General features: G+C 33.0%; 3 protein-coding genes and 1 non-coding gene across 5 annotated transcripts; 3 read left to right on the top strand and 1 right to left on the bottom strand.

Annotated features, from left to right (window-relative positions):
• Nucleotides 1–10300: 10300 nt before the first annotated feature.
• LOC121228603 (small nucleolar RNA R71) lies at nucleotides 10301–10407 on the top strand. Its single transcript, XR_005926179.1, has one exon. It is a non-coding gene; the product is annotated as a small nucleolar RNA R71 (small nucleolar RNA).
• Nucleotides 10408–38514: 28107 nt separating this feature from the next.
• Nucleotides 38515–40862, top strand: LOC107948362 (uncharacterized). Its single transcript, XM_016882869.2, has 4 exons — nucleotides 38515–38808; nucleotides 38959–39070; nucleotides 40038–40106; nucleotides 40422–40862. Exons 1-4 carry the CDS (start codon nucleotides 38681–38683, stop codon nucleotides 40497–40499), a joined length of 387 nt encoding a protein of 128 aa, XP_016738358.1. The 5' UTR covers nucleotides 38515–38680; the 3' UTR covers nucleotides 40500–40862.
• A 73-nt stretch (nucleotides 40863–40935) lies between these two features.
• On the bottom strand, nucleotides 40936–42930 carry LOC107948364 (CASP-like protein 5A1). Of its 2 annotated transcripts, none has more exons than XR_001697344.2 (2): nucleotides 42342–42930; nucleotides 40936–41362 (listed from the first exon to the last, which is right to left on the bottom strand). XR_001697344.2 is itself a non-coding variant. In XM_016882870.2 (2 exons), the coding sequence occupies exons 1-2, from the start codon at nucleotides 42551–42553 to the stop codon at nucleotides 41301–41303; spliced, it is 285 nt and encodes a 94-aa protein (XP_016738359.1). In that variant the 5' UTR covers nucleotides 42554–42903; the 3' UTR covers nucleotides 40936–41300. The 2 variants fall into 2 exon arrangements, 1 of the variants encoding a protein (XP_016738359.1); XM_016882870.2 differs by having other exon boundaries at nucleotides 40936–41373; nucleotides 42342–42903.
• A 16288-nt stretch (nucleotides 42931–59218) lies between these two features.
• On the top strand, nucleotides 59219–61859 carry LOC107947806 (BTB/POZ domain-containing protein At5g03250). The gene is made up of 3 exons (XM_016882326.2): nucleotides 59219–59341; nucleotides 59775–59844; nucleotides 59959–61859. The coding sequence occupies exons 1-3, from the start codon at nucleotides 59283–59285 to the stop codon at nucleotides 61384–61386; spliced, it is 1557 nt and encodes a 518-aa protein (XP_016737815.2). The 5' UTR covers nucleotides 59219–59282; the 3' UTR covers nucleotides 61387–61859.
• Nucleotides 61860–72089: the final 10230 nt, after the last annotated feature.

Below are 72089 nucleotides of genomic sequence, written 5' to 3'. Positions count from 1 at the left end.
GTGACTTCGCAAAAGGAGCTGTCATGGGCCAGCGAAGGAACAAAGTTTTTCATCCCATCTACTATGCAAGCCGAACTTTGATAGGAGCTCAGTTAACAGAAAAAGAGTTACTTGCTATCGTATTTGCTTTCGACAAGTTTTGATCTTATCTTGTAGGTACCAAGGTAACTGTCTATACAGACCACTCGGCAATTAAATATTTACTTGCCAAGAAAGACGCTAAGCCGAGGTTGATCCAATGGGTACTACTACTTCAAGAGTTCGATTTGGAAATTCAAGATCGAAAGGGAGTAGAAAACCAAGTAGCAGATCACTTATCCAGATTGGAGCCGCAAGAAGGGAATTCTCCACTTGTACCGATTCAAGAAACATTTCCAGATGAACATATACTGAAGGTAAGTCATGTCCATAATACCCCTTGGTTTGCTGATATTGCTAACTTTTTAGCTTGTGGTTTAATGTCGTATGATAAGACATATCAACAAAGGAGAAAGTGTCTTCACGATGTGAAGTACTATTTCTAGGAGAAATCATATCTGTTTAAAAAGTGTGTAGATCAGATGATTAGGAGATGCGTGGCAGAAGAAGAAATACCGAAAATTCTATACCACTGTCACTCAGCCCCAAGTGGGGGTCATTTCGGAGGAACTCGTATTGCAGCCAAAGTATTGCAAGCCGGATTCTTTTGGCCAACACTATTCAAGTATACATATGCATATGTAAAGAGTTGTGACCGATGTCAAAGAGTTGGAAATGTCACCAACAGAAATGAGATGCCTCGAACAAACATCATTGAGGTCGAATTATTCAATGTTTGGGGTATTGATTTTCTTGGGCCCTTCCCTTCATCTTTTGGTCACAAGTATATACTAGTAGTAGTAGATTATGTTTCCAAGTGGGTCGAGGCAGAGGCGTATCCAACAAACGATGCTAGGGTTGTGATGAAGTTTTTGCAGAAACACGTGTTCACGAGGTTTGGAACCCCGAGAGCCATCATTAGTGATGAAGGGTCCCACTTTGTGAACAAGTGGTTAAAATGGTTACTAGACAAGCACGGGGTGAAACACAAGGCTGCAACAGCTTACCATTCGCAGACGAATGGAGAAGCTGAACTGGCAAATAAAGAAATCAAGGGCATATTGGAGAAGGTAGTTTGCCCGAATCGACAAGACTTGTCCAAAAGACTAGATGACGCTTTATGGGCCTACAGGACAGCGTACAAGACACCTTTAGAGATGTCACCCTAAAGGCTAGTTTTCGGTAAAGCATGTCATCTACCTTTGGAGTTAGAGAACAAAGCTTACTGGGCTCTTCGACGACTCAACTTAGATCCTAAGCTCGCAAAAGAAAGACGGATGTTCCAACTCAACGAGTTAGAAGAATTCCGAATGTTCTCATATGAAAATGCCAAATTACTCAAAGAGAGACTCGAGAAATGGCATGAAAAACACATCTGGGTTCGAGAATTTGAAGCAGGTCAGCAAGTATTGTTGTTCAACTCAAGATTGAAGTTCTTTCCAGGTAAGCTAAAATCACGTTGGTCCAGTCCATTTACAATTCACAGAGTCTATCCATACGGAGTTGTTGAACTCCAAGGTAAGAGAGGTAATTTTCAAGTTAATGCTCAACGTTTGAAACACTATTGGGGGAATAAAACCGAACGGGATAATGTCTCGTTCATTTTTTCAGATATTTAATAATTTTCATGTTTTGTTTAATAAATAATTTAGGGTCTATTTTTCAGGTTTAGTATGTTTAAATAAATTCTGTCTAGGAGGTTGGAACTTAAGCGGGACCATTTGTGACCCCTCCAATCTTTCCTAGGAATTTATTTTAACATAATTTTCCAAGAAATTTTTCCCTAATCAATAAAATAAATTTTTGTTTTTCAAATAAAAGGGTCAATTTGATCCAATTTTTAATTTGCAACTCAATTTTTAATTTTCATTAAGTCTAGGGATTTAAATTGAATTATTTTTAAAATTTGATTTCTCTATTCGTAAATAATAAAAACTAGATGCCTCTTTTTGTAAATATTTTTTAAAGGGCTTCTAGAATAAATGTTTTTAGTAAAAAAATGATAATTATTAATATATAATTATACCCATTATAATATATATTAATTATTATCAAATTTTGGATTTTGTTTGATAAGTTTTGATAATAAGATGATAATCTTTAATATATAATTATATCTATGTATATATTAATCTTTATCAATTTAGCATGAAATTAGGATTTTATCTTTGTTTTAATAAATTAAATAGCAATTAATAGTTTAATATATGTATATATCTAATTATTAATTGTTGTTATCTTTATATAGGATTAGAATTTAGAATTTTTATTAATTAATTTGTTTTAAGAATTCTACTCTAATTCCTATTTCTCCCCCTATAAATACTACCCATCTCCCCATTCACCTAACACTTAAAACCCAGAGCACCAAAATACACAAGTGCCGAAACCCTAAGCAGTAACAGCTCCAAGCAGTCGGACAGCACACGCCCAGCTCCATCGTACGCACGTCCCGGGCATAACGCGCGTGTTGCCTCGAGCGGCCCCAGCCTCAGCTCGCACCAGGCCTTCACCCCGCGCGCGGTACCTGCCCTCCACACCATCCTGCGCGCGCCCGAGCCCCACCTGCTTCCGAACGCCCGTGTTGCTACCAGCCCTACTGCGCACCGCTGCTTCCACACGCACCACACCCGCACGCCCTAGCTGCTTGTGCGGCATTCCTTTCCCATCCATCCTAAGCCACAAACCTCCAACCCTTCTTTTAAATTCCCATCTTTTTCTTCATTATTATTATTAATTCCTAGAGTTTTTATATTTTTACAAAAAAAGGTGGTAAGACCTAGTTTTTCTTAATTTTAATTTTAATTAATTAATTTTTCAAATCATTGAATTACTAATAATTTTTATTAAAATTTATTGAGAAACTAATTTTTCCATCTTATGATCAGGTTAAACATGCCTCGCAAGAGAACTCGTGCTTCTGCTCAAATTGATGAAACATAAAATAAATTCCACTGTGAAGAAGCCAAAGTGAGATACGAAAGTATCTTCAAAACCCAACAGATGCATCCAGAAAAAGGCTTCACTTTAAAGGAGAGCAACTACCGAGATTTATGGCTCGTATTCGTTAAGTTGCTGAAACCCTAAATTGGGAGTTGTTTTGTGAAAAGAGACCAAGTGTGGATGAGGAACTAGTTCGTGAGTTTTATGCAAATTTAACTTCAGGCGGGATGATAGAAGTTCCAGTTCACGGAATCAAGGTACCGATAAATTCAAATGCTATTAATGAATTCTTTGAATTACCAGATCTCGAAAACAATGAATATTCCACATTGATGAGCAATATCAAGCCTGAAAATCTGTGAGAAATTCTCGAGGAGCTTACAGTTGAAGGTTCCAGTTGGACTGTGTTGAAACAAGGAACCCACACGTGTCGAAGAGAATACTTACCACCTATTGCAAAGGTATGGTTTTATTTCATCCGTTTCAGCCTTCTGCCTAGCTCTCATGGGACTACAATTTCATTGGAGCGAATAGTCTCACTATACTCAATCTTAACGAGTAAGACCATTGATGTGGGAAAGATCATCTTGAAAGAAATTCGAAGCTGTGCCGCTAGACGTTCTGGCCCTACTTACTTCCCATTTACAATAACTATTCTGTGCTTGAAAGCAGAAATTCTTGCTAATGTCAAGAAGACAGGGTACACCCAAGGCATAATTACAGATTGGGACCTCTACCGAGTAGCCGGAGACTCAGTTCTACAACAACGAGTTGAAGAAAGTGAAAAGCCTGAGGAACCTGATGAAGAAGAAGATCCCACGATGCAATCATTTGAAGTCCCTGATAAGGTGGACCCAGTAGAGCCAAAAGATGAATCAGATGCTGGAGCTTCAATGTTTCGAGCTAAATCGTCGAGCCCAGACCTTCGAGATGAGCTATCAAAACTGATGGACTTAATGCAACATATGCAACGGCAGCAACAAGCCTACTGGAGATACTCAAAAATAAGGGATGACTCGATGATAAGTGCTTTTAAGAAAATATATAATGACCCATTTATTTTTATGCCTGAATTTCCAGATTTCATATTCGAGCCATAGACTCCACTCTTGAAAAAGGAGCGAAGCAATTCATGCAAAGGCAATAGTGATGGAGCAAAAGATGAGTCAAATACGAATGGGTCTGCAAATAAATAAAGGGAGGATCTTGACTTTATTTTATCTCTGTTCTTAGGTCATTTTAGGATCAAGTTTAAATTAGGAACTTTTATTTCTGCATAATAAAACAAGAAAAGGAAATCCTGAATAAACATGGACAAGTCATAAAGTATAAAGTGTGGCAATAGGTATATACATGTCTAGGATTGGATTTCAAAAGAGCTTGGTACTTAAGCAGTCACATTGACTCACCTCCTCTTTTCTGAATTTCTACCTGGTGTATAGTATCTATTCACTTTAAACAATAAGGACATTTTCATTTTAAGTTGGGGAGACCGAAATTTGAAATTATTTTCATCCAGAATAAAATTTTTCTTTTAATTATGATTAGGGTATATTTTTGTTCAATAAATTTGAATTTTGTTAAGTATGCTAAACTCGAGTATGAATAAAGTTCTATTTTTTTCAATAAATTATTATGTAGTTTAATGATGACATGAATGTATTTTTAATAAAGCATGTAACTTCATACCATAAAATTTTTATCTCTTTAGGAAAGTTAGGTATGCATGAAAGTTTAAGTCTTTAGAATTGACTTAGTAGTTTCTTGAGGCGAAATCCTAGGAAGCTTGGAACATTGGAAATGATTTAGACAGCTATTTTTTGGACCGTTTGATCCTTTCAAGCCTACCATGGTAAATTTTATCCTTTGAAACCCAACTTTGAGACTATATGGCCTAATTTTTGGAACCTATACAAATTTAGCCCAGCACGTTTCTCTTAATTATCTTTAAATTACCCCAAACACTAGACTCAGTACTATTCAAGAATATCGTTTGAAAATAAGTTTACGGGAGTTGAAAAGAAATAACAAATGCTCAAAAAAAAAGAAAAAAAAATTGTATGCAGAAAGCAAGTGCTCAATAATTAATCAAAAAAGCACATATATTTGAAAAAGAGCATGTGAAAGTTGGTGATTGAAGGTTCGATTTACACTGAGTTTAGGGTTTTTAGCCAAAATTTATCTATCTTTTTACCTACCCCTAAGCCCAGCCACGTTACAACCTTGTTAAAGACCTATTGATTCGAAGTTCCAAAGTTACCTACATTAGTGGAGAGAAATTGCTATGTTCGACATATGAAGACATAGGCTAAGCTTAATGATTGCGACTTGATCTTGAATAAAGGATTAAAAAAATTGAATTGGTAGGAATCAGCATGTCTTTATTAGGAAACATTTAGTCTAATTTTGCTATTGTAATAATTGTTGAGATTAATTTGAATAATATGAACACTTGAGTAGCAGAATGATAAAATTTCTTATTCTTTGAGCATAAGTATATCAAATTCATAATTTCGTGAAAACTGTTGTTTTGAAGAAGGTTTTCAAAGTATTTCCTAGAAATTCTTTTCAAAATTTGTGCATTACTCGGGACGAGCAATGAATTAAATTTGGGGGTGTGGAAACACAAAAATTTATATACTTTTTCATACCCTTTTTAACTTAAAACCAGGCTATTCCGGTTAAATTCTTTTCGAAAAATAATTAAATATTATAAAATAATTAAATTATGTTAAAAGTATGAGCATTATGAATTTTAATTAATTTAATAGTTAATTTTGATTAAATTTGGTTATTTTTGACAGAATTACACAATTGGAGAAAAAGAGCCCGGTGAACACTATGAGAAGAACAAAACCGAGAGTAATTTGAAGTATCGAGGCCAATAATTTCCAGCCCAAGATGGTCCAAAAATGTGTATTAATTCATAATTAAATTAATTTTAATTTATTTCCTATTTAATTTAGGTTAAATGAATTAATTTTAATTAATTATGAAGAAAGGGCCTAATGAACCGCACTGGTTGAACCGAATGAAGTGAGCCGAAACAGCCACTAATTGGGCTAACCAGAACCGTCCATTGGCTGACCCAAATCAGCAAATTAGCTGATAAAATATGGTTGCAAAAAGGCCCTTGAAAAACCTCCAAATTAAATTCAAACCCCACCTTTATTTTAGGCTTTGTAGATTTTCCCCAGCCTATTTTTAGCAAGGTTGAAAGCTTCAACCTTGCCATGTGTGTGGCCGGCCATGGGAGGGCTCTCTTGGCTGCTGAATTTGCTATTTTTAGCAGCCCTCTTCAGCTATAAAATCCACCCTATGCTGCCCATTTCAAAGCATCCCTCAACATCCCTCATTCTACAACATTCTTTCATCCTCTCTTCACTTCTCTCAAGTTTGCTCTCCATTTCTCCATCCCATTTTCCCTTCCTCTTGTGCCGATTTCCTCTCTTGAGAAAGAGGTGTTCTTCAGCCATCTTGGGCAGCAATCAAAGATTCATATAATCTTTGCTCGGCGAAGACAACGGAGACTAAGAACGGAGCAACAGTCAAGCCGCAAAGAAACACTGGATTTGCTTTCTGCTTCCTTTCTTTTTAATTTCTGTTGTTTATATGATGAACATATCTATGAAAAATATTGTTGTTGAAATGGTTATTTTAATCAGTTTAGCTTGAATTTAATTTTTGTTGGGTTGTTTATATTTTTCCTACTTGAATTATTAAAATAGTGTTTATGTTGTTATAGGCCTCAGTGAAATGCTTGATTAAGTAAAATCATGCTTAGGTTATCTGGCATTATAATTGTTTAGATAACTAAAGAATTAATTGTTTAAACGGATTGAAATTGCAATTAATGGACTCAGTTCTTAATCAGTGCATGTTTAATTCTTCTAAGGTAACTGAAAATTAAATTAGCATTGTATTTGGCGATACATATGCCTTGCATAACTTGCAAGATGTTGTGATTAAATTGTTTCAAGGTATGGCTACTTTGTTACTTCACATAATCTTTTACATGTTTATTAAGTTGAATTAATCGGTTGAATCGACATAGGAATATGCGAGAGATAATTTAATTCAATAAGTATGTATGTGCGATAGCATGTTTACTTTGTTAAATCTGTTTAGTCGGTTGAATTGGCATAGGGATATGTTCAAGAGATAAATGGAATTTTAATTAGTAAATATGTTCATAAGTTAGCAAATTATTGGGTTGCCGTGAATTTATTCATAACAGCATAAGCACGAATTTAATATTTCTAAGTTAAAAAGGTATAATTAATCCAACACAATTATATCATCTTGATTAAATCTTAATTGAAATCGTGCACTAGAACTCTTTTATTTTATTTAAATTGTTTGCTTAGTTTTAAAATCTTTGTTTATAAATCACTCTTTTCAAACCAAAATCATGTTTACCTCACCAAAGTGTTTTAATTAATTTCATAAATATTGCTTTTTACAGTCCCTATTGGTACGATAACTCGACATTTACTTGTCACTTTATTACTTGTTACGATTGTGTACACTTGCACATTTCCACTGTTCCAGTGGTCGGGCAGGACATGGAAGTCGTGGAGAACCTTTTCCAGTGGAGTGGCAAGTTCCTACGTAATAGTGAGCTTTGGAGCTCTTTATAACTGTAATAGAATCAGGAACTTCTTTTAGGAAATATAAAGAAGCATAATTACTCGTAAAGAAATAGCCGAATAATAATTATAAAATCTAAAGATAAAATAGTATTAAAGGGAAATAAAAAGTAATTTTAAAATATAAATAAAGATAAAAATAAAATAAATAAATAAATAAAATAAAAATAAATAATAGGTGTTTATAAAGAAATTGAGTCACACGGGCCCGTGCGTTTCGTGGTTTTCGAAATTGGGCTCATTGGTGCACACGGCCATGTTGCACGGCCACGCCATTCTTCGTTCGCTTCTCCCATGCCCGTGTATGTAGGCGCACGCCCGTGTTGTTTTGACAGGCTCAACCACAGTCGGTGGGCACGGGCGTGTTGCACGCCCATGTTAATTTGGCGGGATTGCCCACGGCCATGTCGCACGATTGTGGCAACTTATTGAATCCCATGTTAGGGAAACATTTTTGCTCTATTTTCACACGGCCATATCGTACGGCCATGTTGTATCTCGTGGTATGGGCACGGTCTACGGCACGCCCGTGTGCCTAGTCGTGTGATTCTGGAAATCCTATGTTCAGTGACTCAGTTAGTGAATTAAATGTTAAAAACTAAAATTTTAAAGAAATCAATACTGTTAGTGCTCGGGTTGCCTCCTAAGAAGCGCTTATTTAGAGTCTAAGCTTGACTTACCTCTCTTTTGCGTGGTCATGGTGGTGCAAGGAGTTTACACTCCTCATCCCTGCTATCAATTTTATCAAAATAAGGTTTTAGATGGGTACTATTTACCTTAAAAGTGTCAAATTTGGGATGAATTACCTCGACTGTACCGTATGGAAAGATGCTGAATACCGTAAGAGGGATTACTCTATTGGGTTCAGAAGTGGCAATACGAGGGTCTGCTACATCTAGTAGTACTTTGTCTCCAACCTTAAGTTGATTTGGTGAAATATTGAGCTTGTCATGGCATGGTTTTGGTTTATCGTGCGTCCTTGGTTTATGTGTTCACCATTTATCTAGTTCTTCGATTTGTATGCTTCGTTCTTCATAGATGGGTTCTTTGTTGTTACTTGAACAAGGCTCATGTGTGTTTCTCGTACATGTTTCTTGCACAGAGGGTTTCACCACATGATCTGTACTAATAAAATTTTGAGCTTGAAGAGTAATTGATTCATCACCCAAACGAAGTGTGAGTTCACTTGTGCCAACATCAATTATAGTTTTAGCAGTTGCTAAAAACGGCCGTCCTAAAATTAAAGGTGCGTCACTATCCTCTTCTATGTCTAGAACAACAAAATCAATTAGGAAAATAAATTTATCGATTTTTACCAATACATATTCAATAATACCCGTAGGAAATCTAATAGTTTTATCGGCTAACTTAACATTCATCCTAGTTTGTTTAGGTTTCCCAAGATCTAGTTGTTTAAACATTTTATAAGGCATGACATTGATACTAGCCCCTAAATCGGCCAAAGTGTTATTAACATCTAGCTACCAATTAAAGAAGGAATAGTAAAACTCCTTGGATCTTTTAATTTGTTGGCCAGCTTATTCTGCAGAATGGCTGAGCAAACTGCACTCATCTCCACATGCGACGCCTCATCTAACTTCCACTTATTTGCTAAAAGCTCCTTTAAAAATTTGACTGCGTTCAGCATCTGCGAAAGAGCGTCAATAAACGGTAAGTTAATATGTAATTTCTTTAAAAGTTTAAGGAATTTACCGAATTGTTCGTCTATGCGGTCTTTCCTTGTCGCATTGGGGTATGACACACGAGGTTTGTACTCTTTACTTACCAGTGTTTGTTCACTGTGGTCTTTCTCACCTTTGCTTTTACTTACAACAATTCCTTGTCTAGGTTCTAGTTCAGGTTCGACTAACCCTTCCTCATTTTGAATGGTAACTGCATCGAACTGCTCCCTTGGGTTAGATTTAGTGTTACTCGGTAGGCTACCTTGTGGTTGTTCAGATATCAATTTAGCAAATTGGCCTATCTAAGTTTTGCACCTTTGGATCGACGCTTGTTGATTCTTAAGTACTGTCTCAGTATTCTGAAAATGAGTTTTTGACACCAAGATGAATTTTGTTAGCATCTCTTCAAGGTTCGACTTTTTCTCTTGTTGGTAAGGTGGTTGTTGGAAGCCTGAAGGTGGTGGTGGTCTCTAATTTCCTTGGCCTCCCTACAAAAAATTTGGGTGGTTCCTCCAACCTGCATTGTAAGTGTTACTATAAAGATTATTTTGAGATCGAGGATTATTACCCATGTAATTCAACTGCTCGTTTTCCATGTTGTGGCCATAAGATGGGTATTTTGAATTGCTTGATCCACCTCCACTTGCTTCGCACTACATTACTGGGTGAACCTGTGAAGAACCAAATAACCCGTCAATTTTCTTATTTAATAATTCTACCTGAGTAGAGAGTATCGTGACTGAATCGACGTTAAAAACGTCGGTTATTTTTGTCGGATTTGTCCTCATGACTTGCAACTAATAATTATTCAATGACATCTCTTCTATAAATTCATAAGCATCTTCAGGTGTCTTATTATTGATAGTCCCACTAGCGGTTGCATCGATAAGTTGCCTTGTTGAGGAGTTTACATCGTTGTAAAACGTCTGAACTTGCAGCCATAGAGGTAACCCATGGTGAGGGCACCTTCTCAACAGATCCTTGTATCTCTCCCATGCATCATAAAGCGTTTCTAGATCCATCTGCACAAAAGAAAAGATATCCTTACGTAATTTAGCCGTTTTAGCTGGTGAAAAATATTTTAATAAGAATTTTACAGTCATTTGTTCCCAAGTAGTGATTAACCCTCATGGTAACGAGTTCAACCACTGTTTAGCTTTGTTCTTCAACGAAAAAGGAAATAACCAAAGGTGAATTACATCATCAGAAACGCCATTAATTTTAAATGTGTCGCAAAACTCTATAAAATTTGCCAAGTGATTGTTTGAATCCTCATCCTGCAAACCATAAAACTGAACAAATTGCTGTATCATTTGAATTGTGTTAGGTTTTAGTTCAAAATTATTTGTAGCAACAGCAGACCTAACTATACTTGATTCAGTTCCTATTAAAGAAGGTTTAGCATAATCATACATAGTATACGAAGCAGGATTCTGATTAGCAGCAATCGTAGGAGGTAGTGGATTTTTATTATTTTCAGCCATCTCCTCGGTTGTGGTTGAAGTATCGTCCTCTTGCTCTTCCTCTGTGTATCTTAGGCTTCGCCTTATTTCTCTTTGATTTCTACGAGCTGTGCGATCGATCTCACTTCAAAAAGTAATGGTCCTGACGGGTTTCTTTTAGTCATGCACTATAAAAACCTGCCAGAAGCGAATAAACGAAAAATAAGAATAAGAAAATAAAATAAAATTTAAATTGCAATAAAAGTAAAATGGCTAAAGTAATAAAAATCAAGTGTTTCTAATATCTTAGTTCCCCGACAACGGCGCCAAAAACTTGATACGTGATATTCGCGACAAGTTTTAAAAATTTATAATTAATCACTCTTGAAACTAACTATTAAAACGATGAAGGCAAGTGTACCTATCGAACAGTAGTATAGCTTTAGCAAGACTGGATTTTTGAACCCAAAGGAACCAACAGTACTAGTAATTACTTTCTTTTTATTATCTAGCCTAAAAATTAAGGGACTTGTTTATCTAACTAATTAACTAAACTACGGGTGCACAGAGAGAAAATTGGGGAAAAGCTTTTGGGAAAACTCGATTGATTAAGATAATACCCAAGGAAAAATCCACCTAAATTTCGCTTGTTATTTGACTCTGAATCAGACACTTTATTCATTTGACTTGACCGTAGAAATCCTTAAGTTATATTATTATCTCTCTCGAGAATAATAACGTCTTACCCTAGGTTGTTTAATTGAAATCTCTTTCTAATTAACACCCTAGTGTTGCATTAACTTGATCTATGGACTTCCTTTTTAGGTTTCACATTAATCCGGCAAAATCTTATCTCTAGGCGTGCAATCAACTCCGCTTAATTATGACAAATTTACTCTTAGACAGAGACTTTTGCTCCTTTGAATAAGCACATTAACTTGAATCAATATCCTGAAATATTAAAATAAGAATTAAGAACACATAATTAAGAACAAGTCAAATATTTATCATACAATTCAGATAATAATAACAAGATTCGTCTTAGGTTTCATTCCCCTTAGGTATTTAGGGGGTTTAGTTCATAATTATGAAAGAAAGCGTCTCAAAAGAACAAAGATAACAAAACATAAAGAAAACCAAAAACTCCTGAAGGAAATTGAAGGGAGATCTTCAGTTTTGACGATGAATCTAGCTTTTGAGATAGATCAATCAGCTTTCCTTGAGTAATTCCTTGCCTCCTACTCCCTCTATCTTTTCTAAGTGCCTCCTTAGGTGTTTAAATAGGCTTTTGAATGCCTAAAAGCCCTCAAGAGTGCCCTTTTTTCTGAATAGGACTATACTTGGGCTCCATAGGGACACGCCCGTGTGCGATTGCTTCAGATCGTGGTTAAGGCTGTTAAATAGGCATGGGCATGCGGTCTACCCGTATAAGTCGTACTTCGATCCTGCCAAATAGACACGACCGTGTGGCTTACTTGTGTGAGGAAGTCTAGGCCGTTTTGATTTCCCATGTAGGTCTATTTTCTCTGTTTTTGACCCGTTTCTCACTCTTTTTACTCTCCTATGCTCACTTAAGTATAAAACATGAATTTAAAGGATTAGGAGCATCGAATTCACCAAATCTAAGGATAATTCATCCAAAAATATGATAGGCATGAGGTAAAAATATGTATAAAATATGGTTTATCATTGTCGAATTTCCTTCACACGGTCGTGTCCCTTGGGTACACGAGCGTGTGGGTTTAAGAATTAGGGTTTTGGGTGAATTTTGGAGCCACACGGCCTGGCCACACAGGCCTGAGTCCCACACAAGCGTGTGAGAACTCCACATGGTCGTGTCTCCTCTGCTCTTAATTTTTAGCATTTTTGGACAGTGAGTTACACGGGCTGTTCACACGGGCGTGTGCCCCCTCCACACCGGCGTGTGGGGCCTTCACACGGGCATGTGAGGCCTCCACATGAGCGTGTAGACCCCCACACAGCCTGGGCAATTCCACACGGCCAGAGCACACGGCCATGTGGTTTTAACTTGCAAAATTGTTGTATTATGTTGCTTTAAGTGTAATTGTGACTCTGTGGGTGCCAACCCTCCAGTGAGCTTTACTGAGGGTAATTATGGCCCTGATCTGGACTTGAGATGTGTGTCATATGTGATTGGTTGTATGACAAGCTTGATACTGAATTCGAGTTATGAGTGTGTGCACATGTCTGATTCTGTATTGAATGACTGAATGTGAATGGTTGTTCTGATTAAATGTCTGGAACTGGTATTCTGAGTTGGGGCATCCGCATACATACATCTGCATACACACATCTGCATACGAAGTGTAACGCCCCAAATTTTTTATTTTCAGCTTTTTACGATTCTTGGGCTTGAAAAGTGTCTGAATTGGTGGTTAATGTTATTTCTGGCTTAATATGTGTTGGGTTAAGTAATTTAGAGCTTTGGGGTGTGTCTGGGAGGTCCTAAGTTCAAGCTGTAATTTGGGCTAAATTTGGGTTTTATTGGAATAAAGCCTGACTTGAGATCAGTGGGCTTTTAAGGAGTTGTTGGTAAATACTTAACAGAATGGGCCTGTTAGTCTAGTGGTTAAGTGGTAAGGGATTATGCTTAGGGTCAGGGGTTCGATTCCCTATGGTAGCGAAGGGATTATTTTTGCTGCAAGTTCCAGAAGGTGATGGGCTTTAGTAAATTCTAAGTTGTGGGCTTAAGGGAAAACCTAGGGTTTTCTTTTTTTCCTCTTTTCTGTCAACAGTTGCTTTCACTTCCATTTTTCTTTTTTCTCAATTTCACTTGTGCCGAAAATTCTCTACTTCCTTCCCCTTCTCCGTCATTTTTCTTTTCTTTTTCGATAAGCTTAGGCGTGTTCAAGTGGTTCTGCCGATTCGGTAAGTAGTGTTTAAATTAAGTTAAGTGTTTTCTATTGGAGATTGTTAAGAGTGACTTTAGTTGCTATTTAGGGATTAATCAAGGCTCGATAGATCAGTAATCGAGTTCTTATCAAATGAGGAAATATCGTTCTTCATCGAAGGTAAGTAGATCTCACGTTTCAGGATTTGTTCATTCTTAGGTAAAATAATTTAACTGAATGATTTGGGCTCGATTTTGTCAATCTTAGGCTTTGGAGTGCTCGTGGTTGGATTAGCAGTGAAAACGAACCAAGTGTGTACTCCGATTGCACAGAAAATGAGCTTCACCGAAAGCCGAAAAACCAATCTGTCGATGCCACACGAGCTTGTGGTTTGCCCGTGTGGTAGCTTGCGTCACGAGACACGGGCGTGTGACAGAGGAGTCAGGCCGTATTCTTGCCACACGAGTGTGACGGACACGGGCGTGTGAGGCTGGCGAGGCCGTGTGCGAGGCACAGGCTCGACCATTTGGGTCGTGTAGGCTACACGGGCGTGTGGTCACACGGGTGAACCACACGGGCTTGTGGATCTTGGGCCGGGCGTGTAAGCCCAATTTTCCTAAAATGTTTTGGAAGGTTGCACAGGTCGCCTAAGTTGACTATGACCTGCTTGTAGGGTCGGTAAGCGTCATTTAGACCCCATAATATGAATAATTATAGTGTTGTATGTAAAACATGTTACAGTAAACATGTATATCTGTCTAATTTCATATATTTGTTCTGCTATGATATGATCTGATTTCTGCATATAAGTATGCCACGATATTTATGATGCATTGCATTGGGTTGGGTTATTGTGAAGAGAAGAAAGTCTGAGAGGCGATTAGCCTATTATCGGGTAGCTACGCTGTATATATTTGTTAATTACAGTACCACTTGGTGTGTAGGGCCGGATGGGTCAATTTTATCCCCATAATTGGTGTATAGGGCTGGGTGGGTCGATTTTATTCCCACATGGTGTGTTGGGTTGGATGGAGATAGTGATATCTGATATGATCTGCATGTGATATCTGCATGGCTAAGGTCGAATATCTGTATTCTGTTATTCGCTTGTATGCATGTTGTTTGTAGGGATGTACACACTGAGTTTGCAAAAACTCACCCCTTTATTTATTTTATGTCAGGTAATCCTCAGCAGTAGATGGATCGGTGTGGCAGAGAGCTCGATGGTGACCACTGTGAGACTCATGGATTTTTTAGTAACGTTTATTTCATCTATTCAATTTTTTTCCTATATTTGTTCTGGGATTTAATTTTTGGACTTGAGCTATTTGTTTTGGGTTTATTTTGGGGTTTTTAAATTGTTAAGTTGTTGATTTACGAATTATTGATGTTTTAGCTTCCGCGTAAAAGAACGGTTCTCAAATAATTAATGGAATAAGGATTTCCCAATTTAAGTAAAGATAATAATCTGAATAATTTTAATGTACTAAGCTTTTATAAAAGTATTCTCATGTAACGCCGACAAATTTAGCCATAACGTCTGGGTCAGGTTTGGGGTGTTACACGAAGATTTTGGGGTGGGATGTTAAAGAGAAGGGAGATTTACGATTTGGCAGTTTATCTACATTCTGATAACCTGTGACAGCCCAAAATTGACCCTAGTCGGGAAGTGGTTTCGGGACCACAAAACCGAGTCATAAAAATAATTGATTTCCATATTCTATGCTTATTATGTGTGTACATGAGTATGTGGAAGTTTCATTCTCCAATTTTGCCAATTGCATGAGAAATTATTAAATAGGGATTGATATGAGACATGGTGAAAATATGATAGGCTAATTTAAAATGGTCTATTAATGCATGTTGTGAAAATGATGGGTTTGCATGTCAAATTACCCAAAATTTGAGCTAGTGGTTGGCCATGCTATGGGTGGAAACATGTTGGGAACATGTTGGCCTAGTGAGGTATGTAGAATAAAATAAAATAAGGGGCATGGGCATAAAATAATGAAAAGGAGTATGATGAATACAAAAAAAAAATGTGTGTAGTTGTTTCCCCCCCCATTGCCGTGAGCTAAAGAAAAGAAAGGAGAAAATTTTTGTTCATCCTTTCTCATCTTCATTTAGCCGAAACTAGAAAGAAAAAAACAAAGAAAAAAAATGCTCATCCTTTGGTTCATCCTTGGCCAAAAATTTTAAGGAGGAAGGAAGAAGAAAGGTTGAAGAGGTTCGGCCATGCATGTAGCTAGGCTAAGGTATGTTTGATGATGTTCCATGAGATGCATGCATGTTTTAGTTGTTAGCTTGAGTTCTACCTAGCCCATGGTCTAAATCTTGCTATGTGATGGAAATGACACTCGGCCATGGATGCATCATTCTTGGTTGATGTTTGATGTTGTGGTGATGAGGCATGAGGATGAGTTAAGTTTCGGCCTAGGTGGAGTTTGTATTAATGCCATTGCATGCTAAATATGAAGCTTGTTAATGATGCATGTGATGGTGGCTTGATGATTCTTGAACCTCCTTTTTAGCATTTTTGAGTGAGCACATATGTGCATTGGTTGCTAAATGGAGAAGAATCGGCTAGCAAGTTGTGTGCTAAGGCCGAATATAACTTTTGCATGTTAATGAGCAATGCATGTGTTAAATTGATGGAAAGGGAGAGGATGCTTTACTAGTGTGTATATGTGTGTATTAGCCAAGTTTTGAACTTGAAACAAAAGGGTGTTTAGTCAATACAAGTGACCATACTTGTAGAATGTATTAAGTGTTGAAATCGGCCCCAAAATAGACATGCATATTCGGCCAAGGGGGAAAAATTAGCTAAAATGTTGAGTTTGATTCATGATTCCGTACATATGTGACTTTAATGTCTAATGTATAAATATGGGCTAAGTGCCTTGTGTTCCTCTTTTCGATGCTCAAATGATTAAATCAATTTATTTGTTTAATTAAGCTCAAGAGCAAAGGGGAACTAAATCCGATAAAGGGAAGGAAAAAGTGGTCGAATAGCTATCGGAATCGTTCGACAACACCCGAGGTAAGTTCTTGAGTAAGAGAGCTTAAATTAAGATTTGATTAGATCATGTTTTAAGCAAATCAAAATCATGCTCTTTGTGTGTGGCTATTGAGCCGAAATCACAAGAATGATAAGTGTCTTGTGTTTGAGTTTTGCTAACGAAAATGAAACACGAATGTGCTATGATTTATTGTTAAATGTGCATGGTTATTTGAATGATGTCCGGGCTAAGTCCCGAAGGCTTTGTGCTAAGTGACCATATCCGGACTAAGATCCGAAGGCATTTGTGCGAGATACTAATTCCGGGCTAAGCCCGAAGGCATTTGTGCGAGTTACTAAATCCGGGTTAAGTCCCGAAGGCATTTGTGCGAGTTACTAAATCCGGGTTAAGTCCCGAAGGCATTTGTGCGAGTTACTAAATCCGGGTTAAGTCCCGAAGGCATTTGTGCGAATTACTATAACCGGGCTATGTCCCGAAGGCATTTGAATGAGGAGCTATATCCGGTTAAATTCCGAAGGTACGTGATTTGGGAATGAATGAACTTGCTGTAAAATTCCAGTTAATACTCTCGAAACATCCCAACATTGAGGTATGTTTCGTATGTGCTTGAATTTAGTTGAGCCCTTACAAATAAGTATTCGCTCAGTTGATAAACGAGCTACCGGCCTTTGGCTGAGTTGATCTTTTGTGTATGTACATAAGGGTTGATAATGTGAAGCAAGTACGATATCGTAAATTTGTGCATATGAAATTATCCGTTTAGCTATATGAATGCTATACTTTTGTTGTGCTGGAATTCCTTGCTCAAAATTTACTAAGCATAAATTGCTTACTCCGTTTCATTGCTCCTCTGTTTTATAGATTTGGTTCTCCAGCTATCGGACTCGGGATCTTGAGGTCAAAGTCGCCCACACTATCAAAGCCCCCTTTTGGTACAATTTTGGTTGAACTTCGAAATGGCATGTATAGGACTACCCGTTTGTTGTGGGTCGTGGACCCTTTGGACTTGTATAAATTTTGGATAGCCATGCGAAAATGGCTTATATGTGTTTGAGTATAATGTTATAATCATTTGGTGTGGATATGCTTGACAAGGATTGGCCACGGGGATGGTTAATCACTTTCATAAATTGTGCTATTTATGCAAAAAGGGCTAGTTGAATCATGGAAACCATGAAATAGGTAAAGTCTACCTTAAAGGCAGATGCTGACAGCAGCAGTGATGTAGATTTGGAAAATCACTAAAAATAGTAGGAATGGAATTAAATAGTGAATAAATTATGTAAACAAACCTTGATGAATCTACTTTCATAGGAAAGTAACGAAACAATCATACGGACAGTATGTTAAGAGATATTCAGGTTCTCGTGAGACAGGGCCAGAACGGTTTCTGGATTCCCTGTTCCGACTTTGGAAATTCATTATAAATTAACCAGAGATAATTAGGAGTCATACAATATATGTATATATTCCTCTCTGAGTCTAGTTTCTATAGAAACAAACGACATCAGTATTGGAGCCCTGTACAAGGAGATATCCAAGTCGTAATGCGCAAAGGTCAGGGTAGTCGATCCCTGTAACATGGGAGATTTTGACTAATAAACTGTACTAATTGGCCCGACCAAAAATTCTAGAAAAAAATATGTAGATGGGCATATGAGTCTAGTTTCAGGGAAAAATCACGAAACTGATTTTCGAGTTGTGAAACTCAAGATATGATTTTTAAAGTGACTAGTACGCAGTTTGGCAGTGTCTAGGAAATATTTTTTATAAGGGGTTTAAAGTCTGTTAACACCTCGTGTTCGACTCCGGTGTCGGTCTCGAGTTCGGGGTGTTACATAACCCCTAATACCCAGAGGGTTGTGGGCGGTCCCAATACCCTGAAGGTTGTGCATAGTACTGATAACGGTATAGTGGTTTACCGCCTTACACTGTACCATATGTACGTTAGCTACGCTACGTACCATTATCTGATCTGGCAGTTATACTACACGTCTGTGCCGCGGTTCACCACATAGCACAGTACAGCTTATACGCTAGCGTTGCTGCGTAACATATTTGATCTGGCAGTTATACTGCATGTGTATACTGCGGTCTTCCGCATGACACCGTACAGCTTACTGATAGCCCTAATACCTAGAGGGTCGTGGGCGGTCCCAATTCCCTAAGGGTCAAGGACAATATTGATGATCATCGATGCCGGGCAACCCAGGATGACGTTCTGTGGTGTATAAGGTTGGATGGGCTTTTCGAGTTCCTGTTCGGAGTGCAGGGATGGGTAGGTCAATTAAATCCCCACAGGATGTGTAGGGTTGGACGGAGATGGTGTGTTGGTTGGATGGGTGGGTTATTTTATAACTCATTTGCACTCATATGCATCTTAGTGACTCTATGACTGCAGTATTTGTTTGACTATTTGACTGAAATATTTGACGTCTGATTGACTGAGAAGTCTGATTGTATTATTTGACTGAAAGACACTTGTGTCTAAAGGAACCTTGTGTGGTAGGCTAAGGCCCAACCAATTCTGATTCTGGAAAAGGGCTTAGACCCAGTTTGTGACTACTGAGAATTACCGTTATTGAGTCTAACAGAGCCATATGACCGTAAAGTTACATATGGTCTATTTTGTTATAGTCGCTCTATAAGTATGGTCCACTGCTGAACTGTTTTTAGGTTTACTGTATTTGTTTCTGCTTCGGTAGCTAGTTAGTTTAATCTCACACTAAGCTCGTATAGCTTACCCCCTCTTCTGTTTCCCCTTTCAGGCACACTTCAGAATTTTGGATGCTAGGCTCGGTATGCGGAGGACTTAGGCAGTACAAACCATTGGTTTGTGATTTCAAATTTTTATTTTGTTATTGAGTTGAAATATAAAGTTTTAATTCTGTAGCACTATTTGGCTTTAAGACTTAATTGTTTTATTATTCCGGTTTTAAATACTTCATATTAATGTTTTTAGAAATTGAATTAAGAGTGACTGGTTTTTGTAAGATTTTCTCACGATCACTTTGGTGATCAATGTAGCATTCCAAATTTGGTCTAAACTTCTAGGCTGGGTTTGGGGTGTTACAGCTTATACATTCCTAGTGTTCACATATATATAGGCTCGCATATTCCTAGGTTTTGCATAACATATAGGCTCGCACATTCCTAAGGTTAGTATAACATATAAGCTCACATGCTTAGGGGTTCGCACCCAAGGGGTTACACATAGGTTTGCACAAGCAGGGGTCGCATCTAGGGGTTCACGTGTGATTTATGACTAACATATATTGACTCGTAGGTGTTGTCTTGCATATATTGACTTGCAATTATTGGCTCGCATGTATAGACTTGCATGTATTAACTCGCATATATACAACAATTTAGGGTTCGCTCAAAATAGCCTAAGGGTTCGCATGGATTTATTAAGAATTCGTATAATTAATCCTATATGTTTATGCATGTGGGGTCGTAATAGGGGGTTTGCATGCAAGGGGGTTCATATATTAGAGGGATTCACATACAAGGGAGTTTGCATGTCAGGGGTTCTCCTAAGGGTTAACACTAAGGGTTCACATAAGGGCTCACGTACACAGGCTCACTCATGGTCTCGCATATGGTTTTGCACATAACGGGTTTCTCCTGGGTTCGCCTATACTGATTCTCTACTCCCAAGTATCTATTAATTATATACAAAAGTTTTAGTTTAGATCCACTTGAGGGAGAGGGATGGTTTTGAAAATTTAAATCCTTTAGCTTGAAAGTTGAGTTGGGAAAGAAAGTGTTTAAGGATGTTTTTCTTGAAAATTTGCTAGGTAAAACTTCTAGGGTTTGATTAAAATTGGCTATTTATAAAACTTACTTTCCCTAATTGAAATAGGTTTTAGAAATTCATATAGAATAAGGACTATTTTAAATCAAGGACTAAATTAAAAAAAATTAGTTTTTTGACTGGGCTATCTTAAAATTTGTCACTTTTTCTGGGGAAAAAACAAGGAAATAAAAATATTTTGGTTGAACGGACACAAAAAGGTTCAAAATTGGGACCTATGGGTAGGCTAATGCCTTATCATTGAACCAATAGGCTCATTCTTCTTGGCTTTCTAGCAAAAGAATAATTTTAAGGCATTCTAATTCCCTTACCCTAAGTTAAGAAGAAGATAAAAACTAATTATTTTCCTATTTCTTCTAGGCCCAATTTTGGGATGTGAGAATGACAAACTTCCATGTCATTATATCATCTTACAATTACATACAAAAAAGTTATATTACTCTACCACTACACCAAACTACACATACAAAAAGTGAACCTACAATTACATACAAAAAGTGATATTAGTCCACCATTACATCCTTTACACATACAAAAAATGACAACCTACAATTACATGCAAAAAGTTATATTAGTTCTGTAACACCCTTAACTCATCTCCATCACTGGATTAGGGTTACGAAGCATTACCGTACAATTGGAAAATATTTAGCAATAAAATATTAAATAAATAAGTCATATTCAAAACATATCAAACATAAGCATTTCGTCCTTATATCGAGCCTTCGAGGCCCTAAAAATAGTTTTGAGGCAATTCAGGACTGATTTGAAACAAAAGAGAAGTTTAAGAAAAAGATGCAAAAATTAGAAAACACGTGTCACACGACCGTGTGACCAAGCCATGTGAAATCACCCTAGGCCATGTAACATTCGAACAAGGGACACACTTCCATGTCCCAGCCCGTGTCCTCACCCGTGTAACTCACTGAGTTGCCCCACACACACTTGTTCCAGGCCGTGTAACTCATTGAGTTGAAAGACTAAGAAATTCACAAATGACACATAGCCAAATTAACCATTCCAAAACATGCCATCATATCATATACTATCTAGAACCTATAGAGTATGCATGATGGCTCATTCACCCATATTTGCAACTATTATTCATGCCAACATTTACCTTATTAACCACAACAAGTTTGACATAACTCAAGACAAGCAATTTCACTTGAATAACCTTTCAACCCTATTACATGCCATTCATAACCGTTATCCAAAATAACCATAAATACCAATATGTCGAATAGATAGTGTGACGATACTTTGATGAGATTCCAATCGGCTGAGCTTCTCATTAATCTACAAGACAGATGAAACGATTATGTAAGCATTTAATGCTTAGTAAATTCGTATAAGTGAAACTTAACTTACCAATCGTATTAAATTAAACAACCAAACCTACTCTCATCAAGTCGTATGCAAAACTTCCTTTCCTATATACATCACCTCATAAGGTTAGTAAATATATCATTACATATAAATCTCAAGTATCTCATGGCATATACATGATAAACTTTTAGGCTTCATCCATAATCCATCACCTATACATATATCCTTTACACATACTTTCCATTGAAATCATATGGTTAATAGATAGTAAGTAAATAATACATCTATAAAACATAACATATATTAAGAAATAGATTCTATGCATATTTCATCCATCACTCAATAAATTATCATCCATTTTCATATTGTATAAGCATATTCATCTTTCCCTGTCATATCAATATTAGCAACATTAAATTTTTATACATGCCTTTCCATTAACCTTTACTTACCCATTGAACTGTATAGAATAGCATTGGATACTTGGGAATACTCATACATAGTGTGCATTTTCATGTAACTGTAACCTTTCCTTTCCATTAGTGCTCACATGAGCTATGAAATGGGTCTACTCACAGTTGGAATGTTAGCTATACGGTATTGCTCACACGAGCTGTGGAGTGTCCACAACAAATGCAGGGCCTCAACTATTTGTAGGACATTCAAGACCAACACCTAAAACCGTATAATGTTAATGACATGTCATCCGTATCCTAAGTGTTCAAAAGGTCTGAACGAGACTTTTACATCTTAAATCATTTATTTCAATCGCATTATAACATTTTTGTATACCATTATGAATTTCACATTTATAAATTACAACTTTAAGTCAGCTAACCTTCCAACAATATGCATAATATCAATTATCAAATAAAGATTATAATTCACATATTTACACATAGTAATTCCCCCAAAACATCAAATGACAAATTTAATCTCTATACGAACTTACCTGTACCAAAACGATGCCCTAACGTGATCCAACGACTAATCAGCCATTTTGGTTTTCCCGCAATTAGTGTTCGTTTGAGTTGTTTCTTGATCTAGATAAATATTTTTTATTTAATTAATCTTGTTCTAGCATTTAAAACAATTAATTTAACTTATAAACCTTCATAATGAAAATTTACAAAATTGCCCTCAAATTTTACCTTTTTGTAGTTTAGTCCTTAAGCCCAAAACTCGCGAAAAACCATATTAGCCAATTTCCCTAGGGGTTCATTACAACCCATATTTCTTATCATTTCACACTATTCTCAATGAAGTTTACTATTTAAACAATTTAATCCCTATACATTAAAATTACTAAAAATCATTTAACAAAATATGTTCATTCAACAACTAACTTTAATTATCTATTAATTAACTTCACAAACACATCAATTTCATTAATGGCATATCCCTCAACATTTAAATTTTTTACAAATTAACCCCGGGCTAATTAGGTTAAGCTAAAACAAGCTCAAAAACATAAAAATCATTAAAAACGGGACTCAAAATTTTACCATGCACTCAAACCAAAGCTTGGCCGAATATTTTTCTCCACAACCATGGAGGAGTCAGTTTTGCTAGGACAATTAGAGAAGATGACAGAAATTCAGCTTTTTTTATTTAACCTTTTAACTTACTAATTCATTTACTAAATTAACCTTTTAAAAACTATTAAATTACACTAAAACCAATCCAATATCATCCACTAACTTTAAACATGGAATAATTACCATCCAAGTCCATGAATTTACCTTTTTAAAGCTATTTAGTGTATTTAACTAATAGAAACCAACATTTGCACTTTTTACAATTTAGTCATTTTTAATTAATTAACTATTTAAACGTTAAAATTGCTTAACCAAATTTTAATATAACCCTAATGACACTCCATAAATATTTAATAAAATATTTATGGCTTGGTTTATAGAAACGAGGTCCCGATACTCATTTTCTAAAACCACTTGACTTAAGGGACATACCACTTGAACCTAATTATTCTTTCATTTGACATAAATCATTAAATCAAATTTTATTATAACGCTATATTTGACTCGTAAATATTAAATAATAATATTTACAAACTCACTTATCGGATTTGTGATCTCGAAACCATTGTTTTTGATATAATTGAAAAACGAGTTGTTACAAGTTCACCACCACAATTGTTTACAAATTGAAAAAATGACAACCCTCTATGGCATACAAAAAATTATATTCATCCACCACCACAGCCACAACCACATCTTTAATGGGTAGAAATAAATTTTCTCACCCATGCTAATCGTATAAAAGGTGGTAGACTTAGGAAAATGAGCATTTGCGTTGAATGATAAGGAGTTCTGATCAATATAATATCTCGCTCAACATATTTTAAACCTTCTATTTCACCTAAAGACATATAGAGAGTTTGTCCTTTTTTTTGAATGACCATTTCTGGATTCTTTTGAATGAGCATTTCGGAGGCAATGCTCCTACGTAATTCAAGGCTAATTGTTCTAATATTATCCCCCAATAACGTGGCAACATCGATAAGTGAAGTAGAAGAAATTGGTTCACTTACCTCAAAACTTTTTTTCTTATTTTTTGAATATTTAGAATCAGCTTTGTTTGGATTAAATGGTTGCGCTTGTGTAGCCAAGACATCCATCTCATCTAAGGAAACATCAACTTTGCATCCATTATTATTGCTTCTTTCTTAAGGATTCCTTTCATTAGCAACATCCTCAACACGTAATTCTTCAACAATATTAGTAGTTGTTTGAGAATCTTTCTCTGTTGCTCCATCTTTTGAGTATATGGAAGTAAGTGGCTTGTAATAAGGGAAACTTCGAGTTCTAAATTGCCCAGCTTCTTTATGACTCTATAAAAGAATATTTCATAAGCATTATATACTATATGGATATAAGCAAGTCAAAACAAGAAAAGAAATATAAAAAACAAAATTCTTACACTTATATATGAGTCCCACACTGCATCTTCACTAACAACCATTTAGTTATGCTCGTCCCAACCAAAGCCACTATTGTCTTTTCCTCTGAGCATATCGTAAATGATTTCTCAATCCTTTTTCAATGTCTTAATCCTTGATACAAGATTAGGTATAGCTTTTACCATTACATAAGGTAAAAAATTTTCCATTATTCTTTCCAATTCAAGTAAATAACCAGCCTTGAATCTTGTATTTGCATTAAAAGTTCCAAGATTGTGCAAGTCTACCATACATGAAATCAACATAGCATCTTTTTCCAGAACCCGTTTCCTTTTGGTTTTTCTAGAATTTTGGGAAGAAGTTGCAGTTGATTGTGAAAAGCCTAACATACTTTTAAAGAAAATTGCAAACAATCAATTAATAGATAAAAAATAATCATAACATTTCGATAAAGCAATATGATTGTGTACTAAAAACACACTTTATAATTAAAACAACTAGAATCAACATTATCCTATATAGTTGTAATATACAAGTATATTACAACACAAAAAACCATAAACACAATATCAAAGATAAATAAATAACATAAATTCTTTCAAACAACACTTTCAGCTATATTAATTTCTAGATACTTGCCATTCATTGAACATTTTATTTACTAGTTCCATCCTCCAATTTAAACCTCTATCACATTTGATTTACTAGATGCATCAGTTGGATGAATATTGATTATATTAAGTTCATCATCCTATATTACATTACTATTTAAACCTTCTCCCAACTCCGCTCCAATAGGTTCAAGACTCATTTCAATTCGAATAAAATTATGAATCAATCAACAGGCAATAATAATTCAGTTGTGCACCCTCAAAGGATAAAATAATGGACTCTTAAGTATACCTGTAACACCTCTAACCCGTATCTGTAACACCCCTAACCCATATCCGACACCGGAATAGGGCTACGAGGCATTACCGATCAATACACATCATTCATATACAAAACACATACATTTATACATTCATATATAAAACCCATCCAATGCATTCACATTGTCCCTTATAAGGCTCTACGAGACCTTAAAACATGCTTGGAAGAGGTTTGAGACTAAACCGATAACATTTGAAAACTTTGGGAAATTTAGAAAATTTTCATGCATAAAGGATTCACACGCCTGTGTGAATAGGCTGTGTGCCTCACACGGCCACCAAACATGCCCATTTTACAGGCCGTGTGAAAACAGGGCATACATACTGACTTGCACCACACGTTTGGAGACACACCCGTGTGCCATGGCCGTGGGAAAACTGGAAGGGTTACTGACTTGGGTCACACGACTAGCCACATGCCTACGTGCCAGCCCGTATGCCACACACGGCTAATAGACACGCCCGTGTGTCTAGGCCATGCCAAACCTGTAGGGTATACTGACTTAATTCGAAAGGGTACCCCAGGGAACACACGGCCATGTAGCATGACCGTGTGTCACACACGGCTGAGACACACACCTGTGTCTCTGCCCGTGTAAACAAAAATAGGCTATTTGCAAAGCCAATTTGCCACCCTTTCCTCATGCACACCTAGCAACCAAAATGGTACCATTTCAATACGTTAATAGGCAACCAAAACATGCTATTACATACACATTTCATGCCATTTATACATCATCCTTTTAGACATAACCCACATTTAGACATAACCCAAATCATCAAGCATTTACTAAACCAAAATGGCACCCAAACATCATCTTAAATTATACGAAAGCTTACCATTTCTCAAACCATAACACATTATTAACAATTTACTATATACTTATTCATCAACCCATCAAAATAACCATATCATGTCTACCAAAACATAAGACATTATAAATACATCACATATCACATATTAACTCATAACATAAGTCAAATTCAACTTCATCAACAACACTATTTACAAGCCAACTCACATGGCTAAATTCAAAATTCAAATCATATCATCAACTCACTGGCCTATACATGCCATATACCATAATTACAAAGCATCCAAAAATACCAACAAGTTGATTGATAGTGTGATTATGTTTCCTGATGATCCCTGAGTCCGAGCTAGCTTCGATAATCTAAAAAACAGGGAAAGAACACACAAAATAAGCTTTAAAAGCTTAGTAAGCCATATAAAAATAAAGTCATCATATGAATATTTACGTATCAATTCAAATATGCTAAGCATAGCTAAACACTTTCAAGTTTACAAACCTGTGTCATTGTACACATATTCAATATCATTATTGAATTCATCAAATACTTCCCATTTCAATACTTGTATGAATCTTGTACGTACCTGAGACAATTAACTCATTCACACATTCTTTCTCGACTTGACTTTTCCCGTTGAACCGTTCGGAATCATTAAGGATACTCAACAATCACATATAACTCGTACAATGCCATATCCCAGATATGGTCTTACATGTTATCACATATTGATGCCACTGTCCCAGATAGGGTCTTACACGAAATCATATAACGAAGCCAATGTCCCAAACATGGTCTTACATGTAATCACAATACAATGCCAATGTCCCAGACATGGTCTTACATGTAATCACATCTCGATAACCTAATGTCATGACATTCGTATCCTATACTATTCCTAAGGTTCGTACTGGGCTTTCAGATATCTTAAATTCGTCGATTCTTGCTCGTATTTGCTCATTCAACATTTATAGCAGTTCAAGGAAAAATAAAACATATATAATTGAATTTAAAGACATTTATTTGCATATGAACTTACCTCGATCGTAGAAACAATAAAACTAGCCGATTAATCGAGTACTTTGTTCTTGCCTCGAACTAAGTCCAACTTCTTTCGTTCTTAATCTAAATATATTCAAAATTAATCCATTTTATCACCAACTCAATCAATTTCATCCACAAACACATATTTAAGCCAATTGTCACTTTGGCCCTAAACTTTCACATTTCTTACAATTTAGTCATTATTTCAATAAACACAAAATTACACCAATTCAATTCAAACCCATGTGTTCCAAATTACTATAATACCTCTAGTAGCCCATATTTCACATTTATTCACACTTTTAACCCACATTTTCATCTTTTCACAAATTAATCCCTAATATGCATTTTTACTCAAAATCGCTTTACAAAACTAAGATATCTATCACTAAGCTTTCATAATTTATCATCAAACATTCAAAAACACATGAATTCATCAATGGAAATGTAACACCCCTTACCCGTATCCAAGGCTAGAATAGAGTACGAGGCATTACCAGACTTAACAATACACATAAACGAAAACTGGGCCATAAAATTTCATTTAATTCAAAACTTTTCGAACACATGCATAACAAACAAAGCTAACTATATCATCACATCAAAACATAGGACATGGCACGATCAATTAAACTTATAAACCATAATGGATAAGGACTACATCTCATGATCATATACGATAACTCAATGCAGACTGATACGTATGGTCAAAATCATAATAAAAATACAAATCACAAACCAACTTCCTATACATGCCACTCACTTGATATTTCTAATATTTGAATTAATTCTCCCAAAATGATAGTTTGATAGTGTGATTTTGCCTACGACGATCTCCAACCCCGAGCCGACCTGGCAATACTAAAGAAATGGAGAGGATGGGTAAGCTTTACGCTTAGTAAGTTCATATGAAAATAATTAGCAATTACTACCATGCTTTTCAAGATAAAACACTATAATTGTACAATTACACATGTTTCGGTTAAGCTGTGTTATCGAGTTACAGTTACTAAATCATTCATATCTGCAGCTACAAAACTCCAAATTTAGTTTTGTTAATTTTCCTTGAAACTAGATTCATATATATTTCTCTCATAAAATTTTCAAAATTTTTTGGTTTATGCAATTAGTAGAGTTTATTCATTAAAGTTTCCCCTGTTTCATGGTACGACTACTCTGACCCCTGTGCACTACGAACCAAATTTCTCCCTGTACAGAATTTCAACGACCATGTCATTTGTTTCCTTAAAAATAGACTCAATAAGGAATCCATGCATGTAAGGTATGACTCTTGATAATTTTTTTACAATTTATGGTGAGTTTATAAAGTTAGAACAGGGGATCTCGAATTTATTCTGACACTGTCTCACAAAAATTATAATATCACATAATATATAACTTTTTTGCTCCCCCTGTTTCTTTTATATGAAAATAGACTCATTAATCTTTAATTCCATAATTTTTTTGAAATTTAATTCAACTTACACAATTTTTGGTAAATTTTCAAATTCATGCACTACTGCTGTTCAACACTGTTTTACTACTAAAGTTCACTTTTACACAATTCACTTAATCCATTCCATTTTACTGAGGTTCGCTCAAATATCGAACATATTGCTCATAAATTCAAATAAACATATCCTTGCACTTGTTCATCACATAATCACTTTCACATGTATTTTCATTTAATTGATTTTCCGTTGAACTCATCGGAATAATAACAGATACACAATTGCCTGCACATTTTCCCATTTCCACACTTGTAGCCGAAGCTATCTGGTACGCATAGTAGCCTACACTTAGTACTACACATGCGACCAATAATTTGGTACACGTAGCAGCTTGCACTTAGTACTACACACGTGATCACAGTTTTCGGGTATGCATAGTAGCCTGCACTTAGTACTACACATGCGACCAATTATCCGGTACACGTAGTAGCCTGCACTTTGTACTACACACGTGACCTCACAATAGTTCATTTGTATCGTTTCTATTCCGAAGGTTCAACCGGGAAATTCCTCACTTTTCAACATTTTAATAAATTGTCCGTAATCAATTTAAATTCATAACTTACATCAAATAACCATTTGGTAGGCAACAACATTTCATATGATATCAAAATATAATAACATAAAAAGAATCGATAGATTATTTATGTACGAACTTACTCGAAGTGTCGATCTCACTATCCATAGTACCAATTGTCCATTCATAGTATAATAAGACACAACTCAAATATCAAATTAGCTTTTAAGAATTTACATAACATATATCACATATTTCATATATCACTTGTCATGTATCTTCATTTTCTTGCATTTCATGTAACATTCTTTCATGTCATATTTCCACATCATAAACACCATTCCATCAACTTTTCCAATATATTAAATCATACAATATATGCAATAATAGTAAGAAATATAATTCAAACATAACATTGCATTATTATTATCATACGAACTTACCTCGATCCAGAAACGGCAATTTACCATTTTAGTCCATAACCTTGTATTTTCCCGATTTAAGCCCGAATCTCGATTTCCTTCATCTATAATATCACATTTAGCCTAATAATTAGTCACACTATTCATACGGGTCCAAAAATCATATTTTTACAAATTTTCATTTTGACCCCTAAACTTTTGCATATTTTCACTTTTGCCCCAAGGTTCGGAAATTAAACTTCATCCTATTTTCTTATGTTTTATGACATGATGATCATTTTTCCCTTCTATGGAAACATCAAATTCTCACTTTAACATGTACTTATGACTATTAGGTATTTTTACCAATTAAGCCATTTTACTCGTTTTCACTTAAAATCGAGTAGCACAAGTTCTCTAACATAATTTAAAACCTCATATTCTATCAAAAAACACCAAAATACACAAATTTCACCTATGGGTATTTTTCCAATTATGAACCCTAGGTTGAATTATTGCTAGCATAAGCTAAATCAAGTTACCGAGACTCTAAAAACGTAAAAATCATTAAAAACGAGGCTAGAACGGACTTACATCGAGCTTGGAAGCTTGGAAACCCTAGCCATGGAGTCTCCCTTTGTATACACATCCATGGTGAAGAAGATGAACAAAATTGGCTTTTAATTTTGTATTTTAATTCATTTTACCCCTAAATGACCAAAATGCCCTTTTTACTAAACTTTCCAAAAATTCCATCCATGTCCAATTTTTGTCCATAAACTTAGAAATTAGTAAAATTTCTATTTAAGACCTCATAATTAATATTTCAAAGCAATTTCATACTAGAAACTTCTAGAATGCAAGTTTTGCAACTTATTCAATTTAGTCCCTAACTTTAAATTAAGCACTTTATGCATAGAATTTCTTCACGAAATTTTCACACAATCATGCAATCATATCATAGACCTAAAAATAATCATAAAATAATTATTTTTATCTCGGATTTGTGGTCATGAAACCACTATTCCGATTAGGCCCTAATTCGGGATATTACAGGAAATTCACAACATCATCAACAATTTCGAAAATTAGGACATGGGCTAGCTAGAATACCAAACAACGATCTCAAAAACATAAAAATTATCAAAAACTGAACAAAGAACATACCTTAATCAAAGAATATGCTAGCCGAATATCAAAGCCCTAAAATGGCTTCTTTTTATTTCTCAAATTCGATTGAAACAAATAAAGACGAACATGTTTTCATCTTTTGTTTTATTTTATTATCATTAATAACCATTTTACAAATTTAACCTTAATTAAACCATTTAAAAACAACTTAATGGATGTCCATTTATGTCCATTCCCACTATCAATGGTCTAATATCAACATAAGGACCTTTCATTCAATGTCTCATAACATTTAAACACTTTTAACTTATAGCATGCTACTTTTTCATTTTATGCAATTAAGTCTTTTTTATCAAATTGAGCTATTAAACGATAAAATTAGCTCACGAAACTTTCACACATATATAATCAAATGCTGTAAATACCAAAAATAATATTAAAATAATTTTATAACCTCAAATTTGTAGTTTCGAAACCACTATTTTGATTTAGCTAAAACTGGGATGTTACAGTATCCATCGTCAGAATAGGGTTATGGATCATTACCAGAGTTTACATTTCAAAACTATCAAAAATATAAATAATTTACTTCACAACATAAATCATAGCAAATTCCATCAATAACATGCATTTTGTCCCATATACGAGCCCTCGAGGCTGTAAAAACACATTAGAAACAAATTAGGACTAAATCGAAAACATTTAAAATTTTTCAAGAAAAGATAAAAATTTTCAAACTGCAAGGGTCACACAGCTGTGACACATGCCCGTGTCTCAGGCTACATGGGCATTCGAAATAAGGACACACGGCCGTGTTCCAGCCTATGTCCGTGCCCTTGTAACTCACTGACTTGGGTCACACGACTAAGCCACACGTTCGTGTGCCAGGCCATGTACCCTTCGAAATGGCTTCACACGCCCGTCTGCCAGGCCGTGCTCTAGGCCGTGTAACAGCCTGACTTGCAACCCTTTGAAAGCTACAGGGGACACACGACCGTGTGTCACACACAGCTGAAACACATGCTCGTGTCTTTGCCCGTGTGGACGAAAAATAGGTACGTTCAAGCCATTTTTCTCACCCAAACATGCATCCACCTGCAACCAATTTTCCACATATAAACAAGCACTCCAAAGTGTACCAAACCATGCTATAACAAGCTATCCAATTAAGGTAAATAAGCATGCAAACAATATGCCCAAAAGGCACCTCAATCACAATCATTAAACATGTATATCTATATACATAAATTGGCCAAAAGTTCAACTAACTTATAATTAAACTAATGTAATAACTTACCACTTTGTTTACCTATCAAATTCCACACCAAAAGCACCAAATATGCCATTTTACATCTAGCACCAATAGCCATACATGCCATTTGTAACAATTATACCAATTCACCATATTCAAACTTATCAAAAGGCACTTAATAATATACATTTTTATCCACCATTTGAACTTCCATCATATAGTTATCATGCATCCCAAATATACATATGTCTAACTTATACATATTTGACCATAACTCATCCATATAGATATAGTTTAATTCCATACCAAGTTATACCATAATTGTCCACATGCCAAAGTTATATTCAAACATACCAATTTGGTTATTCAAAACACAACTTCAAATGACCATATCAACTTCAACCATCAAGGCCATCTAAATGACACAAATCTAACCATACCCAGATGGTTCCAACAATCAACATGTATATAAACCATATTTCAATCATGCACATCTATTCAAAACCTTTCCAAAGCGTACCATATCTTGACCATGTTGAGGTTATATCACTTGGGACATTCAAACATGTTATAGCACACTATCAAATTAACACATATCAACAAGGCACCAAATGTACCAAGGCTACATCACCCAAAATGACATATACATGCCAAACTTATCAACTAACATCCAACTAATCATCAATCATAAGTCCACCTATACATGCCATTATAACTTAACGAAGACATCAAAATCTATCGATATAATCGCTGGATAGTGTGATAGATCTCCAACAAGCTTCCAACCCAATCGAGTTTCCGATAATCTATAAAGTTAGAGAAAGATAACTACATAAGCAATGAATGCTTAGTAAGCTCTTATAAACTTTAGTCATATCACTCCATTTCAAATATGAAATTTATACTTATCAAAAATAATCTTATACCAATACCGCAAAATTCATGAAACCATATTTAACAACTCACAAAGTGAATAAATTCACAGCATCACATATATATATCATCCCTAGCATAGTAGGATTTATAAAACTTTAAACCCGTTCAAATTTTCTTATTTTCATTTGTATTTCATTACTTTCCATTGCATTTACTTTCTTTAACTTAAATAACAACATTAAGTAAACTCATCATTCCCTTTTTCATCATTTTACACTTCAAGTATGAACTTACTATTTCATTACCTTTCCACACCGGTTTCATATGAATATCACACAAGACATAAGCATATCATTCAATCATAGCCACAAGCTAGTGCATTTAAACATAGTTCTTTTGGAATTAACCACATGATAACCGTTTCAATAGAAATTACATAATTTAAACCTTACCACTCTTTCATGATCACCAGCATATTTCCATTTAGACACTTACCATATCAATGCATAGCTTATAAGTTTAACATGGCATAATCCAACCACAACTTGGCCAAAGCCTAAGCAATTACACCAAACATGTTAGCATACAAGATATAAATCGTAGGCACATTAACATAAATAGCCATTTAGCCACAACATGTATCTCATGAGTTTATAACTCATCTCAACCAATATAATTTTCATGTATTATCATATCAAGGATGTTCATATATGTACATGTCATAAAAAATATTGTTCTATTATTGTTTATTATCTGAATAATGGCTATTGAACCATTTAAAATACCGTTTGATACTTGGGATAGCTCACACATAGTGTGCTAACTCATTTAACTGTAATCTGTCAATTCTTTTACATGTATGCTCACACGAGCTATGAAAATAAGCCTGCTCACACGAGCTGTGGGCCGAGACGTAGCTACATGATGCTGCTCACACGAGCTATGGAGTATCCGCAACACATGCCGGACCTAAGCTATCAGTGGGACGTTCAGGACCAACACCTGAATCATGTAAACCCTAATGATATGTTATTTGTATCCTACGAATTCCTAAAGTTCAAATGGAGCTCGGTAATCGTCGTACCTCGTTGGATTTAAGTCATTTCATAACACGGTAAATTGCAACTAATATATATTGATTTAATCACATATTAAAATTCAATTCAATCAAAATTATTCAGAATACAGTTCATACGAACTTACCTGGCTAAATTGCAGAAATACTAAAGTTCAGGGGCATTTTAGTAATTTTTCATTTTCCTCGATTTTCCACCCGATCTTAATCTAAATTAATAATTTCATTAAACATATTAATTTAGACAATAAAACAATTCAATTCATGCAATTTGGTCTTTTTAAAATTTTAAAAAAAATTACCCTAAAGTTTTACTTTTATTCAATTTAATCCCTTAGCCAAAAACATGAAAATTAACCATTTTTACCCAAAATTGAGCTTAGGAAAAAAATCCCATTTATGCAACAATTTCACATTAACTCCTTGTACTTTTATTAATTTAAAATTTTAGTCCTTAATCGATATATTCATCAAAAATCACTTAATAAAATACTTTTAAATATCAATCAACATTCTAAATTCATCATTTAACATCTAAAATCTCAAGTTTCATCAATGAAAACGTAAAAAATCTTTAACAGTTTCAAAATCGAAGGTATGGGCTAACTGGACTTAGTTGCAACGATCTCAAAAATATAAAAATTTAAAGAAACATGTGAAAAATGACTTACCATGCATAGATAAAGCCATTTCCGAACCTTTCTCATCTTCCATGGAGTTTTCTACTTTCAAATTCGATGGAGTTTCAATTTGGAAGATGCCAATCAATTTTTATCTTATTTTTTTTTCTAATTATTTCTTTATTAAATTACTAATTTACCATCCAATTCATGCATTTTTAACTTATTTCATGCTTTACCCGTCCACTCACTTTAATAAGGTATATTTACCATATTGATCCATATATTTTCATTCATCAAGCCATTTAATCACTCAAATCAAAAAGTGATCAAATTTTACATCTTTTACAATTTAATCCTTTTTAATTAATTAACCATCGAAACTTTAAAATTTTTCAACGAAACTTTAATACCACCTTAATGGCACTCTGTAAATATTTATAAAAATATTTATGGCTCGGTTTATAGAAATGAGGTCCCGATACCTCATTTTCTAGAACCACTTAACCTCAGGGTCTTACCACTTGAACTTAATAAATCAATTATAACATAAATTATCAAATCGAAAACCTTTTTTAAACCATATTTGACTTTTAAATATTAAATAATAATATTTAAGAACTTACTCATCAGATTTGGCGGCCCCGAAACTATTGTTTCCGACACCACTGAAAAACTAGCTATTACAATACCCTATCTAAGTTTTAATAAACTAAAACATCTTTAAATAATGTTGTGTGCTAATGCATGTTTCGTATTGAAAAATTCTTCTGGAGTACTTGGTTCGTAACCTTGGCGCTATTCATGTAACTGATATCTTTATCCCCTAAAGGGTGCAAGAAATCCTTCACAATTTGTGTAACCAACATCAACTAGATACTAACAACCTATATTATGAAAATACTATTTATCAATCCCTTATTTTCAATATTATTATGATTTAAAAAAATAAATCAACTTCCTCCATATCTATACTTTACCAGAGGAACTTTTAGTCCATGTCTCCTAGTAATGACATCTCGAAGAACTCATCCATCAGCAACAGAACCTTCCCAACCAAAAAGAACATAAGCAAATTTCATATCAGGTGTACAAACACCTCACGTATTTGTTGCTATGTCACCTTTTTGAGTTCGATAACTAGATTTATCAATTGATGGAACCCTTATCTTGATATAGGTTCCATCTAAAGCACATAAGCAATTCTACAGATAAAGTAAAAGGTCAAGTTAGGATACTTTATTGAAATCTAAATCAAGTGAGTTATTTTTAAATAATATATATACCCACTCCAATACCTTGAACCATTTCATCTTTGTGTATGTAGAATTAGCTAGAACTGGCTCTAGCTTTTTAAATAACTAACACATGTTATAAGCGTATCACATCGTTTAAAAAATTGTGAAATGATCTATTAACAATTTCCCTAGACCTATTAAAGTGATGCTTGATAACTCAGTTTTTAAGGTGATGAGTAATAATATGCAAGAATATTGTCACTTGCTCATCTGCAAGCATGTTCCTTGATGACTTCAATCCTCCTAAAGTCGGTAACATCTCACATAATTTTAAAAAAAAAAAAGCAAATCTATTCATCCTAACTTGTTCAATATAGGTCTTATCACTAGCATGTACAAGTCACTTCACATAATCTTTTTGAGTGTAAAAATATAAAATGTATGATCTAATCATTGGTCTATAAGTTTGTAGGCTAGAGACGTCACCTAACATAACTAAGAACCAACTCACAACTATACACATTTGCAACCATACTGTTAGTGCAAGACCAATTCTTTTTTGCCTCTTGCTTTGTAGTATTAAAGGCAAACGAATCATTACTGTAAGATATTAAAGTGTTACATATCTTCAAATCATAGTATAAATTAATCTCAAAACAGAATGTGATGCATCAATTTAAATTATGAATAAAGAATGAGAATTAAGCAATACAAGAATGTGATGCATATATTTAATCAGTAACTTGTCCTATTCAATTTCATAACATAATGGGCAATAAAATTGCCCATAATTGTGCTGAACATCATTTCTAAGCAATTCTTAAACGTGGTCTTAGTCACTGTCTTACTCTAGCCAAATACCCCTAAGTACCCTAAATTTCATTACAATATCCAATCTTTATAACAAGACTGACCATAAGTAGCAAAATTATATATTTAAAGCACACAATGCAAAGCTAAAAAGAACAAACAAAAATCCTTGCACAAATTACAAACCACAAGAATGCAACACGTCCTGATGATCAACTTACAGAAATTGTAGAAATTACAAAAATTACAGAGCAAAATTATATCTTCAAAGTACACAATCAAGCTTACCTATAAAATAAAAGCAAACCCAAATCAAATTAAATGCAACACGTCCCCCTCAAAAAAAACAATTCAAACCAAATAATTAAACAGGGCTAAAAAAATCACAAGATTGGACTTCGAGAAACAAGCAAAAGAAAAATGGCAAACATAAAGATGGAGAAAGAGCACCCCGACCAAATTTTACACAATTTCCTCACAGAAGATGAATGCAAGTTTAGAATCCAAATTTTCAGTCCCAATAATCATCATTTTCATCCTCAAATTACAAATGAATTTATTAAAAAAATAATTTTTGAAATAGGAATTAGCGTTCATACACAAGAGTTGTAGTACAATTGGATATAGGCCAAACGTATTTTCAATGACACTTTCTCATTTCATAGCTACTAACTCTGCTCATCTAATCGTCCCTTTTCTTCCTATCAAAGGTTTTTTTAATCCTTTTCGTTCTTTTTGCTTCTTTCGTTATTTATTAATCAAAGATTCATTGTTGTTAATAAACTAAAGGATATACGATCTCAACAAAATATAATTTAAGGAAAAAATAAATAAAATATAAATTTATAAGAAATAAAAAGAAAATGAGAGATTTTGTTTAGGCAAAACTAAATTTCAGGACGGAGCATAAGAAAAGGGAAGCAAAAGAAACAAAAGAATGACATTGATTATGCTCGTTTAAGTTAGCTTTGTACTTCTAAATGTCCAAATTAGACTAACACTTACCATAAATAAAGAGGTTTAATTGGAAGTAAGATGAAGATTGCGAATGAATGCTTGATTTGTCGTCGATTAAAAAACTAATTTTTAGGGTCCACTTTGAGGGGAAAAGTCGAGGAAGAATGAAATGGTCTGAAGTGAAGAGTGAAAACGATGTAGTTGAGAGGCCAAGATATTTTGGTCCAAAAAGGAAAAACTGCAATTACATGTAGTATTGACTAGCCAATTCAAAGCTCAAGCCCCTGAATTACTATTACAGGCCATACCGTAATAGAGGCTTATTCCATTCGGCTTGTAATAGGCTATTACAACAAACTAAACAATTATATATAGTAGGCCCATTAAATAGAGTTGGAATGCATGAGTTATTACATCTAATCAAATATGATTTTACGGTTCAATAACTGAACTGAAATTTTTTAATAAAAAAATAAAAAAACTTAATTTTTAGACTAATTATCAAATTTTATTAAATTACAATAGCTAATAACATATTTTAATTTTTACAATTGTGTGTTTTCTCCCAAAATTAAGTGCAATGAGCAAATAAAAAGGTAATACGTTGTGTCAAAAGAAAAGAGTCGTCCAAATAGACAGACATCGTAACTCCGACGTCAACAAACCGAACAACCCATTCAAAAGGCTTGGAAACGTAAAATTCTGCTAACACTGAATCCATTCAATCAATAAATTAACAGTTCAACTACAAGAAAAAAGAAAATCTGGAAAAAAATGGTGAGAAGAGGGAGAAGGAGAATATTGGTGGGATTAGCGGTGGCTATGTTTTTAGGAATAGCAGTGTATTTCAGGCTTTGGGCTATTCATTACTCTATCTCTTCTGATGATGCCGAGTTGCTAAGGTTATTATTATTATTATTATTATTATTATTATTATTCTGGGTTTTGATTAAAATTAGCTTGATTTGAATTCTGGGTTTTCAATTTTCTGCTTCATTTGTAATTAAAATGATTTATATTTTATTTTATTTTGTTAATGTCTTTGAGAGAAGGAGACAGTTTGATCTTGCAAACAAAGAGGCAATGGATGAATCTGCAGAGTGGAGGCTGAGATTTGATGAAGAGGCAGACAAGGCTTCCAAGTGTGCCAAGGAACTAGACGAGGTTTGCTGCTTGCTTGTTGCCATTTTCATTTTCTTATTTATTTTTTTGGATCGTAAGTGATTTAGGGTTTAGCATTGCTTCTCTTGGATCCTTTTTTAATAGAATTGCTATTCTTGGTTTTTAGTCAATTTGGAAGATTGAAAATTTATTTCTATTTCATAGTTTTTTTATGGGAAAATTTAGGATTGATAGAAAACTACTGGAATAGATTTTCAGTAAGACAATGTAGTTGATCTTGCAAACTAGATGGCTTAAAAAGCTCAATTTTAGAGCTAATTAAGTAGTGCAGTTTAAATTCATATACGAAACTGCAGGGATTTATCTTGCCTTCATGGGTTCAGATTCCTCCTTAAAAAGCTGAAATTCTGAGCTTATTACTTTCAGTCATGAGTTAGTGACTAATATATAAGACTGGAGAATCCCTTATCTGCCTAGTATTTATAAGGATTTTTCAAGCAAATTCTTAATGACATTCTGCAGAATTCTACTTTATTAAAACGCTATAATTTGGAGTTTGTTTCCTACACGATTCCTGCCTTTAATAGAAGTTTTGTGTAATAATCATTCATACTGGTACTATTTACTTGTTACGAATAATTTCGGACTTGTTCCTGGAGTAATTCGCCTGACTGGGTATATTGCCTTTTAACCCTCTTGTATTATTTATGTTGTTCTGCACGACAAATTGGTCAGTACTTTCTCAGTACTTTATGTTCATAAGGACTAACTAAAAATCAGTAAGTAAATCAGACACTGAATAGGAAAAAAAGAAAATTATATGCTTTTTGAACCAACATATTGTTAGAGGTTACACCATTTCTGCTTAGTTAGCAAGTTTCTTGTAGAGGTGAGTTTCAAGTTTTACATGCATGCTGGAAGAAAGAAACCTTTTTCATTTCTATCATGTTAATCCTTTATTTGAGCTTTTCAGCTCTCATAACGGATAAATTATGTGTCCTTTTCACAGATCAAAGACTCTATTGGAAAGAAGGGAGATTCCACTGGCTTTGAGGAAAAATTGATGCTGCTGCAAAAGGTAACTTTTACAATGCTGAAAGTTGTTTCTTTCTTGTTCTTCTGTTCTTATGACCACTATCCTGTATGTTTTATTTGTCATTCTTTGTATTCTTCTTCAATGGAAATGCTAGAACTAAGCCATTCGATCATGATTTTCCTATCCGGTTGTAAACTAAAATGAAAGTGAGACAGACTTCCTTATCACTAAGGAATCATTGAAAACTTTGTGAAACTGCAATCGATTTTGGTACAGTGCTTAAAAAATGGATTTGCCGAGCAAAATTAAGAATGCCTCAAATATGCCTTCTGTTATTAATATTTGCTATATTATCAGGAAAATGCTGTTTTACTCGAGCAAGTGGAAACGTTAAAAAATGAGCTTGTGGCAGAGAAACGGAGATGTCACACATAGTAGACAAACTTACAAAACTTCGCTCATATTTGGGTTGAGCACAACTTCACCTGACTCCTGTGCTTGCAACTAATTGGTTTGGCGTCTGCGGCTTCTCGAGTTATTCAAGTCTGGTGATGGAACTTTTTAAGTTGTTCTCTCCCTATGCATAATTTAGGCCTCGATTTTCATGTAATAGCCAATAGGTGTTTGAGGACTGGGAATTCTCTTTCCTTGGATGGTGGGTGGAGACTGGGATTAGTTTCTTACAGCTTGTTGATGCTCTATTACTAACTGTAACTACTTCCCATGCCTGCCGCCATTGAACTGATATGATAAAACTGATTGAATATTTTACATTGGAGTTGGAGCAGTACTCTGTTATCTTACTGTAGTTCATGAAATTTTATTTCAATTCAGATACTCAATTTCTTCAGACGAATTTGGTACAAAGGACTAAGCTTGAAGTTCAATAATCATTATCATTGAAAATCCATGATCAGTAGCCAACAAGTGTTAGGGATTGAGCGAATAGAGGGGTAGTAAGTAATTTATAATTTAAATACCCTGTTCCCTCAAAGATACAAGTATTGGAAGCCTAGCAAAAAATATATATACAGAGATGGTGTAATCAACAATACAGCAGATTGGAAAGTCTGCAAAAGGCTTACAGCAGAAGTGCAACACAATTATCAGTGGGAAGCCAATGACCATAAATTCAGCAGAAAGGATGGTGACATTGCAAACCAGCTGATGACGGCCATTGCTGTAGCTGTTTCAAACTTAGTGCAGTGATTCACACTACATTTATCAAGATCATTGTCAATCAAGACTGTTATGCCAGCTGATGCAGATGCAGCGGCAAATGTAAGTGTCGAAGTGATCTGCACCGAAACTGTCACCATTTTAATTCAACTACCAAATGAAGTAAATCTTACATCCCATTCAAAATAGCGAAACATCCCCACAGTCCACAGAGAGTGCAATGGCATCCTATAAATAATGTCATACTCCATTTCTAACACCTCTATTCACCAAAGCTTAGAATTTTCTTCCTTTTTTTTTTTTTTCCAAACTATCTGGAAAGTTCATTTGCAAAATCAGAATAACCAGCGATTAGTGAAATATACTACATCAGCAAGGTCTAAGTTAAAATTTTCAGGGGACTAGCAAATATGAGCCTATTTCTTTAACGATTTAAAGTATTACATTGGAGACAAACATTCGTAGGATAGTTTAACACACTATTAAAGAAAATATGGAACCACTTTAATGTAGCTTGTGAACAGATAAATGTTGTTTTCAATTCTGTACGCCCAAATAGTATGTTTCCCTATGCAACTTCGACCATGTCCAACGCATATTCGGCCATGGTATGAGGATATACCCTCCAAGAGTCCTCGAAAAAACTTCAATATTCAAAGTACCCGTACCCGTATCTGACACTCACTCGTCACTCCCCAGTAACATAGATCACTCGAGCCGAGCTCATCATATAACACTATATGCTCAGAACAGTTTAATTCAATTACAAAGGAAAAAAAAAAAAAAAGGCATCCCTTCATCAAAGTCTTGACATATCTCAAATGCATTTATTATATAAAATGTCGTATAAACATAGTAACCGTTTCCCCATATGTCAGGTTGAAAGATGCGAGAACTAAAGAAGAACTTGAAAGAAGCTTGTAGTTGATTTTAAAACTCAAACAAAAATTAGAAAAGTTTGGTGGATGGTGATGATCGAGACCAACAAATTGGATGTCATTTCAATAGCTAAAGTTTACAATCTATTGGGTGTTTGTATAAAGATTGAAACATAAATAAAAAATGAAAAGGAAATGAAATGAAAAAGGGGGTAATCACCAAAAAGCTGTGGCAGAGCGGAAGTCATTGGTGGTGGCCATGACAGAGACAGAAATGATGGAGAAAATGAACTGAGAAAGACGAAGAAAGAGGCCACCTTTAGTCCCAGGCATGCCTTGGATGTCCTTCATCCTTACTCTAGGACCGTGTACCGCCGCCTCCGTCATCGGTGGAGCCTCCACCGGGTGAACCGCCGGACGGCTCACGTTCATTGCTTCCCTTCCTCTTCATGGGAAAGTCAGGGATTTTTATAGAACTGAAAAAAAAAATCTAATATTTCATTAACTTTGCTTACAAAGTGAAGGGCGGAAAAGTCTGGGGTTGAGTTCCCTTCCCCCGTGTGTGCGGAGCTACTCAGCTCTCATTCACCCACTTTAGTTACAAAGTTTGAATCTGGGCCCTTAGTTTCATGAGAGAAGTGGGGTCTAATCTTAATCTACCATCAAAACGAAAGCACCATTGATTTGATCTCCTTAGAAAAAAGAAGGTCAAAATTCAAAGGGCATAAATGCTTTCTTTTTGGACCTGCAAATGGCAATGCAGATGGGGATTATAAATGCTTTTCTGCTGTACAATGCTTAACTTTATATCACTTTTTTTGAACAAATATTTACTCTTTACTTCTGCAACAGATATCGTTTTAGTTGTGGGTTTCAGTGTTTTGTTCTTGTTTTTTTATACATCATTAGTAACTCTTAACAAAAATAAATAAATAAAATTACAATTTCATTGTGATAGTTGTTTTCAACTTTTATATTTATTTTATCAAAATTACCATGATTTTATATAGACATTTTAGAAAAAATAAAATTTCAAAAATATTATTGCTGAAGAATTAATATGTTCAGAATTAAAAAAAAATTATCAATAGCAGATTAAAAACAAAATTAACAATAAGTAAAATTAACTATTTAATATTAATTCAAGTATTTTATTTTAATAGTTAACAATAATTTAAATTATTAAAAATTAATAAATTAACTTAAAAAAATTTTAATGCTATAAAGCCTTGAAATTTTAAATATATATAAAAAGAAAAAAGTAATCTTTTTATAAAAACTTGTTTCATTAATTTTTAATATTACATTAATTAACTTATTGTTGTTTTGTATTAAAATAAAATATTAAAAATATTTTTATTAAATCTTTTCTCAAATATTTTTAATTAGATTAAAATTGCATAGAAAAAATCATTAAAAAAATCAAACTTTAGTTATAAAATTCAATCAAACAAAATAAAGTGATAAGATTCAATATATAATTAAAGTTTTAGTTGATAAGTAGAATGAGAAATATTAATCATAAAAATTATAGAAATAAATTTCAATAATCACTAAAAGTAAAGTGAAAAATTTACACGTCAACCCATTAATATATGTTTAAAATTACAAGTATAATTACATCTGTAATTAAAAAAAATACATCTAAATAAATGTAATTAAAATTAGCCATTATAAAAAATGGAAAACTAGAATATATGCAAACTTATATAAAAATAAATCTATATAGAGTTTATATATGGTGGGGCTGAGATTCCATGTATGACACATAGGATCTTAAAATTTCAGGACCTCAACTTTCATTAAGCTAAGACATCATTAGTTGTAAGTTTATTTTTAAAAAATAACAATTCATGATAATTATATATTTTTTAATGAATAATTTATTATCAAGTAGATATTTATAAAAATCAAGATAAGTTTAATGTATTTTAGGATTTTAATAATCATTAAAAATAGAATTCTATATCATGTATACTTTTTATATCTATGAAGCATTGTAAATCATTTCCATTAATCAATAAAAATGCCTTTTTACTCTCTCTATTCTTTTAACCCACGAGCTATTATTATTTTATGTCAGGAAAATTATAAAAGTAATTTACGTCCAAGAAAAAAGCCACAAGATTTGAACCAAACACTCATTGGTACTTCAGATTTCCTTTAACCATTTAGGTATTTTATGATCTTTAAGCTTTTTATCAAGAAATTTATATAATTTTATTTGGTATGTTTTTTCTACTATTTCTTTTTTTTTATATAAAATTGTTCTTTAATCTTTCTTATGAAAGGAAAAAAAATATTTCAAGTTTTTCTTTTTTCTTTTTTTAAATTAAGGAGGTTTTGAGTTGTATTATACATTATATTTGAATAAAGAAAAGAATTGAAATTTAATTAAAATTGCAATGGAGTGTATTATTAACATGTTGTTGTTGATTAAAGGAAAATTCGATAGGATCTATTGATTCTTATTGACCTACCATTATTGAATGATCAGATTGATTTTATAACATATATGATATTAAAATTTGGAGCAGTGTGTATCGAATAACTTTAAACATTGTATATAAAAAATGGATTGTTTTATAAATTTTTTACTATTAGTTTATAAATGTTATTATGAAAGTAAAATTAGTATTTGTAAAAGAAATGATGATGATGTTAAAATCTTTAAGTTTATTTTACTATGATTTATTTTATTATAACATATTTATTATAATTTGAGATTAATCATGGCAGATTCATGAACAAATAGATTTTGAATTGAATCAAAATTCATGCATGTTTCCGATGGTGGTTATGAAAAAAATATTTTTATATTTGAGATGTGAACATTATCCATGCAAATTTTTAACTCTCAAAGATATGGCCATCAAACTATGATAATTTTATGCACCCGAAGTTGCATGATCTCTGTCTAAAGCTCGTTATCATCAAATACACGTGAAGTTGCAAGATTTTAAAATTGTGAGTAGGTATAAGTTTGAAGTAATTATGATAAGTTCTCAATTAAAATTATACGAGCGAATATTACTGATGAGAACTTGCTAGAGAAAAGTTTTCAAATTTTCATGCTTCAAATATGATCCTATAGTAGCAATATTGAGAAATTTTTTTAAAAAAAAATTCTAAGTTAATATCATATTTACTTGTGATTGAACAAAATAACGAGCTTTTAATGAAAATTACAAAGCCCATCTTACTGGATTTGTTTCATTCCCTGAAGTGAATGCATACTTAATGAGTCTGAAAGATGTAAATGTGGTTGTGGTGGGTTGAACTATAATAATCATCAAAGAGATGGTCATATAATTCTTTTCACCACCAGAAGTGAAAAAATAAAGATAAGCAAGAGAAGAACAATAATTCCGGAGAGAACCCTTCAAGGGAAGAAATAACTTATGTTATCAACATGGTATTAAAGGTATTTGGTTGTATACTTGTCATACGTCTAAACATTTGGTTAAACTCTATAAGTTTCTATCAAATGGAAGGAAGACAATATGGAAACGAACAATAAGAATGATGTTAAATTAGATTTGGCATACCATATTGGTAATCATGATGAACTTAATTAGTAAAAGGATATTAATGTTGTCTTTATGATGCTACCATTTTAAATGCTAGCATGCCATTTTTTAGGATTTCTATAATCCATATTGAGGAACTTGTTATTGCAATTATTTGTTATTCATTACTAAATTGTAAATATATGATTTTATTTTGATATTTATATGCAATCTTATGATCATATTCCTTAGGACTGTATGTATTTAGTTAAAGATGAAATCTCTAAATGTATGAGTGGCATCCTTTTTGTGAATTGTGGCACTCGTTACTTGATTCTTGCATATCTTATTAGTAGTAATTACTTTTGGCCACTAGAAGTGGAAACATGGAGATAAATAAGAGAACAATAAGAGTTCACAATATAACCCTTTAAAGAAGAGAGACAACTTAAAAAAAGTTGTTGGTTATGTACTTTTCATACACATGAATATCTTATTATCTAATTAATATTCCTTAAAAAGAAGAAAATATATGTCTTGTAGACAATACAACAGTGTATACTAATCCTTAGGGATAAAAAAATATTCTTCTTGTTTGGTAATGAAACATGTTATCCTTTCATAAGTATAAAATTAATTCAAAGTTCCATAAGAGTTAATACATTGTTATTCGAACAAACAAAGTGATAATTAATACATTACGTTCTAATCGTTCTCTAATAAATTATTATCTTTTAAAAAGATATTTGTTACAACAAATATCATATTGAGATTGTGGGTGAGGAGAAGATTAATTTCTATATATTAGATTTTGGTAAGAATTTTGTATTAGAAAACTGAAAGCATTTTCCGCTAGTTGGTACTATATATTAGTATGGTTAAATCACATGAGATTGTTAAATCACATAAGATGGTAACCTGGAAGTTTACATTAGTATTGTTGAATCATGTGCACTATAAACCAGAAGTTTACTAGTTCAAATATACTAATTAGTTTGCATGATCGACTAGACCATCTCGATCAATAATGATGCAAAAAAATAAGAATTTACATGAATATTTATTAAAGAACTTGAAGATTCTTCGTTTATCAAGTGCTCATTCTTCTCAAAGAAGATTTATTAAACCTCGCTAGCAAAAGTTGAGATTGAATCTCTTGCATTTCTGAAAGAAACATGGGTCCATTTATCCAACAAGTGGATATTTTGATATGATTTTGGTAGATGTATTTACAAGTTAACCACATCTGAGTTATCAACCCGCAACCTGTAGTTTGCTAGATTACTTGATTTGTTTAAAAACAAAAATTTCAGATTGTGCAATCGAGACAATTCTTACCAATGTTGGTGAGTTTATTTGTCAGGCTTTCAATTATTATTGAATGCTAGATTGTTAGTGCGAGTGACTATCTCAAAAAGCCTGTTGTTTATATATATAAAATGGTTTAGTATAATTTATAAAGTAAATGCCTCCAGTTAGTAGCAAAACCATAGCTTTTGTGAACAAAACTTTTTGCATACATGTATAAGGATATAATATTTTATATTAATCGGTAATTATACGCATCATGCCAATAAGATATGATAAATACTCTTCATTACCATTGACTTTTGGTTAAAAGCCAAATACAAACCATTTTAGAAGTTTTGAATGTGTGATGTATGTTTAAGTTACTCCACCATAATACACAAAATGAGCATTCAAAGAATGTTGGAAATATAAATTAATTATGAATCTCCTTGTATTATCAGATGTTTTGACCAAATTGGAGATTTAATTTTGTTATGAGTTTATTACTGTTTTGATTTGATAGTTTTCCCAACATTAAGAAAAGATAAATAATTGTTGGATGAAATAATTACATGGATGAATTATCATTATGTAGATCCTCATAGAAAGTAATTTGAACCAGAAGTTCAAAAGATAATTTGCTTTATTGTAAGTTAACTGCCAAATCTATTTATTAACCTAATAGGAATAACCAAGTCTCATATACTGGTTGATGTGTCAAAGTCCTAGTAGGACAATTTGTTAGAATAAACAAAACTAATGCATGCCTAAAGTACGGTAGATAGATTGGTTCCAAAGATGAAAAAGAAAATAATAAATCAAGATGATCATATAGTGGAGGTGGTGCTCCTGAAGAGACCCAAGACATAACTAACTATTAAAACTTCACAAGAGATTCAAGTACCTGAAATTGATGATGGAAATAAAGAAAATAAAAAGATTTCAATAAGTTATGTTAATACAAGAAAATATGCAACTACAAGAATGAAAAATTATCAACAATGATTTTGCATACAATTTTATTCTTGATATAATGAAAGTAAATGAGGATCTTGAAGAAATTTGTTGAGAATTATAGACATGAAATAGATTGGCCAAAATAAAAAGACGTAATTCAAGTAGAATTAAATTTGTGAAGTTTCTGGACTAGTAGTCCAAACATTTAAAGGTATAAAGATGAAGTTTTTTTTGCTAAATCTTGACATTAATTATGAAAGGTATAAATTTTTTTTTATGGTGGATACAGTAACCTTTAGATATCTTATTAGTTTGGCAGTTTACGAAAGATTTCACATGCGTCTAATTATTGTTGTTATAGACTTTTATATGAATCATTATATAGTGGAAGCTTATATTAAAATCATTGAATGATTTAAAATGCTAGAATGGTATAGAAATTCCAAGGAAATTGTTCAATACAGTTGCGCAAATATTTTTATAAATTAAAATGATTTGAACATATGTGGTGAATTTGGCTCAATGAATAGTAGTTGAAGGAAGATTATAAAATGATGCAAAATACTTATATATATTATTATAGAAGGATCATTATGAAAATTTACTACGATTATTGTTGAAACTCCTAAAGAGATCAACTATATTTTCCCAAAATTATTCTTCACTCATAAATTCCATTTGAAATAATTTTTTTAAACAATTTTTTTCTTCTTGAACCTACTAATTAATAACAACTAATTATTTTTACATAGAAAATTTAATGAATTTACTTCGAGATTAATATATAACTTAATTATATTTAATGAATTTGTTTTTAATTGGAGTCAAGTACAATTTATTTTATGAAAGAAGTTAACTATATTTAATTTTATATAATTTAAATATGTAATTAAATTTTTTATTATTTTAATTAAAAATAAATAAATGAATAAACTAAATAAAAAATGCATAGATAAATAATAACGAGAGTATAATTATATTTTTATTTAAAAATTTCTTAATAAATATATAAATCTTAACGGGATTTTTGTGTAAGTGGAAATTCTTGAAATTATAAGTGGATAAATGTATTTTACACAAAATTTGAAGGGGATAAGTGTTTTTTACCCAAAAATAAAAAAATTATATTAAATATTAAATATTTTTTTACCACACATTATTAATATGTGTTAATTTATTAAGGTGTTTTTTGATAAATTGAGAAATTAAGTATTTGATTTAAGTTATAAGATGTATTTAATATATTATTTAAAATTAAGTATGACATATAATTAGATTATTTAATAATATAAAATTTAAATTATGAATTTTTATTTTACATTTTTATTTATATTTCTTAAAAGTTTCACATTATTTAAAAAAGTTAAAACTTAAATTTAAAGTCATTAAAAGTAATATAATGTTAAAATAAATTAATTAATAATATTTTCTATTAAATGATAAGTAGCTCCTAAGTTATTTATCATTTTCACATTTTTTTATTATAGATTATTAAATGTGTGTAAAAATTTAAATAATTGAAAATATATTTGTTAATTTAGTTTCCCGTAATGTGAGTATGTCATAATCTAATTACTTTTAAAATTTATAATTGAATTAATGTCACGAATTAATCATAAACCAACTCAATTAAAAAAATTAAAATAATAAATTTTTATTATAAAACTATTTATATCTTTCAATAATATTATAGTTTTTTAAAGTTAAATACCCAAAAATCTCAAAATGGATGATTGGTTAAATTTGAGAGTTTTAATATTCTTTAGGTGCAAGTTTCATTCTTGATATTAATTTTATATATTTTTCTTCATCGATTTTAATGCCATATAATTTAGTATGTTTAATTAGTATTATCTCTATTATTATAAACACTCATTATTAAATTTGTGTCACAAGTTAATCACGTATAAATTAAATTGGTAAAAAAAATTATTTCTTTAAAAAAATTAACTCAATACTTTAAAATAATTACACAGAAAACAATTACATATTTACTACAATATGAACACATTTCCCAACATGCACGTGTTTGTGTATGGCAATGCAATTTCATTACATCAAAATAAAGGTCCTATTCAACTCCGTTACACACCACAATGGGAGTTTCCCTGAACTCCATCCACCTACACATCATGTTGTGGTTTAACCACCACTGGTTTGCAAATAAACTGCCAATGACTATGGATACACAACAAAATCCCGTAGATAGAATCTGTCTCTGGTTGCGGGTACATAGAAAAAATTTCGCAAATAAAATTTGTCTCTGACTATGAATACACAACAAAATCTCACAGATAGAATTTGCCACTAGCTATGGATGCACAACAAAAATCCCGCAAATAGAATCTACCTTTGGCTGTGGATACATACCAAATTTGCAAATAGATTGTCGATGGTTGTGGTTTGCACAGCAAATTTGCAGATAAACTGCCAATCCTTCCTCCGTACATATCATCCCACCCCATGTAATGCAAGATAACATGCTTTTTACAAATCAACACAGTAGCAATTTATATGCGTATAACAGATAAATACGATATCAATTAATATGCTTATAGCAAATCAGTACATTAGCAATTAATATGCTTATAACAGATCGATATGGTAACAAATAATATGCTTATAATCAATCAATTCAGTGGCAAAAGACATGTTTATCATGTGTTCAATTTAACGATAGCATAAGGTATATTGGTCATACAATCAGTAATATAGATGTGACAGGCATATATTTTTCACATGTCATGCATATACAATGATAATTCAGTCGTTCAAATCATGCATTCCTATACTCGTATTATTAGGGGTTCAATTGAAAGAAATAAAACTCTAAAAATAGTTTGGGGACTATTCAAGGACTAAACTAAACAAATCATAAAATTCTAGACAAAACTATAAAGTTGGGGTCACACGGCCCTGTGAGAAGCTATAGACCGTGTGGTGGGGTTACATGGCCGTGTGGAAAATACAAAAGTTAACCTACAAGAGAGACATGGCCATGTGGCAAGCCGTGTGAGAGGTTCTTGGCCTTGTGGTTCACAAACTAGCCTAGGTTTCCAAGGTACATGGTCGTGTAGAGGGCCGTGCGGTCCACCCTGTGGTCCACACACCCGTGTGGGAGACCGTGTAGCCCTAATACTAGACACGGTTTGCCCCAATTTGCTTGGAAAAGAACACACACCTTTCACCGAAAGTCCAATCGACGTTCCTTACGCTCGATTCTGGTCTGACCACTAAATTCAGTCCTTCAAACGACATTTATACACGATTTAACGATTGATTTCAATATTTATCAAGATTTAACAAGATTAACAAAGATTTTGGCAAGATCCGTAAAAGATCGAGTAATTAAATTGAAGGATTAACACTGAATAGAAATTATACGAAAATTTGAGTTCTAAACATCGAAAACGGGAAGTACTTACCGATTCTTGGCAAAGATTATAGATGTTTATTGATTACAAATCTAAACTCTGATAGAAAACTATTGAACATAAGATGATTTGATTCGAGATAACAAAGTAATTAACATCATTTAGGAAGAAAATATTGTGTAAAGAAAAGGAAAGAAAATAAAAAGAGAATAAATAGAAAGATGGAGAGCAAATGCTATTAGGATTCGAAAAGGGGCAATATGAAAATAAGAGAAAAAGACGGTGGGATTTTAATTTTATTGCAATTTTTAGAATGAACAAGTTGTGAAATCTAATTAGGAAATAATTGGTTAAATTCTAGGGGCATCACCTGTAATTTTCCCAAGATTTGCCGAAATTAAATTTAAAATGAAGAGGAAGAGGAGGCAGTAACTTGAATCTTGGCTTTAAGGAAGCTTAACGGTTTAATCATTGAGCCTATTGCTTAATCCTTTTTTATTTTTGACGCATAATCATATAGATATGTTTTGAGGCATTTTTCAAGAAATTATGAAATAAAAAGGGAATGAAGGGGCTTAAACTTGGGTTTGGAGAGGCTTTAGCATTTAACCATTGAGCCTGTAACTCATTCTTGCCTAATTTAGATACTTAATTGTACATATTGCTTTATTTTTGGAGACTTGCTAAATTTCCCAAAATAAAAAGAAAAGGAAGGGTTCAAATCTAGGATCACAAAGGTGAGAAGCTAACTCTTGACCATTAGGCCTGAAGACTAATTCTTTCTTAATCTCATTTCTTAACTGTATATATTTATTTTGGGCCCAACTTACACATTTTTTATTAGCTCACACATATAGTCAAATTTTTTTATTAACTTATTTAACTTTATAGTTCTTAGCACATTCCACTTTAGTTTACATATAACAAAGAATAATCATAGTCAAGTCTCATTATTAATATTTTAATTCATTTCACCCTTAGTGAACTCTAATAAAATGACTTAGATACACGGAAACCATTAAGCTAAGATTCATTTCTTATTTAACATACGATATAAGTAACTTTCATAATTCAACAATTAAATCATATGTACAAATATAAAACAACTTATTAAAGGCAACAATTGAAAGAAAATACCAAAACTGATAAGTAAAACTCATTTAATGTTTAAATCAAAGTTTAAGGACTAAATCATAAATTTAGTAAAATAGTTTAGTAAAACCTTTTTGTAAAATAGAGAGTAAAATTATGGAATTATCCATATAAGACTTAATCATGCAAATTTTCAAGTCATTTCATATCATTTAAGGACTCCAATTGCATAGCATAAAAATCAAGACTCAATTACAAAGATAACCAAACATGTCCGAAACCTACATATGACACATTCACACCTATCCACACATACTATTTTTGTGTTTTCATGCCAAATTTCCTATTCTATCATATCATATATCATACAAATCATGCTTAGTTACACTAAAACATACATTAACACACTTTAACAATCATGCATATTTAGGTTTAAACCTAATCAATCACAAACTCAATTCTTCTAAACCCATTTTTGGGATGTGACAATTTAATTATATTTTTGCATTTATTCAATTTAGTCCTCATTTTCCTGATTTAAAGAATAATTGTAATTTCAATTGCAATAATCACGATATTTTATCCAATAAATTCTTGATCCATAATACATCATATATTTTGTACTATCTACATCTTTTCAATTATCAAATAATAACTCATAGAATTTTCACATAATTTTCCATTTAGTCCTTTTTGCCAAGAAATTCAACAATTGTTATAATATCATTCTAGTTTCACCCTCCATTTAAATTTACTATCACATTACACTTTAACCAAATATTTCATTATAATATCATATCTCTCATATCTAATTAATATGCTCTTCACTTTTTTTATTTCAATCATAATTTCACAATATTCACTATTTAGTCCTTAATGTCACAAACTTACAATATTTTCTACCACATCAAATGTTTTATTATAAACTTTCATAATTTTCAATTTAGTCCCTTTTGCTATAAAAGTTCAATATTCACTAATTAATTATATTAAATCTATTTTATTTCTTCTTACACTTTAATCATATAATTTATCTCAATATCTTGTTTCACATATAATTTTTTTTTATGTATTTTACTTCTATTATTTCATCCACATATTTTCTCAAGTTTTACAATTTAGTCGTTGTCATCATAAAAATTTCATATTTTTTCACAAATTCACTTTTACGATACTTTATGCATATTTCATCACCTCATAACACATTCATGAATCTTTTATCATATTTTCCTTATTCATATATTAAATTATGTCACTTTATTTTACTAATTTACCACAAAACTTCACCAAGTCTACATTTTAATCTTTAAATAATAAGAGAATTCATGGGTACTTACCTTTTTCAACATCAATTCACTTGCTTTTCCTCTTTCCTTGATTCACTTTCTCAATTTATTTTTTCATCAACATATTAAAAACATAAAACTTTCCATGAGTAATCTTCACTTTAACATCTTTTCTATACTTTTCTAACAAGATTAAACTTGAAAACAATATGGAACCTTAACATTCATACCTTGTTCTATTGGAATCAAGCTTTAACTTGGTTTTCTCTCTCCTTCAACTTCTATTTTCTTGAATATAAATTCATATTCTTACCCTTCATAGTCTCCTTATCATTTTTCTCTCTTGGTGGTTATGGAAATTCCTTTGATTTCTAGGTGAAAATAGTGGATTTTTTTTATGAAAAAGGACCAAATAGTTAAGAGAGCAAAACTTTCTTTTCTTCATGGTGAACATGAGCTTGAAAGAAATATGGAGAAATTTCCATCATCTTTTCTTTTTTATTTTCTTAACCATTAATTAAATAATAAAATATTTTATATTATAGTAATAAAATAATATTAACCAATCAAAATCTAACACCAATATTCATAATTATCATGAAATTATCTTAATTGAGAAATGATTTTACCCTTCAACATTCTTTACAATTCCTTCATTGAATCAACACTTATTTTGGTAAAATTTCAATTTAATTCTTCATATTTCTCCATTTATTCAATTTAATCCAAGCACACCAATTTCATGTTATAAGAAATTGGGTTATTTTCACTTTTGGTCCTTAAACTTTCTTGTATTTGCATTTCAAACCCTCAATTTGTGAATAATTATAGTTGTATCTAAATTTTTTTTTATACAATTTAGTCACTACATTAAATTAACATATCACAACATACTTCTTAATTCAAAATTTTTCCTTGGCATTACTCAACCTTCTCTTTTATCATTTTCATATCCTTTTCTCACTTTAACGAAAAATCAATTATACACTATTTTAATTTACTACTAATTTTATAATACATCAATTTTCATAGTGTTACAATATATATATATATATGCGGGGCCTAAATTAAGGGCTTTACTTACTTTATCCTTGAGATGCCCTTGAGTTGGTGCCTGGTTTACTCGTGACACCAACTCAGTCGGGGGCTTAAATAATTGTACACTTATACATATATAATTTTTAGGGATAAACATCAAAATTATACATGGACTTTGATCCAATGTGCAATTATACACATGAATTTTTGTTGTGGTTCAAATGCATTTATAAACTTTGATTTAGATTCAATTGCATACCTTTAAATAAACAAACACGTCAATTTATTTTTATATTGGAAAAGTATCATTATTTTTGTATGCTTTATTAAACGTAAAATGTTGCTATATTGTCAATAGTGTTGGTGGTTTATGAAAATTGAATTAAATCAAAATTTCATTATAAAATTGCACAAAATTGAACTTTATATATAACATTACACAAAATCAAACTTTATGTATAATATTGCACATTGAGTGAAAGTTCATGTGCAGTTTTGAGATTTATCCTTAATTTTTTCAACTCGTATTTTAAATGTCACAATTTCTAGTGTATCTTATTATCTTATAAAATTCATATTATGTTCAAAAAAAAAAAGGAACCTATATTAGGGTAAAAGTACCATGGAGGCCCCTGTACTAGGATTACGATTGCATATTGCCCCCTCTACTAAAAAAATGGCAAACTAGTCCCTGTACATTAAATTAAAGAGAAAATTGGACTTGTAACACCCCATACCCGATCGATTGTCGGGTTTGAGCTATAGGATGTCACATTCATTGCCAGAGCAACTATGATCACATTCGCAAATCAAATAACATATTGTACATTTCATTAGGACTAATACTTATTTATAATATGATATTTAATCAAATTTGGGATTTAAACGAGTTTACAAAAGCCCTTTCGATATCCCGAGGTCAAATGAGGACCAAAATGTAATATTTTCAAAATTTTTAGGTTATCAAATCATGACCTCAAACAAACAGTGAGTGTCATCATGACGTCGAGTGCTTGAGGTCACGACATCACCTACTATTTTCAAAGTATCCATATCAGCCTAAAAAATAAGCAATTGCACATCTAAACCATTTAAGCATAATACATACTTCAAACACTTTACATACACCATTGATATATCATTACTATCCAAATTATCAACGTGACCATTCACAACTCAAAACCAAACTCAATAGATATGACCATTTACACCATTCAACCATTTAAACCATATACCATATACATGATAACTATAACATTTCATATGCTGAAGTTCAAAATTTACATCAAGTGATCAAAATACCAATTTGACCAATTCAACCCTAGGTACATGCTACATATTAAAACATAAAGAACTGTACAAACATTGCTAAATCGAGAGCTATGGTTTGGATGTTGGATTAATCCTTGAGACTTCGAGATCTTCTATTACCTGCGCATGGAATAAACAAACTGTACGCTGAGCAACAAAGCTCGGTGGTACTTTCATGATTCAAGTCATATAAACGAAACATTAACATGATAAATATAATCAGTGCATTATTAAGTTTCAACCATTTCATTTTCATCTATTCAAGTCATATGCTTCGACTCATACATTATCATAATTAGCATATCAAAATAAACATGCCATATCAACTTTCTACCATCAAGAATGCATACATTTCCATTTCATTTCATACCGTTTGATTATATGAATAAAACATTTCAATATCAAATCTATTAATTTGTTTTGTTTCCATATCGATCCTCTGGACTTGTATAAACCGGTTCATATGATCTTTCACATGCTGTCACATATCACATTTCATATGTATATGTAATGTACCATTTCCATCATCATTTGATATCACATGTCATTTGGAAAATTCAAGTTTTATAACCCCTATTAACTAGACACGGACTCAAGACAAATACACAAATCTATTACTCTATCCTCTTAGGTTGCTTAGCAATGATGACTACTAGAATATTTACATTTTACCCCCCCGGGTTGCCTGAAAAAGATGGACTTTAATCATTATACCTGACCCTGTGACATGCTAACTATATCTGACTCTTCCTGAACAGTTAATAGGGTAATCCATGTTTCAATTGCGTACTATAAACTGATTCATATATCATGATCTCATACCATTTTCATCATCAATTCGTGTCACATATCACATATCATACTCATTTCTACTATGATAAATTCAATTCTCGAAATATGATATCATCATGTATAAACCAAGTCATACAATAGCAACAAACTTACCTCAACATGTAGTTTTGCAACAATCATTTATGTATGTATGCATATGTATATGTGTTAAGGTATTGAACTCGAATCATAAAAGTACAAATTGAATTCTTTCGTCACTGGTCTACGATTCTCGTCTTTCCTTTCTCTCGAGATGATCCCACGTCGTCTTTAGCTAAGTTTGATAATTCAATAATAAAAACAATATCAATTTCCATCCACTTCATATTCAATTATATAGCCAAACATATTTTGCATTTTATTTATTTTAGTCCCTATACTTTGGATACTCATATTTTTTAATATCTAAGATCGAATTAAATCTGATTTCACATTATTTCATTGGGGACCTTATACTTTCTATCTATAGCATGATTTCATGATAATTTTTAATTTATTCAATTTAATCCCTAATGTCACAAAATCAATTATCAAGCTTAGTTAAAATTTCTAATCAAGTCAATCACTTTTCACTACCTTACAACTTAGTAAAAACATGCTCATATTCATATATTAAATCATCGTTAGAATTTAAAGCTTTATAACAATGAAACCCAAACTAAAATCTCCTTAATTCTTAAATCTATCATATGGGCTTTGATTATCTACTATTATTCATAAAAAATTCAAGTAAAATAAATATAAAAACGCATCCAATTTTTCCAATTAAGCTTCAACAATGAAGAAAAATAGAGAAAGTTTTGTTTTCTTTCCTTTACTTAAAAAGATGGTGGAAGAGAACAAGAAAGATGAAGCTAAATTTATTTCTTACTTTCTCTTTCCAGTAACTAGTTTATATTAGACCTATCCATGGGTCAGGCTGGGTGTGGGAGGGTTTGGGCAAAAATATAGGCTCAAAAAATGAGACTGGGCAAAAAAATAAGGCCTATTTAGAAAATGGATCGGGTTTCAGGTAAGGTTTTTTGGCCCGAGCCCGGTCTAACTAAAATTTGCAAAAATAAAATTGTTGTTTCATTGTTGTTTTCCCATCGTTTTGTTGTCATTTCACTATCATGTTGCTACTATTTGGTTGTTATTGTTTCAATATTATATAACTCTTGTTTTATTGTTAATTTTGCTATTATTTTAGAGGCATTTAGTTGCTAAGTTGCACTTATCTTAGTATTATTTAAGTATAAAGACTTTTTTAAAATTTATTTTCAATTTGTTTGGAAACATTTATTTTAATGTTTTTAGTGTCTTTGATGTATTATATATTTTTATTTTTTATATAAAAAATAAAATAAAAAATTAACATGGCCGGGCCCGTGTTTAGTATCTATAATCTGAGTTGAGTTTGGGCAAAAATTTAGATCCATTTTTTTGCCCCGACTTATTAAATGGGCTTAGAATTTTGTTAGGACCCAACCTGACCTATGGACAGATCTAGTCTATATACAATAATTAAGATTTTAATTTAGCTTAATTAATTATAATTTTTCAACTTTAATCATACTTATTAAACCAATTATCTTGATTAATTAAAAGCAAGTGGTTTATCATGAAATCCCACTAATTCATTTCAACTGAAAGGTTAAATAACTATTTTGGTCCTTTGAATAATTGCTATCTAGGTTGTCAAAATTTTTTTAAATTAAAACTTAATAGTGATTGAATTTTCACAATTTAGTCCTGAACTTTAATTAACGATTTTCTCTATTAAATTACTCAATCGATCTTTAATATATTTCATATTATCTTCATAAATATTCCTATTTTACCTTTACGAACTCGATTTACAAAAATGAGGTTCCAAAATCGTATTTTTTGATATCAATTAAAATTTGGTCATTACGGGTCATTTTTATTAAAAATTTCATTCATCCGTACTATTAAAAACTAATGTGGTTGATGAAATAATTAAACAGTAACATGTCACATGCCACATGTACCTCATGCTAACGTACAGGGACCAATTTTTAACAGTAAAAATGGATAAAAAATTTAACTAATGATTAGTTTACTCTTTGATCTAATGTATAAGGGACTAATTTACTTATTTTTTGAATAGAGGGAATGAAATGAAATCTAAAGCTATATTAGGCCATACATATGGAAATTGGAAACAAATGTGTTGAAGATTCAAAGGATTGAGGGTGTTGAAATATTGTAAGAAAAATATTTTTGTTAACATGTAATATAAATGTGAGACGGTGAATTCCAACGCATGAGAAAATAAAGGAGATCCAATCACAGTCAAAGTAGAAACCACTTCCCTTAACTTCATTGCTTTAGACTCGCTATCTTTTTTCTTTTCTTCATTCTTCTTCTTATTATTTTTAATATTTCATAAGCCTTTTCTTTTCATTTCTATCATGTTCTCTCTGCTAATCATTTATGTAAATTCATAATCACATTTCATTAAAGTAAATAAATGGCATTCTTGAGGCTGTGTTCTAAGTCTGAAATATTTCATCGTGAAGGTCATACTTGGTGAGTATATTATATGGGAAAGGGGTTGTTTATGTTATTTGAATTCGTTGAATACTACAAGTACAATACAACGCGTTTTCGCTTTTAAGTTAGTTATAAATTCTTAACTTTATCAAATTCAGAAGTTTTTGAAAAGACAACCCCACGATTATGCTTAAATTTGGTGATAAAATGGGGGTATGTTACAACTTTCTAGAGGTTCTGGCTTGTATCAGACGTTTTTTTTCCTTTCTAATTTTTATAACTAGAATGTTGTGTAAACTTGTCTACACCCCTATAAGATGAAGTACTTTAAATCTCAAAGACCTTTTGAGCTGCAAAAATGGTAGATTATGCTAACAACAATTCGACTTGTACAAGATATAGCCACTTATTCCTCTTTATATACATAATTCAGATTCTAGGATCTCAATTAGGGTTCTTTCCATTTTAGGGTTTGCACATCTGGACTTCCAAGCGACATTTGCATTAATACTGAAGAAATGTCTTTCAATCTCCATAAGGTGTGTTATTAATTTCAGTTAAATGAATATGCAAGAGTGTTTGTAATCACCTTTTAGAACAACGGAGTTTTAAGTGAATAATATAGTGCGTCTCATTTTGGGTATTTATTGCAGTTTCCATTGCTTTCAAGAAGTGGGCTACTAGAGAAGCTTATTGAAGAGTATAGCAATGGGGAAGGATCAAGTTTAAATTTGAGACTTGATGATATACCTGGCGGAGCTAAAGCCTTCGAGCTTATATCTAAGTTCTGCTATGGTGTTCGTATGGAACTCACCGCGTATAACATAGTCAGCGTCCGATGTGCAGCCGAGTACCTCCGAATGACAGAAGATTATGGAGATGGAAATCTTGTAATGCAGGCAGAAGCTTTCCTCAATGAAGTGCTGGGGAATTGGTCAGATTCAGTCAGAGCTCTTGAAGCATGTGAAGAAGTTATGCCACAAGCTGAAGAGCTTCACATTGTCTCTAGATGCATCGAATCGTTGGCAACCAAGGCTAGCACGGATCCCAGCTTATTCAGCAGGCCTTCGTCGGGACGCGAAACCAGGCCAAGTCCCGAAGATTCAGGCTTATGGAACGGAATATCGACTGCGACCAAGACGCAACATACAGGCGAGGATTGGTGGTACCAAGATGTCTCATTCCTTAGTTTACTATTATATAGAAGACTGATTTTAGCCATTGAATCAAGAGGCTTAAGGCCTGAAACAATTGCTGCATCAGTGGTGCACTATGCTAGGAGGTACCTCCCCTTGATGAATCGACAATCAAGCTTCGATGATGTGAATAGTACCGTGACCAACATGCCGAATACTTGCGAAGCAGATCAAAGGGCACTCTTAGAAGAGATTGTAGGGTTACTTCCTAATAAGAAGGGAGTCACATCCACCAAGTTTCTCATTAGGTTGCTTCGTATAGCAATGGTGTTACATACAAGTCCATCATGCCGAGAGAATCTGGAGATGAGGGTGGGAGCTCAGTTAGATCAAGCTTCACTCGTGGACTTGCTAATACCGAATATGGGGTACTCGGAGACGCTTTATGACGTCGACTGTGTTCAGCGGATTCTCGATCATTTCATGTTAGTACAGCAGGCTGCAGCATTAGCAACTCCTCCTGGCATAGCAGAGGAGGGGCAAATAATGAAGGGATCACCGGATTCGTTGACACCGATTACGATGGTGGCCAATTTAATAGATGGATTTTTAGCAGAACTTGCATCAGATGTTAATTTCAAGCTTCCTAAGTTCGAAGCACTGGCTGCTTCAATCCCTGATTACGCGAGACCTGTTGATGATGGACTCTATCATGCCATTGATGTGTACATGAAGACACATCATTGGATTGCAGACGGTGAAAGAGAGCAGCTTTGCAGACTAATGAACTGCCAAAAGCTGTCATTGGAAGCGAGCACTCATGTAGCCCAAAATGAGAGGTTACCTCTTAGAGTAATCGTTCAAGTCCTCTTCTTCGAACAACTGCGGCTTCGTACCTCAATTTCGGGCTGGTTCTTCGTCTCTGACAATCTTGAAAACTCATAAAATCAAATAAACTCGGCAGCAGCACAACAACAGCGTGATAATGGTGGCGATGATGATGTGAAGCAACGAGTTTCAGAGCTTGAAAAGGATTGTTCGAGCATGAAAGAGGAGATCCAGAAGCTGATGAAGACGAAAAGGAGTTGGAGGAATTTCACCAGAAGGTTGGGTTTCAATAGGAAATCGAATTCTTGTTGCCCAAAAGGACCGAAGGCTTCGAAGCTAAGAGCAGTCGCCCCATCATCCGGGAACAGACAGCAAAACAGTGAAAAAATTGAGGTGGTTCCTCCTGAAACTTTGAAGGTCAATTGATCCCAAAACTTGTTCTTTTTTTCCTGCCATGTTAATGCGACAAAAAAACTTGATTCTGTTTATCTGTGGATTAAATAATGGTTTTTTTATGTAATTTCTTTTACAAATTGAGTTAACATATAATTTTACTTCAGTAGGTAGTCGGTATTTAAATTTATTTTTGGATTTAATTACTACTTGAATTTGTATCATGTTATTTAAGTTGGTATTTTTTATTAATATCTTTAGTTTAGGTTGACATGATATTGATAGTTAATTTGATATTGGCATGTAGCAACCTCTCAAGATAAAAAAAAATTTAAAAATCTTTAAAAATATATAAATTGATAAAAAAAAAATTTCTTTACATCAAGAATAAACTTGAACAAGTGGTTGTCTTGATATATCTGAATCAAGACATCATTGTGTCTAGATTCATTCCATATGTATTTCTTAGTTAGTTTATATAATTTTTTTTTGGTTTTTTTATAAAATATCAAGTTATTTATATTATTATTTTAAAATTAAAAAATATTTTTTAAAAAATAAAATATATAAATTAATAAAAAAATGTAAAAGAAAAATTTTATAACAAGAATGAACTTAGTTAGAAGGTTGTCTAGATTCAAATGCATATGGACGAGCTTTTTAATTCTTTTATATATTTATATAAGTTTTAAGTTTTTTTATTAATTTATATATTATATATTTTTAATTGTATATATTTTTAAGATAATAATGACACAAAAAATAATATTTTATAAAAAAAATAAAAAGAATATAAACTTAATAAAAAATACATCCACAATAAATTTAGATAAATGGGAGTCCAGATTCAGATGTATCTAGACAATCATTTGCCTAGGTTCATTCTTGATGTGAAAAAAATATTATATATTTTTTATAATTAATAGATTTTTAAATTTTTTAAATTTATGCTCACCACGTGATATATTGAAAAGTTGCCACGTGTCACACGGAATTGGCTATTAATGTCACACCAACGCAAACTAATAGTGTTAGTACGAAGGTACCTACCTGGATGATAGATACAAGTTCGTGTACCAATTAAGTCCAAAAATGTTCAGGTACCAATTACGTACTTTTGGACAAGTATAAGGGGCAAACTAAATATTAAACATTGCAAATTTGATTATATTTTGATTATGAGTTAATATGTAGTTTGCCTCTGAACTTACTCAAAAGTACTTAATTGATGTCTGAATTTTTTTTGGACCTAGTTGGTTCCTAAATTTGTATTCCATCACCCAGTTTGGTACATTCGCACTAACACTGTTAATTTGTGTTGATGTGGCACTAATAACTAAACTTGTCCATGGGCAAAGTTGGGTCAAGGCCTGGTTCCAAAACATTTTCATGCCTAAAGTCGTTTTTGAGCTGGTCTGGCCTGCCCAAGAAACTCATTTTACTGTTAAAAATTATGTCACACCCCGATTTTTTTTTGTATGTTTAAGCAGAAAATGAGTCGCTGGTCTAATGGTTAAGTGTCAATGAAATTATTTTTGAAACCGAAGTTCAAGTCCTTTCCTTTGCAATTTTTTTTTGCATTCCCTTTTTTTTAAACCCTAATTACCGTATAGGGTTTTTAAAACCTAGTATATAACATCTTTTTCTCCATTTTGCTTTCACATTTCCACCCTTACCCAAAAATCAAAAAAAAATTCTCTCATTCATCCCTTGTGCCACCCCTCTCCTTAGCCTCCTCTCAGTTTTCTTTTCTTTTCTTTCTTTCTTTTGCTTATGTTACCACTCTCCTCTGTTACACCACAGCCATCTCTGCACCTATTCTCTCTTGCACCACCACTGCTACTGCACCTATTCCACCCTTTTTCACTACCATTGCGCCCCTTAGCATCATTGTCGCCTTCCTTTTTTTGCCACCTCCCTTACCGTCACTTGTTGTTGCCCCCTTTTTCGTCATCGCCGCGTCGCCACTATTTTTTTCTCCTCTCTGTTAGCCTTCATTTCTTTCATTTTGGTCGGATATTTACTTACTTTTTTCGTTCCAATCTGTAAGTAAGAAATGTTAGTGTTTTTCACGAGTAGCTCTCGTGTTCGGATGTACGATCATATTTTTTTTCTTTCAAATCTGTTAATCGGTTATATAGGTCCCTTCCCGAATTTATCAATGGCCGAATCTAATTGTGTGTTTTTGTGTACGTTTAACATTCAAGGTATAGATTTAGACACTTTAAACCAGATCTAATTTGTAGAAGTGGTGTTGTTTCAGATTTGTAAATCGAAGAAAAAAGTTAAGTGTTCTTCTTTTGTTTAGTATTCAGATCTATAGATGTTTTCCTAAATCTAGTATAACTGAATCTAATATGGAGTTTTATGTGTGTTTTTTTAATTCAAAGTTCAGATCTAGATGAGATCTTGTCAAATCTGTAACAAAAGAGTGTAGCGGATTAGATCTAGTGTTATTTGGATATACGAATTAAGGTGTGGGTTCTTCCAAATGTAATCTGCATATGTCTTATCCATAAGTACTATAGGTATGTGTTTGATGGCACCCGTATGAATCTATGCCTTCGTTGTGACTAAACGAATGCATGAGTTCCTTTGGTGTTAGCCGAATGAGATTTGAGCCCATCACTAGGATTGGCTGGATGTAAGTGTCTTGGACTATGGCTTCTGTGTTGACTAAAATTGTGTATATTGTTATCGTATGTTTTGTTTTGATTCATATGTTTTGTGATATTATGGCATAATATTGTTACCGATATTCTGATAACATGTTAAAACATATTTACTGTCACTATTTTATTAAACGCATGATGAAAAACATGCCCACTGTTTCTGTTAAAACTTATTGCATGTTGAAGCATGCCTACTGTATTGATTCTGATTCTGTTATGGCGTAATGCATTGTATGTTGATTGGGATGATATGTAAGGAGGAAGTTCTGGTAGTTTATTTGCAACTACTGGTGGCTTGTCCACAACACGGTGTGTAGGGATCGATGAGTTCTAGGGAACTCTTACTGTGATGTGTAGTAGATGATGGGTAGAAATTTTCTTTGAATTTAAAAAAAAAATTGCACTGTTGAACATGAGCATGTACATGCATGATACAATTTATGTTATTTTTTTTATTGTGTTACTATTAGCTTGATTACTGTTTTATCCTATCGTAACTGAAAAACTTATGTGTTAATACTTACATTGACCTCTATAGCTCATTCCTTAGTTTACTGTCTCTATAGAGAATCCATGATATTAGAATTTGGACTCGACATACGGAGGATCATCTTGGACTTTTATTTTATTTTAAAAAGTACTTTTACTTTAATATATAAATTTTCATTTGGGGATTGTAATAATTTATTTGGATTGTGGCATAGGTTATTTTTGGTTAGTTTTAAATTACATTACATGCAAAAACGTTTGAAATTGAACAAACTTATGATTATGCTTTAAAATGCATGAAACCTAGTTTTAAATGTAAAATTGGTTAAAAACTCTTTTTCCACTGTATAATTTAAACTGGATTTCTAAAAAGATATTTTAATCCAGAAAATTTACAAAGTTTTCAAAAATACAAAATCTTTACAAATTAGTCTCTAGATTTTAAACTAGTTAAATAGAAATTTTTTTGTTTTGTTTTTGTAAAATTTAATATCAACTAAAATTTCCAAATGGCATAAAAGTTTTTACAAGAAAACTTCTAATTCAATTTGGTTAAAGCCCAATAATTTTTATTGAATTAAGAAAATTACTCAAACGTATTTTTCGTAGGATAAGCAAATGATTTCAAAAGTAAACTTTTGGATTTGATTATTTTACTAGGCCATTATTGTGACCTATGTGACCTTCAGAATCCGAACGTAACGTCTACGTCGGGTCAAGGAGGTTACATTTGTCGGTATCAAAGCCAAGTTCAAAACTCATATTATGGTTTTTGTTTAGGTCTGGATGCATATTTTAAAAGGGCTATTTGGGAAAACCATGCCACAAGTGATTTTTTTTATAAATATTTTCAAAAAATAAATTTCGAGACTCCGATGTCTTTTCTAACTTAGTTACTGTTAATACTAAAACTATAGACAAACTTTAGACTATAAATACTCAAGAAGTAACTAGGTATTTTATTTTTGAACTTTATATCTATGTTAGACGTTAGATATTCGGGCATTCATTATGAGCACCCGAGGTAGACGACCTCGAGGTAGGGCACATTGAGTTGCTTCTGTTGAGCCACCCCCAGCTCAGGACAACACTCCAATTCTCGAGGTTGATTATAGAGAAGATTCATTTACTACTAGAGACAAAAAATTTCACAGGGGTGATGATGCAGTATCGCAAGTGATATTGACGGTTCTTCAGAGGGTGGTTGAAGCCTAAACTGGATTTGGGAACCAAGATTTTTTGACTAAAAAGCTTCAATCTAACAAAGCTGAGTTATTCAGAGGTGTAGTTGGGACGACCCCGAATGTAACCGAATATTGGATGAAGGCTACTGAGAGGATTTTGGATGACATGGACTCTACTCTAGAACAAAAACTGAAAAATATTATGTTATTGTTGAAGGATAAGGCCTACCAATGGTGGCAGTATGTTGTGAGAGGTACACTGACTGAATGATTGACTTAGGAGTACTTCCATGAGGCCTTCCAGAAAAAGTATGTGGGTAGGAGGTATGTTGAGGCACGTAAACATGAGTTCATCGAGCTAAAATAGAGGGATATGATTGTGGCTGAGTTTGAATTTGAATTTTTAAGGATTAATCATTATGCTTCGTGTATGATTTCCACTGAGCAAAATAAGAGCCTGAGGTTTGAGGATAGGTTAAGGTATTGTAACAGCCTGTTTTTAGGGTTAATCGGAACAACAGTATTGAGACCATAATCTGACATTGAAAAATTTGTTTTTATTATTATTTTAATATTTACAGTATGATATTAGAGTTGTGTGAAATTTTCGTAAAGAAAATTTATCGTTTAAGTGGTTAATTCGGTAAAAAGGACTAAATTGCGTAAAGCGTAAAAGTTGTGTTCTATAAGCTAAAGGTGTCAAATAACTATAGAACTTAAAATTGAAGGTCCTTATATGGTAAATAGCCCAGTTATGAGATATTGGATGTTAGTGGAGTGGCATTTGGTGTATTTATTAATGTTTTTAAAGGGAAAAAAGGTAAATAGGTAATTTAAGTTAATAAAAAATAAAAATAAAAGCCAAAATCATGTTATATTCCTTCATCTTCCACCGAATATAGAGAAAATAAATATCCATGGAAGAATGTGACAACCCTAAATTGACCCTAGTCGAAAAGTGGTTTCGGGACCACGAAACCGAGTCTTATAAAAAAATTAAAGGTTATATTCTGTGTTTATGATGTGCGTAAATGCTTGTGTGATAGTTCCATACTTTAATTTGGTCAGTGTATGTGAAATTTATTAGTAGGGACTTATGTGAGACAATTTAGAAATATGCTAGGCAGGTGTTAAAGAGGCCTATTAATATATGTGGGAAAGTGCTTGTCCTTGCATGTCAAATTAGCCAAATTAAAGCATAGTGGCCGGCCATGCTATGGGTGGAAACATGTCACAAACATGTTATGTTAATGATGTATGTTAGGAAAAATAAAATAAGGAGCATGGTAATAAAATAATGAAAGGGAATATGATGAAAACAAAGAAAAAAAGTGTCCATCCTTTTTCATTTCTTTTGGCCGAAAGTTCTAAGGAAGAAGGAAGGAGCTCTTGCTTCATGTTTGGCTTGGAAGAGGATTAGGAGGAGGTTCGGCCATACTTGTGTCTAGGATAAGGTATGTTTGATGTTGTGCCATGAGACTCATGCATGTTTTTAGTTGTTAGCTTGAGTTCTAACTAGCCCATGGTTCAAATCTTTGCTATGTCATGGAGATGATATTCAGCTAAGGTGGATTGGTGTTGATGTCATTTCCATGCTAAAAGTGAAGCTTTGTAATGATGCATGTGATGGTGGATTGATGACTCTTGAATCTTCTTTTTAGCATTTTTGAGTGAGACATTAAGTTCTTTGTTTAACCATGACCAAAATTGAAATGGTATGGTGTTGTGATGCATTCGGCCATGGTAGGAAGTAGAAGAGAAATGTGGTTGTTGTTCACGTTATTTAGATGAGAAATGGTAGTAAGGTGAAGTGAAAATGTTAGTGTTTGATTTACTAGTGTGTATATGTGTATTAGCCGAGTTTTGAATTTGAAACAAAATGGTATGTAGTCAATACAAGTAACCATATTTGTAGGAAGTATTAAGCATATACTCGGCCTCAACCTAGACATGTATATTCGGCCACATGAGATAGGTTGGTGTTGCATGTGTTCGGTTAGAGGCAAGCATATTGATGCTTTTATCTTGGCTTAGATAATCAGCTAAAAGAGAGTGTGGGCTAAAATGTTGAGTTTGATTCATGATTTCCATATATATATGTGACTTTAATGCCTAATGTATATATGGGCTAAGTACCTTGAGGTTCTCTTTTGATGTTCAAATGAATTGTGTTAAATTGCTTAATGTGATTAAAAATGCGCATGACCATTGTGTATTTGAGCTAAAAGGTGGCCATATGACCTATCAAGCTCCTTGTCATATTCGGCCATAAGCTAGCATAATGAGACTTTAATAAGTTAAATTTGTTTGAATTAGCTCAAGAGCTTAGAGGACCACAGTTGGATAAGGGAAAGGAAAAAGTTATCGAATAGCCGCCAAAAACGTTCAACCACATCCGAGGTAAGTTTTCGAGCAATGAGACTTAGTTTATGATTTGATTAAGTCTTAATGTATGTGCATAGAGATCGTGTTATAAAGCAAACTAAACCAAGCTGTTTGTATGTGGCTAGTGAGCCGAAATGGGAATGCTTAATACGTGACTTGTGTTTGAACTCTAATTGTGAAAATGAAATTAGATGTGTCATGATTTATTGATATGTGCATGAATGTTCGGATGATAACCGGGCTAAGTCCCGAGAGCATTTGAGCTAGTGGCTAATTCCGGGCTAAGTCCCGAAGGCATTTGTGCGAGCTACTAATTCCGGGCTAAGTCCCGAAGGCATTTGTGCGAGTTATTATACCGGGCTAAGTCCCGAAGGCATTTGTGCAAGTTACTATAACCGGGCTAAGTCCCGAAGGCATTTGAGCTAGTGGCTATATCCGGCTAAACTCCGAAGGTACTTGGTTTGGGAACGAGTGATCTTGCTGTAATAATTTAAATTGATACGCTCGGAAAACCCAACGATGAGGTACGTTTCGTATATGCATTAGGGTGGTGATTCCGTTTAAATAATATTCGCTCAGTAAATTAATGAGCTTCCGGCCTTGGCTAAGTTGATCTTTTGTGTATGAATATAAGGATTGGTAATGTGAAGTAAGTATGATATTGAGAATTCGTGCATATGAGATTATCCGTTTAGCCATATGATTGCTATACTTTGGTTGTGTCTAATTTCATGGCTCAAACTTACTAAGCATTAAATGCTTACTCCGTTTCTTTGATTCTCTGTTTTATAGATTTTGGGTTCGTCAGCTATCGGACTCGGGATTATTGAAGTCGAAGTCTCCCACACTATCAAAGCCCCTTTTTGGTACACTTTTGGTTGAACTTTGAAATGGCATGTATAGGACTACCCTTTTTGTTGTTGGTCATGGACCCTTTGGTTTTGTATAAATTTGGATAGCCATGCGAAAATGGCTTATATACACTTTGAGCTTAATATTATAATCGTCTTGTATGATGTTCATTAAGAGGTATGGAAATGTTTGGGAACGATTAGCCATTGGAATGGTTAATCATGATCATATTTTGTGCTATATATGCTAAAGGGCTAGTTGAATCATGGAAACTATGTAATAGGTAAAGTTTACCCTAAAGGCTGATGCTGGCAGCAGCAGTGATGTGGATGTGAAAAATCACTAAAAATACTAGGAATGGAATTAAATAGTGAATAAATTATGTAATCGAACCTTGATGAATCTACTTTCATAGGAAAGTAACGGAACGGTCATATGAACAGTATAGTATGAGATGTTAAAGTTTTCGTGAAATAGGGCCAGAACGGTTTATGGATTCCCTGTTCCGACTTTGGAAATTCATTATAAATTAACCAGAGATAATTAGAAGTCATTCCTTACATTTATAGATTCCTTGTTGAGTATAGTTTCATTAGAAACAAACGGCATCAGTATTGAAGCCCTGTACAGGGAGATATCCAAGTCGTAATGCGAAAAGGTCAGTGTAGTTGAACCCTGAAACAGGGGGGGACTTTAACTAATAAACTGTAATAATTGGCTCGACCAAAAATTCTAGAAAAAAATTTGTAGATGAAAATATGAGTCTAGTTTCAGGAAAAATTTACGAAACTGGTTTTCGAGTTTTGAAACTCAAGATATGATTTTTAAGGCGACAGTGATGCAGTAACCAACTTGTCCGGAAAATTTTCAAATGGACTGTGAAAATAAATGTATTATGTCTGTTAGCACCTCGTGTTCGACTTCGGCAACGGTCTCGGGTACGGGGTGTTACAAAGAATTTGAGGGTTCGGCCCTTGTTGTTTTTAATTGAGGTATGTTTCGAGCTCAAATTTTGATGATTTTTATGTTTTTGTGATCGTTGCTTCGTGTTCTAACTAGCCCGTACCCTAATTTTTGAATTTTTTGATGAATTTTTGAGTTTCCATTGATGATATCTTGATGTTTTTGAGTGTTGATGATGGAAAATGAATAATTGTTGATAGATTAATATATTTTGTTAAGTGATTTTTGGTAAAAATGTCAAATAAGAATTAAATTGTAAAAAGTGTAAATTGAGGGGTTAAAATGTGAAATAAATTGAAAATATGGGTTGATAGTAATAAATGGAAACTTCGGCTAGCTTGGATTTGTGTTTAATTTCATGAAATTGTGATTTTATGTGATAAGGACTAAATTGCAAAAATATGGAATAATAGTGGCAAAAGTGTAATTTTTCCAAAATGTGTAAATTGTGTTAAATTGAATGAATTAATGATTAAATAAATAAATTTTGTTATTATACAGATTGAGAAAAATGATATTCGAATCTAGAACGGGAGAAAACAAAGTATCGGACTAGTCGATCTGTTTCGTCGTTTTAACGATTGAGGTAAGTTCATATGCAATAAGCATTGTTATATTTATGATTTAATGCTTTGATTTCGTATAAATTGTTTATACGTGACTATTGTTATGTTTGATGACATATCGGCTAAATATAGTGGGCGGTTCGGTATAGCTTCGACTAAATTTGGCACTTAGTGTGCGATTTGGGATAGCTTCGGCTATGTATAGCACTTAGTGTGCGGGACATCAAATATGGCACTTAGTGTGCGAAATATTGATAATGGCACTTAGTGTACGACATATCGAATGATTCAACGAGCATTGTCAAGACGAGAATTAAAGTACGACCAGAATAAGTAATACAGGTACATACAGAATTTATGTGAGAATCGAATGAAAGTAAATTGGTGAATTCATATTGTATTATGTATATTAAAGAAAAAAGAATTGAGTATAAGTATGTTTTATGTCAAAATGTGTTTATTTGACTATAATGAAGTATATATATTGAATGTTATATAAGATATGAATAATAGTTGTTTAAACTAAATATACATGTGGCAATCGGCTAATAAGACCATAACCGGGTTAAGGCATGTGAAAGAAAGACCCCGGCAGGGCATTGGCAATGTATATATAAGACCATGATTGGACTATGGCATCAGAAAATCGATGAATTTGTATCATAAGCACTTATAAACCAGAGAGGTTTGATAAGAGTATTGGTGATAAATAGAAAGGTATCAGTACAGGTATGTACAGAAAACTACTCAAGTATTGAGTTATATGAAGTTGAGAACTTGCGAATGAGGACATGAATAATTTAATGTTAGCTCATGAATTGATGCTTTAAATGTTAATGATTTATCTATTTTGAATTTCTATATGAATGTTGTGATCATTTTAGGATCATGTACGAACTTACTAAGCTGTGAAGCTTACTTTGTGTTATTTTTCTATGTTTTGTAGTGTTTTGGACGTTCGCACAGGTTGGAAGTCAACGGAGATCGCATCACACTATCAGGCTATTGATTTTCGATATTTTTACACTTTGTGGCTTGGTTATATAGCATGTATAGGCTATGGCCTCTTTGATATGGTTGTTGGAAATGTATATGGTCATTTGAAATGGCTTATTAATGATTTTGGTTTATGGTTATAAGGTGGCCTTATGTTTTGGCACGATTGGTATAAAATGTGTATTTGGCCTATGCTATGTATATGTGTTTTGGCTTGGAATGCAAATGTGGTAATAATGTGGTTTAAGAAATGGCATGTATGGTATGATTTATAGATGATGAATTGATATGTTTGAGAGGCATGATTTATTTGATGGTAA

The sequence above is a fragment of the Gossypium hirsutum genome, chromosome A04 (assembly GCF_007990345.1).
Source record: "Gossypium hirsutum isolate 1008001.06 chromosome A04, Gossypium_hirsutum_v2.1, whole genome shotgun sequence".
Lineage (NCBI taxonomy): Eukaryota > Viridiplantae > Streptophyta > Magnoliopsida > Malvales > Malvaceae > Gossypium > Gossypium hirsutum.
This window is presented reverse-complemented; position numbering and strand designations above follow the sequence as displayed.

Coding starts and splice junctions, on each gene's coding strand:
- LOC107948362 (XM_016882869.2), top strand. CDS start 38,681: ATGGTGAGAAGAGGGAGAAGGAGAATATTGGTGGGATTAGCGGTGGCT. Junction 39,071..40,037: donor GTGCCAAGGAACTAGACGAG/GTTTGCTGCTTG, acceptor TCCTTTTCACAG/ATCAAAGACTCTATTGGAAA. Junction 40,107..40,421: donor AATTGATGCTGCTGCAAAAG/GTAACTTTTACA, acceptor CTATATTATCAG/GAAAATGCTGTTTTACTCGA.
- LOC107948364 (XM_016882870.2), bottom strand. CDS start 42,553: ATGAACGTGAGCCGTCCGGCGGTTCACCCGGTGGAGGCTCCACCGATG. Junction 41,374..42,341: donor CGCTCTGCCACAGCTTTTTG/GTGATTACCCCC, acceptor AAATGGTGACAG/TTTCGGTGCAGATCACTTCG.
- LOC107947806 (XM_016882326.2), top strand. CDS start 59,283: ATGGCATTCTTGAGGCTGTGTTCTAAGTCTGAAATATTTCATCGTGAA. Junction 59,342..59,774: donor CATCGTGAAGGTCATACTTG/GTGAGTATATTA, acceptor TTTCCATTTTAG/GGTTTGCACATCTGGACTTC. Junction 59,845..59,958: donor TGTCTTTCAATCTCCATAAG/GTGTGTTATTAA, acceptor TATTTATTGCAG/TTTCCATTGCTTTCAAGAAG.